This window comes from Phaenicophaeus curvirostris, chromosome 3 (genome assembly GCF_032191515.1).
Source record: "Phaenicophaeus curvirostris isolate KB17595 chromosome 3, BPBGC_Pcur_1.0, whole genome shotgun sequence".
NCBI classification, from domain to species: Eukaryota; Metazoa; Chordata; class Aves; order Cuculiformes; family Cuculidae; genus Phaenicophaeus; species Phaenicophaeus curvirostris.
The window spans coordinates 95,397,614-95,468,889 of NC_091394.1; the positions used below are offsets into that span (position 1 = coordinate 95,397,614).

Below are 71,276 nucleotides of genomic sequence, written 5' to 3' on the forward strand. Positions count from 1 at the left end.
ACATGGCTACAATGGGGCATGTAGATACCCAGCTTTTCCACTGAGAGGGGGCTAAGGCAATGCAGACCATGGCATGAACTGGGAAGAGATCCCAGGACTTGTGAGCGGCCAGTTTAGACCTTTACAAGCGACTCTAATTTGATAGACTTTCAGAGTTCTCCTCTTGGGGATGACAGAAACCTGTGCATGGAGTGGCAACAGCCTAACACAGAGATACAGGGTCTGTCCTGCAAAGGAGTGCGTGTTTTTCAGTGATGGAGGGTGAGGAAGAATGCAGGCAGGTAGGAGACAGCATGTACAGGCAGGACTGCAAATGAGTGTTCCTCCAGCACAGGTGCTCACCTTCAGAAGTCCCCCTGGCCCTCCTGGTTAGGAGGCGAGGCAGCAATTAGGCTGATTGAAGGCCCAGTTGCTCATTGCACAACCCTGGAGGCAGTACCCCTTGCAGCTTCATGGTTCAAAGCATGGAGGAGATAAGGATCTGCCTTGCGGAGCACTTGGGGAGTGCTGGGGCAATCCAAGAACAGCTCTGGCTATGCTGCCCTGCTGTGCTCTAACCTGCAGCCCTCCCCTCTTCCAAGCCAGCACCTCAACAAAAAGCCTTCCTGAGTCTACAGCAGCATAGGGAGAGTTTCCTCCCCTGTTTCCCACTTATCCCACCTGACCCCTTGTAATTACTCAGGAGATCCCACAATTGGTGTCAGCTTTCCTTACTTACCAACCTGTTCATGGAAGCTTCTGCTCCTCAGCCTCTGTGGGGCATCTGGTCTTTGCCTTCCTGACTTGATCTTGGGGAGCAGAGTTAAAAATAAGCTAGTTTAATGAGTGAAGCCTGTTTTCAGCCCCTATGGGTGGTTTCTGCCAGTGGTGAAGCACTGAACAGGTCCACAGTGGGTGGAATATGTGTTATGTCTCCTCGGGGTGAATGCTTGGGTATCTAACCAAGGTTGAGCCATGCTCTAGGTATTGTCTATTGTGATTGGCCTTGTAGGAACCTGCTGGCCTGTGTTCCCCTGCCCTAACCTGAGGCTGAACTGGTTAAATATCTTCCACTGGAAGAACGTTGCTGTGAATAACACTCACTGGTGAGGGTCAAAAGCTCCCCCAGAATTTCTGGCTCTGTTGAGTCATAGCAGTTCCCAAGAGTCCACCTCTTTTACAGCTCTGCTGGTACATTGCGGTGCACAGTTCCTCCAGGACTCCCAGCTATGGGTCATGGCTGAAGGGGCTAGAGTTGGGGCTGGATGGTAAGAGTGGATAAGTAAAACCCATCTTGTCTTTTCCAAACTAGACCTCTTTTCCTAGCAGGCCCTTCCTGCAGGAAATGTTGGGTCTGGGTCATTGGAACCTTCTCCCGCTCCTGGGCGAGGGAAAATATTTTTGCATAGAAAACACATGCCAGTTCCTCCAGAAATGCTGAAGTATCTGTCATGTCTTTCAGTGTCACATGTCCTGCCTAGCTCAGTTGCCTCCACAGTTTTAACTTGCTGTTGGTCCTGAGCCTGAAGAAAAGGTAGGCTGGACCACAGCTGACCACAAAGCAGCAGTGGGGTTTTGGATAAAAATTACATTACAGAGGTCATCCTTCTATCCTTACCTTGGACATCTGTCATATACTTAGAAGTCCTCCAAGGCCTTGTGCACAATGTCCTCCCTTCAAAAGTCCATTTTGCCAGCAGAAAACCTTCTCTAATAGTCAACTTGACTCCTCCTTGCTGGTGCACTGAGCAGTCCATCCAGTCTACCTTCCTGGGTGGACTGAGGTCAACATCTCTTGTATTGCTCAACTGGGAGACGCTGCCCAAAACCTCAACCACTGGGCAACTGCTCTACACCAGTTTAGCTGATGAAGTGGTCTGTAATTGGAGCAAGTAAGGGAAGGAGAACCAATCAGCAGATATCTAGCTGCAAGATCTTCCTACCACAGGCATCCTTGGAACGTGCGTTTGTGCGGGAGGACGATGCATATTTAGGAGCTGGTTCCTTCCATTGCTGCTTCATGACAGGACCCAGAAATGCTGGTCACAGTTGATACAATTATTTAATGTTTCTGGTACAAGGGCTGCCCAGTGCACAGGTGACCTCAAGTGGTCATGATTTCTTAGCCATGGCCTCTTGAGGGCCCAGCCAGGGCCCTTAGTTGGGCAGCTTGCTATGGGGCCAGGCCTTTCTACACAGAATAAAAGGCATCTCTCAGCCTTACAGCTTTTATCCAGGTGCACCAGTTGGGACATGCTGGACACAGGATCAGTGTGTATGTGGGCTCTGCTTATGAAAATTATTTGATTATGGGGTGGGTATTTAAAAACTATGACCCACTTTGATAAGTCCGGAGGAGTGCCATGAAGGGTTTAGAGGGGAAGCCATTTGAGGAGGAGCTAAAGCATGAGGTTTAACAAGGCCAAATGCCAGGTCCTGCACTTGGGGCACAACAACCCTATGCAGTGCTACAGACTAGGAGAAGTCTGGCTGGAAAGCTGCCTGGAGGAGAAGGACCTGGGGGTGCTGGTTGACAGCCGACTGAACATGAGCCAGCAGTGTGCCCAGGTGGCCAAGAAGGCCAATGGCATCTTGGCTTGTATCAGAAATGGTGTGACCAGCAGGTCCAGAGAGGTTATCCTCCCTCTGTACCCGGCACTGGTGAGACCGCTCCTCAAATCCTGTGTTCAGTTCTGGGTCCCTCACCACAAGAAGGATGTTGAAGCTCTGGGGTGGATCCAGAGAAGAGCAATCACAGAATCACAGAATCACAGAATCACAGAATAACCAGGTTGGAAGAGACCCACCGGATCACCGAGTCCAACCGTTCCTACCAAACACTAAACCATATCCCTCAGCACCTCGTCCACCCGTGCCTTAAACACCTCCACGGAAGGTGACTCAACCACCTCCCTGGGCAGCCTGTTCCAGTGCCCAATGACCCTTTCTGTGAAAAATTTTTTCCTAACGTCTAGCCTAAACCTCCCCTGGCGGAGCTTGAGGCCATTCCCTCTTGTCCTGTCCCCTGTCACTTGGGAGAAGAGGCCAGCACCCTCCTCTCTACAACGTCCTTTCAGGTAGTTGTAGAGAGCAATGAGGTCACCCCTCAGCCTCCTCTTCTCCAGGCTAAACAACCCCAGCTCTCTCAGCCGCTCCTCATAATGAAGCTGGTGAGGGGCTGGAGAACAGGCCTTGTGAGGAGCGGCTGAGAGAGCTGGGGTTGTTTAGCCTGGAGAAGAGGAGCCTGAAGGGAGACCTCATTGCTCTCTATAACTACCTGAAAGGAGGTTGTGGAGCGGTGGGTGCTGGCCTCTTCTCCCAAGTGACAGGGGACAGGACAAGAGGGAATGGCCTCAAGCTCCACCAGGGGAGGTTTAGGTTGGTCATTAGGAAAAAAATTTTCATGGAAAGGATCACTGGGGCACTGGAACAGGCTGCCCAGGGAGGTGGTTGATTCACCTTCCCTGGAGGGGTTTAAGGCACGGTTGGACGAGGTGCTGAGGTGCATGGTTTAGTGATTGATAGGAATGGTTGGACTTGATGATCCGGTGGGTCTTTTCCCACCTGGTGATTCTATGATTCTATTCTAAAGCCATTTAATCTGTTCAGACTGGAGAAGAGGAGACTGAGGGGAGACCTCACTGAGGTCTATGGCTTCCTCACAGGGCGAAGAGGAGCAGGCGTTGATCTCTTCTCTCTGGCAACCAATGATAGGACCAAAGGGAATGGCAGGAAGATGTGCCAGGGGAAGTTTAGGCTGGATATTAAGAAAAGGATCTATACAGAGGGTGGTGGAGCACTGGAACAGGTCCCCAGAGAGCAGTCATGGCGCCAAGCCTGATAATATTCAGGAAGCATTTGGACAATGCCCTGTGGAGCAGCTCTGGGGTCTTACCACTGCCAGACCCTCCTCTGGAGAAGACCTCACCTGCACTGGAAGTAAACACTGTGATGGCTGGACCCTCTCTAGCAAGGTGCTGGCTCCTGCCCCTGCAGTGATCATGGTGGCTATGCTGGGTGAATACTGGAAGTGAGGGCTGCCTAGCCTGGCAATCATCACTGAAGACATGCATGACTTTTTGCCAAGAGCTGGAGACAGACCATTCGGTGACCAATGCTGGATGGGACAGAGGGCAGCCTGTAGGGAAAATGGCTTAATGGAAATGCCTGGAGCCCAGGGTGCCACACCTTGAATCCTGTGTTTAGTTTTGGGCCCCTCACCACAAGAAAGATGTTGAGGTGCTGGGGTGTGTCCAGAGAAGGACAATGAAACCAGTGAAGGGGCTGGAGAACAAGTCTTACAAGAAGCAGCTGAGGGAACTGGGGTTGTTTAGCCTTGACAAGAGGACACTGAGGGGAGACCTTATTGCTCTCTACAACTACCTGAAAGGAGGTTGTAGAGAGGTGAGTGTTGGTCTCTTCTCCCAAGTGACAGGTGATAGGATATATAGGGAATGGCCTTAATTTGTGTCAGAGGAGGTTTAGATTGGGCATCAGGAAAAAGTTCTTCACAGAAAGGGTTATCAGGCACTGGAACAGGCTGCCCAGGGAGGTGGTCAAGTCACCACCCCTGGAGGTGTTTAAAAGGCAGATAGATGAAATGCTTAGGGATATGATTTAGTGGTGGACAGGTAAGGTTGGAGTTGATGATCTCAAAGGTCTTTTCCAAGCTAATGATTCCATGATTCTGTGATAATTGCAGTACGTCTAACCACTTCCCTGCCATCACTGTTGTCTGCCCCAGGAGCTCCCAAGGAAAGGGAAATGGGATGAGAGGGGGAGAATATCCCAGGGAATGGGCTGTGGATGTAGCTGGGATGCATTTGCAGTGGGATGGAAGTGGGTTTAGGTTAAGTGGAGGCAGCAGAACCCTGACGCTCCCCCCTTTGGCCAGAGTTTGGCTCTGCTTTTGCCTCATCCACCTTGCCAACTCCCCCATTAGCAGCACCACAGCACACAGGGACATACAAAACAGTGAACGCTTTTTATTTCGCTGCTAGAGTGAAACCACTGTAATTCCATAAAACTCAAAAAAAAAAAAGAAGTGATTACTAAAAGGCATACATTTTTTCCTTTTTTTACACAAGATGTAAGTAAACAGACAAGTTTCTTTTTAAAAAGGTTATAAAGTGTCAAGATCCTATACCTCATCTGCATATTCAAAGTGATGCTGTCTGATACAAAAAGCATTGGGTATAATAATTTAGCTATGGCTCAGACCAAAAAAAAAACCCCAAAACAAAAAATGTCATCTGGGCTTAATCTACATGCTGCAACGGAGTTATAAAGGAAAATATGCAGTTCTTTGTTGCACAGAAAGAAACAGCAGGGAAGTCGAGAGTTCACTGGGAGATCGTCATCTAAAGGGAAGCTGAGCCCCCTCCCCGGGAATGTCTGCTACAGCCTAAGAGTAGGACCGAAGCCGGCCCGTGACCCCCCACTGTGCAAAGAAACCAACCGCATTTTTCTCCCACCAGACAATATCCCATCCAAATCCACCCACCGAACTGTACCTACCCAGCCTGCTGGAAGCAAATGAGATATAAGACCCTGGAAACTGCATGGAAGTCACGAATCTCCCTGTGCACTTTCCCACTGGGACTAATAAAAAACAAACAAACCCAGTGAAAGAAAAAAAAAAGAGAGAAAATGACTCGTCCTATTATAGATAGAGCAAGACTCTCTGCATCCTCAGGAAATCTGTTACTCATAAACCTCCTCATCCAAAGCTCTCAGCCCAAGCACCACAGTGTCAGCCTTACTGCAAGACTCATGTTATGAATTTAAAAATGCTAAGCCTTTAAATATGCATCACCAGACTATTCTTAACAAAAGAGTTGGCCATTTGTGATGGCCAAGTCACCTTCCTTCCTATTGCTGCCCCCACCACGCACTCCATCCCAAAGGCAAATATGGAGAACAGAAGGGACAGATAAGCCTCTTAACCAAAATGCAGATAAGGGTACATGTGTGCCACTGGTACGAGAACACAACCAGGAACTCCTGCTCAGATCTATTCCCTAACTTGAGGTTCAGTCATGATTTATTCCTGGGCAAAGCTTACAAGCTCTTGGTTTGATAGTTAGGGCATCTCTGCTTTGCCATCCCTTGGGTCTCCAAAGCTTTTGCTACCAGTTTGGAGCCCTGCTTCTGCAAACTGTGGAAGGATGGAGGGTTTCCATGGATGGGGAAGGGAGGTGGATAGGGACAAGGAGGTATAAAGCCCAGTTTGTGCCTTTGCTTCTGCAGAGAAGGGCAGGATAAGGTGGTTGGTTTGTAGCCAAAGCCATCGGGGCACCTGTTCCCTGTGACATCTGCAAAGAACCAATGGAGACAAATGCGATAAGAGAATCAGCAAATAGATCAGATTTTTAAGGCTCTCCTTTCAATGTCTTGGCATCTGAGGTGAAATGTGAGCCCCCAACCAGCCCAAACCATGAACTCTTTGCCACTTAGGCCTTGGTCTACTGCTATGTGTCTACTGAGCTCCAACTTCAACTCTTCCCTAACTGTTGCAAGATTTTTGTTAGGGATCTGGGCTCTTCCTTGAGATTTCTAACCCCCAAAATGGTTGGAAGATCTCCCCCGGTTTCCCCAGCCTGTTATGTTTCTGTAACACTCTCTAAGCTGAGACATCAAGGAGCTGGTATCTCAGTGGTAGAAGCCCAAGTCCATATCAAGAAACTCCCTAATATTTGTCAATCCAACCTGGAGAAGCCTTGGAATGGATTCAAGCCCTTCATGCAAGAACAGCAGCTCCTGGGCTGCCGAGGTGTCCTCTCCATGGAGCAGCACATGGGAGGTGCCAGCAAGTGCCAGGACAGGGGGGAGACAACCATTCAAAAAGAAAAAAAGATAGGATAATTAGAGCAGCAGGGTTTTGGTTTTCTTTTGCAGTGGTTCACAAAACAAGGGTATGAAGATGTCGCTCTGTCAGCCAGAGGTGCTCAGGATTTGGCCACATAGGACAAGGACTGCTCTTAGACTAGAAGCTCTCTTGTTTTAAAGGTGGTTGGGTTGATGCTACATAAAGTGACGGAGCACTGCAAAGCTTGTCCCCTCCCCGTGTTCTCCTAAAACCAAGCCCACCAAGCTGAGATTTAAGTGTACTCTCATCAGAGCTCAGCACGAAACACTTCCACCATCAAACCCGGCACAGAGGAGGTGGAGAGTTCCTGTGGCCAAAGGAGGCTGAATTCAAGCTCCTCTTTCTCCACTTCAATCCCTACTCAAAAGCATCCTGACCGAAGCCCTGGACTGCTTGCCCTGGGCAATCTGCCTTGTGATGCTCCCATGACTGTGGGTGAGGAAAACATTTCTCCTCCTCTTGACAGGGCACAAAGGTCTCCAGGCCTGCAACGTGGTGGTTCTCGCTGCTTTATCCTAAACTCTTTGCAAGTCGTGGCACAGCCTGCTGAGACAGGGGAGCATATGAGACCACGAGGTCCCCTGGCAAAAAGGGATTGGAGCTGTCCCTGTCACAATGCTCAGCCACCTCCTTACTGCCCCTGGGGATGAAGCAGCACCTATTTTAGCAGCAGGAGGACACAATGGGGCAGGAAGAGGATGGTGACCCACTGAGTGGGATTGCTGCAATACAGGATCAGGCCTTTTTATCAGCCCAGTTTCTCACCCTTCCCAAGCAATGCAGACCTTTCAACCACTGCCACCTTCCCCACAAGGCATAGGAACCAACAGCCTGGAATGGGGCAGGAGAAACTTAAGGGATCAACAGCTGTCCCAGATTGTGGGGGCTTGGACAGGCCTGAGGTGTGTGGCATGACCACTCCAGGGCCATGCGTGGAGGGTCTCCACCTTGCCCAGCACCATGGCCCATCCCATGGGATGGCCATCCCTGCCGTGCAGTGGGCCTGGCTTCCATAGGGAAAGGCTCTGAAAACCGCTCTGAGCTCCTCTGCCCACATGTGGAGGCTAGAAGCCCTCTCCTACCCTTCTGCAGGTACCACAAGTGTCTAACCAGCCTTCCTCACCACTTTTCCCAAGAGATCAACACTCTAAAGCAAATGTCTCTGGATACTGCTTCGGAAGGCACACAAACCTTTGGACATTCCCAACACCGGACACTGAAGGCATCTCAACTTGGGTAGCCTAAAACCACAAGATGCTGGATGACTAGCCCTCCTTGCCCCAACATCTGTGATCCTCTGCAGCTGAGGGGGTGAGCAGCAGTGAACCCAAAGGATATCCAGAGCATCCTTCTGGTCACACGCATGTCCCAGAGGCAGCAGCTGGCAGGTGGCTGTGACCTGGAGCTAGAGATCAGTATGGGGAGCTATGGGTAACCTCCTGGGCTCCACCAGGCAGTGATGGGAGAAACAAAGGTCAGAGGACATGTGGAAGACAAACAGATTTTTTTTTAAGTTTTTTTTTTTCCTTTAATTAGCAAATTTCTTCTTATACTCGTCAAAAGAAAATACCCCCCCATGACCCCTACATGCCCATCGCCCCAGCTGCTGCAAGCGTTCAAAGGCAGAAAGTTGAGAGATGTTTAATGTCCTGGCTCATGGGCAGCTCTGAGTCCACTCTACCAGGGCACGCATTGGGGGTTTTGGGGTGCCAGGCGTCACGTCACAGATGCCACCGGGTGTGGGAAAGGCAGGTGCAAAATTTGCTGCGTGCTCCTGCCAGGAGGACCCAAAATCCCCTAGGAGAGCTGCAGCCCAGCCCCTTGGACAGCAAACGCATCAGTGAGGGACATGGATGTGTCCTGAGATACGCATTGTGTCCCCAGGGCATCACAGCCAGAACTAGGGCTTGTGCCATGGCTCAGTGATGGGGACACCACAGGAGAGAACCCACCACCCTCTGCATTGAATTTGGAAGGTATAAGTAAGAGCACCCCATGCTTTGGGAGACCCAGCGCTGACCATGCACCCTGGCTAAGCTGGGTGCCTCAAAGCCCCACCACGGTCCTGGAGTTTCCCAGTGCCACTGCCTTTGCTGTGGCAAGCCCCCAACAAGACCCACCTGCAGCACCCCAAGTGGCATCAAGGCAACAGGGAGATGGTGAAGTGGCAGAGGGGACAGGAGAAAGGGAATGGTGCTGGGGAGACATAGGTCAACCATTCCTTTGGCCACAAGGTGAGCCCCCTTCACCTCTCCCTGCTATCACCATCTTACCCCCTGAGGCCACTGCACCATCGCCACCTCTGTCCCCACTGCTGCAGCCCTTATTTATAGGGAAGAGGTGGGAAAGGGTTTTTCTGGGAGTGCTGCGGCCCTTCTGTTCCCCATCCATTCTCAGCTGGCACATCACCTGTCTGCATCACCCCAGACCAAGCACCCTCTGCCCATCCCTCTCAGTGCAAAGGGAGGGAAAAGGGAGGAGGTGGAGGAGGAAGGTGATGAAGCAGCATCACGTGAGCTCACTGCCTGCTAATGCCAAGAATCAAAGGGCAGAGCTGCCTTCCCTCCTTGGGACTGTAGCTGGAGAGAGCAGCCTTTTTCGGGAGTCTAGCAAGACAATCGTGCTGTGGATGCTGGAACAAGTTGGTGGAGCTCTATGTTCCCCCACCCCAGCCCTGTCAGTGGGGCGGCACATGGGGTGCATGGGGCTGGGCGAGGAGGTGAGGGGGTGGGATGCGTGTGAGTGCCCGGGTGTCTGTGTGCACAGATTTTGGCAAGAGGTCATTGAGGTTACATGATGCAGCATTTGTTCTTGTGGTTATGAGGGTCCTTAAATCGGAGTCTCTGCTTTGGTCGGTATTTTTCCAAGTACGTCAGCTGCTTGCTGTTGATGGCTCCTCTACGCTTCCTGTGGGGACATGGAAGGGCCAGCTCAGTCAGTGGTGTGGCAGAAGACCCCCCACCCCAAACCCACTCCCGTCAGGATGCTGAATCCCCCTGTCTGGAGAAGGAAGAGATTCGGACCCTGCAGCCTTGTGCATCTCCCAGGGATGGAGACAGGCGCTAACCCCATCAGTTTTTCTTGCTCATCTGCCCTGTGAATCTTAGGACACGGAGAGCCAAGGAAGAAACATATGGGGCTACCTGAAGTGGGGCGCATGCTGAGAAGTCCCCCAAGGATGCTCTCCAGACCCCTACAGCCCTGTTGCAAAGGTGCAGGATGCTTGGTGCGGGCCCCCATTTTCTTCCATGCCAAAAGGAGAGAAAAGCAACCCTAGCACTCTGAAAAAAACAACCTTGGGGCGTGCCAGATCTCTCTGTTCCCTCAGAGTGGGCGTACTTTCTCCCTTAGCACAGAAATGCCGTTCAACTTACTGTCGGATGAACTGGATGGCATCTTCATACTTCATCCCGCTCTCAATCAAGGCTAGTGCGACAAGGACGGGAGCACTGAAAGGCAATGGCAGCAGCGGTCACTCCCCAGCCATGTGGCCAAGAGTCTGAGATCCCATCCTGGGGGATGTAATGGTGATATTGCAGGAAACTGCCTGTGCTGGCTTTCAGTTTGCAATTTCTTGCCATTTGGCTGCAAGTGCCACCCCAAGGAATGTCTGACTTTAAGGGGTAAACATCCCAGGACAGAGCTGGCAGCAGTTTGCTGCTCTTCTAATGAGCACGAGGACTTTGGAGGCAAATCTGTTGGAAAAGTGGATGCAAATACACATGCAAAACCTGACCTGTGGCAGGGGTAACAGCAAAATACAGCAGATCTCAAAAAGCATCAACTCCCAGTTGTAGTGGGAGGCTTTTTGCAATATTTACATGATAAGCTCTTAGCAAAAGCTAAACAGCCAGAGGGCACTGGCAGGACAGCACCGAGCACCCTGGGTCCCTACTCCAGTGTCCAGGATTTGCCTATGGTAAGTGCAGAAGGAGCTCAGGCAGCAGGCCCTCCCATCAATACTCACTCCCACTAAGGTCTCTGCTGCATGCAAAAACCCTGCTCAAAGGGAGACTGGGGAAGGAGGAGAGCAGTCACAGGGTAGACAAGGTACCGGGCTTTGACTCACCGCCCCAGGCCAGCCACGCAGTGCACAGCCACACAGCAGCCAGGGTCTTCGCAGAACTTGGTCTTCAACAAGTTGAGCCAATCTTCCACTATCTTGCTGGGAGGAGGTGCTCCATCATCAAATGGCCAGTCCTGGAACGTTGAGGGGAGAGAAAAACATTGTCACACCCCAGGGTAAACTCAGAGGATAGCTTTTTTTCCCAAGGGCAATGGCATTTCAGACCTCCACAGCAGGGAGGCCAAAGCATGTGCTGGGAATTGGACTCATGGCACAGGTCTGCAAAGATGGAGTGGGTTTTGTGGCATTCTCTGGCACGTAAGAATCCCCTGGATGCTTCAGCTCAGGGTTTGCAACTGGACAACTCCAAGTCCAGGGTCCTCCCATCTTCTAGATAGGTTCTGCTTCCAAAAGTACCTACAATGTGTTCTCTGTTCCCAACTGCCTCCATGGGCCAGGGTGGCCATTGCCTGCCTCCCCCCTGTTCAAACATGTTTAGGGTTTGGCAGTGGCTGTTCAGATGGTCATGTTGAGCTTCAGAGAGCTGCAACTCACATTCTCCTCTCTGCCAGCTCCAGTGTAAAACCCATGCTTGGGAGCGCAAAGCCACTTGGCAGGAAACAAGCAAAGGTGATTTTGAGATGGCTGTAATCTAGGAGCCTGAGACAGTGCCAAAATTCAGCTTGGAGGAGATAGTGAACACACAGCGCCTGAAGGATGCTGTGGAGACTTCCTAACATAGCCCCAAAGAGAGCTGAAGGGAGGGAGGGAGACCTCTCCTAATCACAGAATCATAGAATGGTTTGGGGTGGAAGGGACTTTGAAGACCATCCAGTTCCAGCCCTCCTGCCATGGGCAGGGACACCACCCACTGGATCAGGCTGCTCAAAACCTCATCTGACCTGGCCTTGAACACCTCCAGGGATGGAGCAGCAGTGTCTCACCACTCTCACAGTAAAAAATTTCTTCCTAATATCTGACCTAAATCTCCCCTCTTTCAGCTAAAAACCATTACACCTCATTCTATCACTGCACCCCCTGAAAAACAGGGCCTCCTCAGCTGTCCTGTAGGCCATTTAAACAGCATCTTTCAGAAAAGGCTCTTAAGGGACAAGAAAAAAAGCCCATCTTTTTCTGAGCTTCATCTTCAAGTTGCACAGACTCAACACTGGAGCTTGGTGATGAAGTGGATAAAATGGTTGTTACATTAAGCACCCTCTGGCCCTGGGCTCTGCTATAGGGGAAAATGAACCCCTCCTTGCCTGTGACTACTACAACATCTTGTGGAAGAGAGAGACTGTTTCTCCTCAGGGGCACTGGTCGAGGCTGTATGTCTGTCTCAAAACGGGGAATCCTCTCCCAAAATGGATTAGGCAGAAGGAACATGGTCACTGACTGCACAGCAGTGAGAGATAAAGACAAGCAGGTGAGCATCACTTGGAGGAGATGGGGCATGGTGATCCTGGGTGAGTGGGAAGCACAAGACCATAATCCTCATGTTTGAGGAGTGAGTCACTAAGCTGCTGTGCTAGTCATCCTTGGTGTAAGATAGCAAAAGTAGCTGCTGAGCTTCACTTCAGTCTTTGAACCCCTAATGAGATTTCTGTGTGGCTTTGCTAGGAAAGAAGTGTGCTGGACTTCACGGTACCCTAACGCTCGAGCCAACTCACCCTGTGCCTGTCCTGCAAGATCACCTCCTCCCTGTGACACCTGGAAAGCACTATTTCAGCCACAAGCGCAGGTCACTGGCTTGCACTGGGGACCACACACCATATCACAAAATCATCAGAACAGTCTGGGCTGAAGGAACCTTTAAAGGTCACCTACTTCCATCTTCCCTGCCACAGGCAGGGATATCTTTCACCAGATCAGGTTGCTTAAAGCCCCAACCAGCCTGATTTTGAATACTCCCAATGATGAGGCATTCCCATCTTCTCTGGTCCAAGATCTCATCACCTTTATCATGAAAAAAAATTATTCTTTATGCCCAACTTAAACCTACCCTTGTTCAGCTTAAAACTGTTGTGCTTTGTCCTGTCACTACAGGCCCGGATAAAAACTTTCCCCATCTTTCTTATAACCCCCCTTTATATATGTTGAAAGGCCACAAAAAAGGCCTCCCCAGAGCCTTCTCTTCTCCAGGCTGAACAACCTGTACTCTCTCAGTCTTTCTTCACAGCAGAGGTGCTCCAATTATCAGACCACTATCATGACCTCCTCTGGACCCTCTCCAACAGGTCCATGTCTTCCCTGCGCTGAGGACTACAGACCTCAACACAGGGCTCCAGGTAGGGTCTCACCAGAATGGAGTAGAGGAGCAGAATCACCTCACTCGACCTGCTGGCCATGCTGCACTGGATAGAGCAAATAATAGCACTGGCAAGCGCACATTGCTGTCTCATGTCCCATTTCCCCAAGTCCTCTTCCGCAAGGCTGCTCTCAATCCCTTCATCACCCAGGCTGTACTGATAATGGGGCCTGCCCCGACCCAGGAGCAGGACCTTGCACCTGGCCTTGTTGAACCTCATGAGGTTCTCACAATCTCACTTCTCAGGCCTGTCACAGTCCCTCTGGATGGCATCACTTCCCTCAAGCGTATCAACTGCACCACTCAGCCTGGTGTCATCTTCCACCTTGCTGAGGGTGTACACAATCCCACCACCTATGTCACTGATGAAGACATTAAACAGTATCAGTATATTCAATACAGTATATCCATCCTGCACCATAAAGCTTCCTACAGTAAAACACACACAACACTGGTTCCCTGGCAGGATTTCTTCCCCATCTCTGATCTGCTGGCAGAGCTGCTAAAGCACCAAGTGCTGCCCAGGCAGCATGGCTGTGAGGAGGATTGGCAACTGAGGAGCCACTGGTGAATGTAGCTGCCAAGCAGGCATCCACATCACAAGACACTTGCATCTGGCAAGACTCACTAACCGCTGTCAGCTTTAGATAATTCTCAGGATTCCCCTATGGCATGTGGAGGAGTTAAAAGCAGAGGAGGTGTCCAAAACACCAAGGAAGCACATCCGGGATGGCATCACTGTGGGCATTGTGGCTGCAGATGCCAGCACCCAAGCACTAGAGTCAGGCCTTAGCCAGCTTGTGCCTATTCCCCCCAAAAAAAGGGTAGGATATACAATTATCTGGGCACAGGTTGCTGAGAGAGGTAGTAAATGCCTCATCCATGGAAACATTCAAGGTCAGACTGGATGGGACTCTGAGCAATGTGATCTAGTTGAAGACAGAATGAAAGGAAATGGCTTCAAGTTGTGCCAGGTTTAGATTGGATATTAGGAAAAATTTCTTTATTGAAAGGGTTGGCAAGCATTGGAACAGGCTGCCCAGGGCAATGGTGGAATTACCACCCCGGAGGTATTTGAAAGATGTGCAGATGTGGCACTTAGGACATGGTTTAGCAATGGACTTGACAGTGTTGGGTTTACAGTTGAACTTGATGATCTAAAGGGTCTTTTCCAACCTAAACGATTCTGTGATTCTAAGATGTCCCTGCTCATTGCAGTGGGGGTTGGACTAGATGGCCTTTAAACATACTTTCCAACCCAAACAACTCTGATGGCTCTAGGATTCTATTTTTTATATTTGATATAGGTATACAGAGACATATCTATATGTAGATACATACGATATAGATACCACTTTATACATCTTGATGCCCCCTTCCTGAAAGTGTTCAAGACCAGGCTGGACGGGGCTTTGAGCAGCCTGGTCTGGTGGGAGGTGTCCCTGCCCATGGCAGAGGGCTTGGAACTGGATGATCTTTAAGGTTCCCTCCAACCCAAAACATTCTATGATTCTGTATATATATAGTTTCTATAAAGTTACAGAAACCTGTATCTTCTATAAGAATATTTTGCATAGTTTCTATATCTAGACAATAGATATCTCCCTACATAAAACGTATCCTAGATATAGATATCTCTCTATATAAGACATGTAGAAAGATATGTATATTTTAGATATAGAAACTCAGACAGCTGTCTTTCTCTCTCAGACAGACTCCAGCCAGAACGAGGTAAATGGCAGAATTTGGTCTGTAAGACAGCAAAGAAGATCTCCTACATACAGATCCTATATGTAGAATACCGCTGTCTTTCTCTTTAAGATATATCCTATAGAGACAGAGCATCTATCTCTAGAAAGATCTGCATCTGGAGGGCCTGTATCTAGAGAGAGATAGAATCTGTTATCTTCCAGATCTCAGAGGATCTAGGATATAGCTCCCTCTTTCTAGGATACACATTACACAAAGAGCGCTATATAGAGAGGACCTACACAAAGGACCACCCCAGGAGACAAGACGCACTTCCAAAACCTCCCTAAATGACGAGCAGAGCCTTGCTTTCCAGCTGGAGTTGAACTCCCTGGCAAGGCAATCACGTCTGACATCATCTCCAACTACTTATCAGCCAAGATACAGCCCAGCCAGCTGCCTGCTACATCTCCCTGCCTTTTCCTACTTGCTGCCTGCTCCCTTTCACCCCCAGAGCTGTACTGGCTGGCAGCTGGAAGAGCAAAACACCCGCACTGCCCCAGATAAGATAATGCTGAGGGTAATGGGAACCACACTCATATTCCACAGGGGATCTGGTGGTTTCGTCCCCTGGATGCTTTGAAGTCCAAGCAGCAGGCAGGGAAGGCAGCTGCAGACTCGACCGTATGAGTCACAGTTTCGGGTGCGTAGGCAGCACTTTCTTTTTTTTAAAGCACCAGCCCTACCTCAGCTTCGGGAGCGTGCAGCCTGCCTGCTTCACCTCAAGGATGAAGCTCCTGAGCAAGCATGATGCCCCTTTGGTCTATCTGAAATGCGCAGTGATTAGCAGAGCAAAGGGATGCAAGTATTTAAGCAGGGGAGGGAGCAGTTCCCCCAGCACTCATCCTGTCAATCACCTACCATGACGGTGATGCCATCCTTCTCCAGGGGGGTCTTGTCATAGGTCACTTCACACACTCGCACAACCGTGGTGGCACCATATTTCTTCAGATCCTGGGGAGGGAAAGAGAATGAGGAGTCTAAAAACACCCTGCCAATTGCACTCCAGTTAACTCCAACACATCTGAGCCCTGCTATGACTACATGGACCACAATGGACCTTAAAACAGCACCATGCCCCACTTCTGGACCCTCCTGCGGTTCATCCAGCCTGGGAAGCACAACAAAATGTGAAATCCCAGGGCACCAAAGCTGCGTGGCCATGGTAGGATTTTCACCCAGCACCCTCACAACTCCTTGGACTCACAAGCACTAATGGGGCCGTTTATTTTTATGCCCTAACGGCCACACCAACAGGGTCTTTACATCCCAGGCAAAGAAACATCCCTGATGTGGGCACAGGTCCTCTGAAAGAGAAATTATTTGCGCCCAGCGAGGTCGCAGCTCCTGCTGCAGAAATGCACGGAGGCGGCTGGGAGGATCTTAGCGCACCCAACTGACTGCACTCAGCATCTTGAAGATTGCTCAGGGGCACCTTCTTGACCTCGTTGCCATATCCCGTCATCACTCCAACGCACTGCAAGCTTGGGCATGGGACTTGGGCTGTTTCCAGCATGGCTTATCACCCGTTGTGCAGACTGCCCCTGGATTATGTGCCGGTGTACCAGCCCTGCTGGGTGTTGCATGAAATCTTACCCTTCAATGATCCATCTCCTTCCTTCCCTGCGTGTGCTTGCCACACTACAGCAAACCCCTGCATGCTCAGCAGCTTAGCCAAAACTTGAAGAGGCTGGAGGAAAGGAGACTCTTTCCACCTTCTCATTCCATCACCATGTATGTGGTGTGCAGGGCAGGCCACCCCCAAATCCCGATCCCCTTCCTGTAGCTCTCTGAGCTGCTGGTGCTCACATGTGTTTCTTTGGGTGCGTACTGGAGGGATTTGCTTAAGCTCAGAGGATGCACATCAGAACTCAGTGGGGTTTAGATCTAAGGCAAAACCCTTTCGTCAGGCTCACATGCAGTCCCAGTTCCCCCTGTGAATGCAGTAACCATAGAATCATAGAATCAAAGAATACCCAGGTTGGAAAAGACCCACCGGATCATTGAGTCCAACCGTTCCTATCAAACACTAAACCATGCACCTCAGCGCCTCGTCCACCCATCCCATAAACACCTCCAGGGAAGGTGACTCAACCATCTCCCTGGGCAGTCTGTTCCACAGCTCCAGTGACCCTTTCCATGAAAAATTTTTTCCTAATGACCAACCTAAACCTCCCCTGGTGGAGCTTGAGGCCATTCCCTCTTGTCCTGTCCCCTGTCACTTGGGAGAAGAGGCCAGCACCCTCCTCTCTACAACCTCCTTTCAGGTAGTTATAGAGAGCAATGAGGTCTCCCCTCAGCCTCCTCTTCTCCAGGCTAAACAACCCCAGCTCTCTCAGCCGCTCCTCATAAGGCCTGTTCTCCAGCCCCTCACCAGCTTCATTGCTCTTCTCTGGACTCGCTCCAGAGCCTCAACATCCTTCTTGTGGTGAGGGGCCCAGAACTGAACACAGTACTCGAGGAGCGGTCTCACCAGTGCCGAGTACAGAGGGAGAATAACCTCCCTGGACCTGCTGGTCACGCTGTTTCTGATCCAAGCCAAGATGCCATTGGCCTTCTTGGCCACCTGGGCACACTGCTGGCTCATGTTCAGTCACTGTCAACCAACACCCCCAGGTCCCTCTCCTCCAGGCAGCTTTCTAGACAGACTTCTCCTAGTCTGTAGCACTGCATAGGGTTGTTGTGCCCCAAGTGCAGGACCCGGCATTTGGCCTTGTTAAACCTCAAACATCCCAAAACAACTCCTTGTAAGCAGATGTTGCTTGTGCTGGGTTGAATGAATTTGTAGGATGCAGTGTTTCCCCCAGGCACTGAAGAAAAGAACAAGTAAAAGCCTTTTGCCCCAGACCGTGGACACATATCCATCAGTCTCTACCTAACATCCATCTGCTGCCAGAGCCAGAGGCACATGACCAGCACCAAGCCTTCCAGCTCCTTCTGCATGGGCCAATACACCTTGGGCAGTGGAAAGATGCTGGGATATTTGGGATAAGAAGTCCTTACTGAGGTGCTGGGAGATGCAGGGGAAATTGTGTGTATCACTGCAAAGCCCCATGAGGTAATGGACTGGTGGAGCTGGCAGGGGATACAACAGGGATGGAGAAACTCTGCTACGTCCCTGCCATGCCTAAACACCACACTTGAGGTCCTCCAAAATGTCACGCCCTAAGAAGCCAGCAGTGATCTGACCTACCATGCCAGGAAGGCACTGGGGTCATGGTACCACAGTGGATGTGCCGCTGCCTCATCCTATGGACGCTTGATCCCTGTTGCATCTCAACATTACCTTTTAGCCCCAAAATGTGTAGCTCGGCTCTGGTCCCCAGCTTCCCATCCTTACCTCCAAGAAGGTGCTGAGCGTGGCGTTGGTGGGGTTGTGGGTGATCAGGAACCTCATGTTTTTGTAGCAGACCTCCACCGGCGCAGGGCGGTTCATCCGAGCCATGGTGGGACGGGAGGAGGGTGAGGTGGTGCTGGCAGTGGTGGGGGAAAACCCAAGAAAAGCGTGGTGTGGAGGGCAAAAAAAACAACCCCAACCACCCCTCTGCACTTAAAAATAAAAATAAAACAGGATCGAGAACTCAATATACAGACGTTGTGCAAATAATCCCAGCTCCTGGGAGCGTGCCGGCTTCCTTGACACACTGCAAGCCCCTCAAGGAGAAAGCCAGATGGGAAAAAAAATATTAATGATAATAATAATAATAATTAAAAAAAAAATCCCTTTGCTGTAGTGTTGGCGTCCTTGGTGTGTGTGCGATGGCGAGCGGCTGCCGCCTCCGGTGCCGCGTGCTCCCTGGCGCTCTAGAAAGGCCTCTGCATATGGGGGTGTGGCGGTGGCGGGAGGGTGACCCCCGTCACGTTACCCCATCAGGGTATGTGGAGTACTTGGGGGCGGCACGGGGGGCCGGGAGCCTACGGGGCTGCGTCGGCGGCGTCCGGCAGCGGTCCCTCGCTGGGGCGATCCATGCACAGGAGCCTTGAATGGTTGAGTCGGAGGGTTGGGATGCTGGGCAAGACGAGGAGAGGTGGCTGGGCACTGCTTTAGGGCGCGGGTTGCCAGGAGCTGCGGGGCTCAGAGCTGCTCCTCAGCACCTCCATAAATCCCAGCGGAGAGCGAGGCTGTAGGGATGGGAAAGGAAAACATGGTGATGAGAGTGTCCTCCCCAGGCTGGCTCTAAGGAAGCCCAAGGCCAGTGCAGGGCAGAAGGTACAACACGATGCCCCTGGAGGCACCAGCACCCACCACATTCCGCAGGAGCATCCCTGACAATGCTCAGATTTGAAGGAGAGAGTAGATATTGAGGTGATATTTCAAGAAAAAGCTGAAATATCACCTGAAAAGCTGAAACGGCACTGGAAAATGGGAGGAGACAAAACTCTCATATCCCCTGCTAAAGGGAAAAGAACGTGGCAGGGAAAAGGGTTTACACTCACACCACCCAACATCAACACCCAGCTGGTGTATTTAAGCACCTGAGCTATGCAAGGTGACCCCCCTGAGCCCATACTGTCCCCCCAGACCTCACCTTTGCATCCCTGAAACGCACGGCGAATATTTTCACCCCGAATGCAGTGCTCTGCCTGAAACCAGCTGCTGCTGCCCCTAATCGGCCACATGCTCCTGGCACTGCTCGAGCGGCTAATGTCCACAAAATGCACCTCTAATGCTCTTAGGCAAACTAAGCCGCCCGCAAATGAGCTTTCCCAGGGAGGGGGGGAGCAGAGGAGAAGGCTGCGGGTGCACCGTTTTGCCAGCATGGGTGATGGATGTGTCCCCTTGCTCGCTCATCTGCACCCCCATCATTGCCAGCACATCACTCCCTACAAAACACCCTGGCCTCGCCACCTAGGGCATCTTTGCCTTCAAGGATGGCAATGGGAAGAATTAAAAAAGAAAATCAATTTCCACTGTGGAAAAGTCAAAACTCAAGAGAGGATGGGCCCAGAGGGGAAGTGAGTGTGCAGACAGCCCTGCTCGGAGTCAAGGGAAACCCAGTGCTTCCCAGGGTCATTACCCGCTGGACTCTTGTTTTGAAGCCGGTCCCTTCCCCAGGTCAGCGGCTGCTTAGCGCCGCGTGGCTGGAGCCTCAAAATAGACCATAAGCACATAAGTAACCCAAGCCAGGCTGGCATGCACCCCTTCGCCTCTCCTCCTGATGCCCCAGCACACAGAAACTTTCCCCTCTGGGCTGTTTTACCTCGCTGCTATGAGATAACATGAGAGGAGTGAGGTGTGCTGAACACCAACCAGCTCAAAACACCGTCTGGCTGTGGTTGCCAGGCTCGTCCATGACTGAGCACGATTTAGAACCTGCCTGCCAGCTGCTTCTTCACCAGTGGTCCCCCACCTATCACTCCTCCTCCTGGACAGGCTAAAATAAATACAACAAAAGCCTCATGGGTCGAGATACGGACAGAGATCACTCAGGAATTGCTGTCATGGGCGAAACAGACTTGACTTGAGGAAAACTAATTTAATTCACTACCAATCAAATCAGAGTAGGATAATGAAAACTAAAACTAAATTTTAAAACACCTTTCCCCTCCCTCCTCCCTTCTTCACAGGCTTAACTTCACTCCCAATTTTCTCTACTTCCTCCTGCCAAGCAGCACAGGGGGACGGGGAATGGGGGTTGTAGTCAGTTCACCACACCTGCTGTTCCTTCCTCCTCAGGGGAAGGACTCCTCATACTCTTCCTTGCTCCAGCATGAGGTCTCTCCCACAGGAGACAGTCCTCCATGAGCTTCTCCAATCTGAATCCTTCCCAAGGGGTACAGTTCTTCACAAACTGTTCCAGCATGGGTCCCTTCCATGGGGTGTAATCCTTCAGGAACAGACTGCTCCTGCATGGGCCTCTGTGGGGTCACAGGTCCTGCCAGGAGCCTGCTCCAGCATGGACTTCCCATGAGGTCACAGCCTCCTGTGGGCATCCACCTACTCTCGTGTGAGGTCCTCCATGGCTTGCAAGTGGATATCTGCTCCACCATCAACCTCCATGGGCTGCAGGGGGACATTGCCTTACCATGGTCTCTTCCACAGCCTGCAGGGGAATCTTTGCTCTGGTGCCTAAAGTACCTCTTTCCCCTCATTCCTCACTGACATCGGTGTCCACAGAGATGTCTCTCTCATATATTCTCACTCCTCTCTCTGGCATGCAATTGCTCTTCAACAGTAACTTCTTCAACCTTCTGACATCCAAGAAGCACTACAACAATTACTGATGGGCTCAGCCTTGGCCAGTGGTGGATCCGTCTTGGAGTCGGTGGCATTGGCTCTAATGCACACAGGGGAAGCTTCTAGCAGCTTCTCATAGAAGACAGCCCTGTAGCCCCTGTTACCAAAACCTTGCCATGCAAACCAAATACAAAATCAAATAGCAAAGGGGAAAAAATATCCAGGTGAGGTGGTAGGGGGAAGCAGGGCTGCTCGCCTAAACATGCCCAGCTTGGCTGCTAAAACCAAGTACTTTCCCGCTGGCATGGCACTAAGGACCACTCAAATGGAGGAAAGTGGAAATGGCCCCAGATCATCCCATTGCAACCCCAGTTTCACTGAAACAAAGGACCCAAGGATTCTCTGCTTTTTCTTTTAATGCTTCAGCTCTTGGCTCTTTCAGCTTCTACTGCATTTAACCATGTCTCGCCTTCTGTCTCTCCAGGCTTAATGCAGTAGCATGAGAGGTGCCTGCCCTGCACAAGGAAAAGCAGCAAAAAATAACTTTTCCCCACCCCAAACAACCTCATTCTCTGTTTTAACTGGCCGCAGGGTTGTGTTAATACAAACCGTGCTCACAATTATCCGTGTCCCGGATTAAACCCGCTCGCTGAGCAACCCCGCAGGACCAGGAGCTGCTGTAACCACTAACACCATCGCATGCTGGCAGTGTAAGCTTGCTGCCCATCACCATCCAACACACAGTTCATGCTCCATCTGTGCTCTGGATACCATGTAATTTTTTATTGGCTTGGGTGTAGCCGCTGCCAGTAACAGAGGTTCACAGGGAACTGCTTGCATACGAGAACAGCGAGTGCTCCTTTCCCACAAAGTTTCCTCTCCAGTGGAAGCGTTTCAAGTATTTTGGCAATTGCATCTCCCGGCAATTCAGCCCCAAAGCCCATAAATCCCTAATGGATATTGAATAGCAAATTATCCCCAGCTCTACAGGCTGCGATGCTGATCACCATATTAAGCGTGGTAGAACAACGGGTATTTCAGCTAATATAAATAACCTGTCAAGTGAATAAATATCCTTCTGACTTGAGTGCTATGGAAGATCTGTAGGAAGAACATGAGGATGCAGTACAGAAACCCTGGATGAGGATGCTCACCACAGATGAGTGGAGGAGCCAGGTGCCCTGCTGCCATTGTCCCCCTGATGTACCCAAGGCTGGGGTAGGACAGGGACCACCAACCTGCAACATACCTACCACTGCCAACCCTATATCTGCAAGCTCATCTTAAAGCTTCATCAGTGATGTTAGCCTCTTAATTTCTACAAGCATCCTCATCCAGGTTGCCCAGAGAAGTTGTTGATGCCCCATCCCTGGAGGTGTTCAAGGTCAGGTTAGACAAAGTTTTGATCAACCTGATGCAGTGGGAGGTGTCCCTGCCCATGGCAGGGGGGTTGGAACTGGATGATTTTTAAGGTCACTTCCAACCCAAACCATTTTATGATTCTATGATCTATTTTCCAGCTGGAGCCATATGACACGGTGGGCTTGTTCCTCGCAAAGCCCCCGAATACCACACATACCGTGTGAGCCACAACGATGCTATTCACCAAAATTGTGGAAGTTTATGGTTCTTCCGCAAGAACTTTTACAGCAAGAGGCTGGTAAGGATCTAGGGTGAACACACTCTGATGTGGCAAGAATGGAGGATGCTGTTCTAGGGGATGGTGAAGACTGAACCACCACCTCCCTGCCTACACCCCGAAGCGGGAGGGATCATAGGGCTCTCCTAATTATTCCTAAGCAATACAGCACCCCCATTACGCATACTTTGGCCTCTCAACTGTTTAGGGACATATCCTGCAACAGCAGAGATGGAGCTGTTCTTCCTCCCAGCACTGTGATGCAAAATAAAGCCAGGGCTGCCTTGTTGCAGCTAACGAAAGGGCTTATCTGGACCAGTGAGCAGATGCCAGACGTGATGGCTATGCTGCTGGTACTCCAGCTGATGGGATGCAGCTGCTGAAGTCAGGTTTTCCTAAGCGCAGCAACTCCCCAAGCAAAGGAAAAGGAAGCTCTGCAGAGCCACACTGTCGCTCCACGTGGGCTTCAGCAGCGGGACTTGGAACAAAGGCTCTTACCCAAACAATATATACCTCACCCGTGTATAAATATAGCTATCTCCCGAGTGAGCACATCTCACGTTCAAAGTTCACCTTCTGAAAAATCTAGCAAAACACCCATCTGTGTTACATTTGTTTGACCTTTCTCCTAGTTTCAGCCCACACTGCAAGACATCAACTTGCCTTTTCCCTTTGTGGCTAATTAAGTCCTACTCTCCCTGTTCCCAATCCCACTTCCATAATGAGTATTCCCATCACCCTGAAAACTGCATGCAAGTTTCTGAGTAGTCCTGGTTATTCCCATGTAGGAGCTTTGAATCCATCTACCACTGCCTTGTGTGACCACAGTGAGCAGGTCTATAGTGCTTGGTCATAGGGAGACCTACCAGCAGCAGCACCACCGCCACTAGTGCCACCACTGTCACGAGAACCACCCTTGTAACCACCGCCATCAATATCACCACTCTCAGAAGCACCAGTAGCACCACCACTGCCACTAGCACCAGCAGGACCATCATAGTCACCACCAGCACCACCAGCACTACCAGTACCATTGCCAGGGAGGACACACCCCAGGACACAAAGAACCATAATGCTATCCCCAGCCTATGACTGCAGCCGGGTCCAACTGGAGGAAAACCAACACACTGAGATTTCCTCTGGTTGCATTCGCATGGAAGGAAACAGGAAAGATACGGGAGGAGAGCAACGGAAACAAAACACCCTACAGAAGCTGGCATCTGGGGGGCAGAGATGTAAGCAGTCAACGGCACATCCTGCTTCAGGTGCAGGATGGGAAAAAGCAGACGAGAATGTCCCAGGAAAGCCGTGGTGGGCACTGTGGGGAGGCGATGGCAGTTGTGGGGTACTTGCCACCAGGACCAGAGCAGTGCCTGGCACCATCTGCCAGGGAAGCACTGCAAGGTGTTTCCTCCAAGGGGTTATTTTTCTGTTTGCTTCTTTTGCCACAGGGGATGTTTTCTAAACAAAACAGCAAAAAGGAGGATTAAAATCACAGGGCGTCAGAGGGAGACCGCTGGGGAGCAATCAGCAGCACACCAAAACACACACCTGCAAGATAAACCAGGTCATGCATCTTCCTCCACATCCTTTTCAGTGCATGGTAAATGCTGGCTCACATGTAGATTCGCAAAACAGAGCTGCGTGGCCCCTGCTTTTACAGCCCTGGGCAGCTTTAAGGAGTTTTGTGATTAGACAGTGGGGAAATAAACAGGCATGAGTTGGCATGGAGATTTGCAAGCAGGAGGCACTTGGGAGACCAGGACAGAGGGAGGAATGGGGAAGAAGACACAGCTAGCCAAACAGATAAAAAGAAGAGCATATTCTTCCCAGCGCTGTGCAAGCTGGGAATGCACCAGAGACCGTGGTAAACACGATCAACCTCCTTTTATCTTTAATTTGCACCTTTTTTCTTTGAAGAGAGGCTGAGGTATGGCATGGAAAGAGCCTAAAATGGCCCTTTGGGAGTTGTTTTTCTGTCTGGCCTGCTTTGGTGACGGTCCTCAGCCCCGAAGGGACATGGACCCCATGCTGATGTGAGGATGCCCACAATCCCTCTCCCATCCAGTGTGTGCGGGGCAATGCTCCAGAGGAAACATAAAATGCTCCAGGCACCCCTTGAAGAACTTCAGCAGGGTTTTCCCCCTACATACAATGCCCCCACAAGCAGCTCAAATTTGGGATATGCACAGATGCCATTGTTTTACTGAATTTGTTCTTGCACCACAAGAGATTTAGCCACGGGGAGAAGCTCATAATAAACACGAAAAGGCACCAAAGGTTCAGTGCTGAGAGGAAAAGGACCCCCTTTACCAGCTGAATGCAGCCCCCCTACTGACCCCAGCAGCGAATGACTCACGGGCAGCCAGATCTTGGGTTTATAAACTGGGATATCCCCTCTGCTGCCTTCCTCCAGCAGCAGCGAGGAGCTCTCAGCCATGGAACCAATTTCCTGGCTTAGATTTGAAGGGAAAGGAGGAAAAAAAAAAATAGGCGTGTGGAAGAGAAGCCAATTCCACTGGGAAAAGTAATAGCAGCCTTCAGGCTGGCTGCCTCCCAGATCTGCAGAGGGTGCGCCCTGGAGGGATTTTTTGAGGGGGGCGAAAGGCTCAGTCGCTTGGACACAACCAGCCCCCATGCTCTGCTGTCCAAAGCACAGGGAAGTCAGGAACCACAAATACCAGGGTCAGCTCTCCCCTATCCTTCAGGGATTTCTTTTGGCCAGAGGAATCAGGATAAAATAAGCAGCTCTGCCTCTGATGCGCCATTTCCAGGCTTCCCAAGAGCACCTTTGGTAAGAAAAAAATCCAAAGCAGCATCCTCTCCCCAAAACATATGTAGAGGGGCAAACCAACCCCAGTGGTCCCCGCCGACAACTGCCACCACCACGTACTGTTCCCACCCTGAATCTCCAGTGTGGCTGAACATCTGGCTCATCTTTTCTTGTGGTTTCTTGAAGCATTCTAAGCGAATATAATGCTCGTGGCAGGTGTCTCAATGGAAAAATGCAGAAGGGGACAATGCTTCTTATGGGGAAAACACCAGGAGTGCGAGCAGTATCAGCCACCCAGGAAGTGCATGGGACTGGTGTGACCTCCCATTCATAGAATCATTAAGGTTGGAAAAGACCTCTAAGATCATCCAGTCGAACTGTCAGCCCAACACCACCATCCGTACTAAATAAACCATGTTCCAAACTGAGATATCTACCCATTTTTTGAACACCTCCAGGGAAGGAGACTCAACCACTTCCCTGCGCAGCCTGTTCCAATTCTTCACCACTCTTTCAGTAAAGAGATTTTTCCTTATATCCAGTGTATACCTCCCCTGGTTGAACTTGAGGCCATTTCCTCTTGCTCTATTGCTAGCTACCTGGAGAAAAGACCCGCACCCACTGCATTACAACCTCCTTTCAGGTAGTTGCAGAGGGCAATAAGGTCTCCCTTCAGCCTCCTCTTCTCCAGACTAAACAACCCCAGTTCCCTCAGCTGCTCCTCATAACACCTCTGCTCCAGACCCTTCACGAGCTTTGTTGTCCTTCTCTGGACACACTCCAGTACCTCGATGTCCTTCTTGTACTGAGGTATATAAAATACAATTTGAGCCTGTGCCGGGGAGGCTGGTTTTGGGAGAGATGCAACCTGTATTTACTTTTTCCACTGCCTATGCCAGCACTTGTGTTTCTGGTCCCTAACTTTCAACCGCCCTGTTTTCTACCAGATCTTTGCTACTTGGCATGTGCCACATCAGTAGTGGCATCCTGATGTGAAGATATCCCTGTGTCGTCTGGTCCTACCTCCTCATCAACCCAACAGCAGCCCTGACCAAAGGGCACTGGCAGCCCTTTCTGTGTCACTGGCACATCTTGCACAACCTCCAACGCCAACTGGCTGCGGTGGCTTTGATGGATGTTTGCTGATGAAGAATGGGCTCTAGGGGACTCAATCTACCTAAAGGGTGGATTTCGACCTGCTGATAGTGTTGAAATAGTGCTCCACATCATGCTGGGTATGGCAAAACAGGAGAGAAAAAATGTGCTCTGCCTGCGATGAGCTTCATGGAAAGGTCTCTGGTGGCACCAAGCTATAGCCAGCACTGACCAGGAAGCCCAGCTCTGGAGAAGGTAGCTCTTCCAAGTCACTGGCATCAGACTGAGATGATGTTTGTGAGTCCTTGAGCTTCCTCTGCCATCCAGACCCTGTACTGTCAGGGGCTGTCATCTCAAATCATCTCACCCTTGCTCCCAAGTACTGGATCTACACATTTCATCCCATGGAGACTGGGTCAGACATACCATGGTCCTACAACTACCTGAAAGGAGGTTGTAGCAAGCTGGATGCTGCTCTTCTCCCAAGTGAAAAGTGATAGTATGAGAGGAAATGACCTCAAGTTGTGCCGGGGAGGTTTAGATTGGATATTAGAAAAGATTTCTTTAATGAAAGAGTGTTGAAGCGTTGGGACAGGCTTCCCAGAGAAGTGGTGGAGTCTCCTTCCCCAGAGGTGCTCAAAAAGCATGTAGATGTGACACTTTAGGACATTGTTTAGTACGCATGGTGGTGTTGGGCTGACAGTTGGAGTTGATGACCTTAGAGGTCTTTTCTAATCTTAATGATTCCACGATTCTATAGTATCATGACAGGCTGCTGGAACACCAGCTCTCTCCCTTGTGGTGGACACCAAAGCACTTCTAAAGGCAGCCACCAACCCAAAGGGACTGTGCTGCATGGAAAACCCAGTGATGGCTCCTCCTCACCCACAACAACCCTGACAGCTGCCACCCCTCAGCAGAAACCACTCTTTGAACACAGCCCTCCCAGGGCTGTCACCTTTCCAGCCAGGATGTGGGACAGATTCTGTATGCAGGTAATAAGTGCTCCCCCCTAGGGCCACTAATAACATGGAGAGGGAAACATGCTGGGTGTCAGCCAGAGTAATTAAAAGCTGTGTAGCAAGTGAAGTGAGATGGGAAAATGCCCTGCTATTGTGTGGGATGCTGCATGGTCCCATAGTGCCCAGGCATGTTGCAGACCCCCAGCACACCAAGCTCCTAGCTCATCCCACTGAGCTCAGATCCTACAGAGGAGGTTTTCCTTGCAACCCCCTTCCAAAAACCTCCCTAAGTCCAGCAAACAGCCACGGCACAGCTCCCTGGCTGCTGCAGGACCACTTCTCTGCAATTGCAGCATGTCAGCAAAGCTCTAGGGACAAAGCTAGGTACCTCTGAGATGCCAGTTTGGATGCATGACTGCTGGCACGGCCTGATTCTTATTCCCTCCCATCCCCTCTATGGTCTGAGCTGCTGCTGCTCTTGTGCAAAAACCCAGTGCCAAGGGACACTGTACTGGCGGTTGCTGAGGTGCAGACCTTGTAGAGCAAATAAAGGTGGTTTTCTTTCAAATAAAAGATCAAAGGGGATGAAATGCCAATAGCCACAGCCGCTCTTGATGCTGGTGGGACGTCAGTGTCTCCACATGATGTTCAGAGCCTGCCTGGTGTGTAAAGCATTGCCCCTTGTCCTCAGCCTGATTCACAGCCTGGCAATATGGGAGATGTAGGTCCAAACTCAAAGGAGGAGAAGGGAGGATTAAGCGCCGCTTTGGAGGAAGGAGATTAAGCCTGCGCAGTGCTCAGATTGCTCAGGGTCTGCAAACTAGGGAGCTCCTGAAACTCAGAGCCCCCTGGAAATGCATCTTGCAGCTGGGTTCGCAGGGATATAAAAAGGCAAGGAAGCAGCTGCAGCTTTTCCCCCAGCTCAGGGATCTGTGGCCACTGGGGACTTGGAGAGAGATGGGTTTGATGGACAGACTATTTGATGGATATAGAACTGTCTGCATGGCAATTGCATCCAGAGATCAGCAGTCAATAGCTCAATGTCCACATGCAGACCAGTAAGAAGTAGTGTTGGCCAGGAGTCCGTATTAGGTTCAATATCTTTACAAATGAGATAGACAGCGGGATTAAGCACACCCTCAGCAACTTCACAGAAGACGCCAAGCTCAGTGGAGCAGTTGAAAAGCTGGGGATGCCATCCAGAGGGACCTAGTCAGGCTTGAGGAATGGTCCCATAAGAACCTCATGAAGTTCAGCATGGCCAAGTGCAAGGTCCTGCACCTGCATCAGGACAATCCCCATTATCATGAATGGGCTGAATGGAATTTCCCTGAGGAAAAGGTCGTGGGGATATTGGTGGATGAAAAATGGGACATTAGCTGGCAATGGGCGCTTGCAGCCCTGAAAACCAATTGCATCCTGGGCTGCATAAGAAGCAGCATGGCCTCCAGGTCAAGTGAGGGGATTCTGCCCCTCTACTTCATTCTTGTGAAACCCCTCTTGGAGCACTTACGTCCAGCTCTGGGGTCTGCAGCAGAAGAAAGAAATGGACCTATTCGAGAGAGTCCAGAGGAGGGCCACAAGGTCAGACAGCTGGAAAATCTCTGCTGTGAAGAAAGACTGAGAGAGTTGTGCTTGTTCAGCCTGGAGAAGAAAAGGTTTTGGGGAAATCTTATGGTGGCCTTTCAATATATATAAAGAGGGCTTATAAGAAAGATGGAGAAAGAGCTTTTGCTAGGGCCTGTGGTGATAGGATACCAGGCGATGGTTTTATGTTTAAAGAGTGTAGGTTTATATTGTACATAAGGAAGAAATTTATTATGGTAAGAGTGGTGAGACACTGGAACAGAATGCCCAGAGAGCTGTGGATGCACCATCCCTGAAGTGTTCCAGGTCAGGCTAGAAGAGGCTTTTAAGCAACCTGGTCTAGTGGGAGGTGTCCCTGACTGTGGCAGGGGGGCTGGATTAGATGGCCTTTAAAGGTCCTTTCCCTCCCAAACCATTCTCTGCTTCTATGCCCGATGGCCAGGGTGGCTGGGTGGTACCATGGCCCTCCCCAGGGTTCTCCATGTCAGCTTTCACTCACCTCTCAACTTGCTTCTTCACTGAGTAGGGGCCAAACAGGATTCAAGATTAACCAAGGGATTAAAAAACCTCACTGGAACAGGACTCTCTGACAATTAGGAAAATGGGCTGAAAACTCTTTAGGAACGGAGTCCTGCAAGGCTGCAGCTTGGGACATGGTCTCAGACTATAAAAATGGGCTCCTGTACTGCAATCATACAAGCATAGAATACCAGACTGGAAGGGACCTCAAGGATCATCTGGTCCAAACTTTCTTGGCAAAAGCAGAGTCTAGACAAGATGGCCCAGCACCCTGTCCAGATCAATCTTAAGTGCCCAGTTTTGGGGAAATCAAGCTGGTCTTGGAATCAAGCTGGTCTCCTTCTGGGCTGTAAACCAGAAGGAGAAAGTAGCTCCACACAAACAAGTTTTAAATCACACCCTCACACTGCAGTGATGCTCTGGCACGCCAAGGCTGCTCCCGGCAGCTGTTTGAGGGAAAATCAGCTAAGAAAAGGAACTGATGGCAACTACAGGTAGCTTTTGATACACACGATAAGCAGAATCAGCTAACCAGATCCCTGTCAGTCACAGGATTTCCAGCAGTGGTTTTATAAAACACAGCAAACGCCCTGGCAACTCAGGAAGAGAAACTGCAATGATTTGCATAAGCAAAAAGACTGTCATAGAATCATAGAATCACCAGGTTGGAAGACACCCACTGGATCATTGAGTCCAACCATTCCTATCAAATACTAAACCATGCCCCTCAGCACCTCATCCACCAGTGCCTTAAACACCTCCAGGGAACATGACTCAACCATCTCCCTGGGCAGCCTGTTCCAGTGACCCTTTCTGTGAAATTTTTTTTCTAATGTTCAGCCTAAACCTCCCCTGGCAGAGCTTGAGGCCATTCCCTCTCATCCTGTCCCCTGTCACCTGGGAGAAGAGGCCAGCACCCTCCTCTCCACAACTCCCTCCATAACTGTCCTGAGGAAGAGATGTCAGAGCTGCCTCAGGATGCAGCTACTCACTTCTCTCCCCATGCCAGCAGGGAAAGCAAGGAGAGGGCTGTGCAGCAGAGCCCAGCTGGCTCTGATGGACTGAGTCCAGGTGATTTTGGAGACTATTGAAGGAGAAGGGCCATGTCCTCAAGGGAACAGCAGGAAGAGGAGGAAACCCATCCCATGTACAAGTGTTGCTGTTGAACATCATGTGAACCCTGCCACGTATCGGGATGCCACATCCCACACAAACAGAACACCCAGGAAAAGTAAATCCAGCAGTAGAACACTGCAACATCAAATCACCTTTCCAGATTGATACTGCTTTTGGGACAACACGGAGGTTAAGTCCTCATCCCATAGCACTTTTTGGGCTGGAAGTGCCCACAGTCAGCAAGGCCACCATGCTGCTTGTCCCCTTAGACACCCGAAGATTTACAAGAGAGTGTCAGACTGCTCAAGAAAAGCCCAGGAATGCTTACTCATGGGCAGCTTTAGCTTTGACTTGCTTTCATCCAGATATTTGCATGAAACTGGTGCTCCCTTTAGGGAAATGCAAATTCCCTGCAGACAGTGAAGCGTTTGAAAACACTGGCTGCTCAGATGCGCTGGGCAGGGAAGCAATACTTTTATTACCTGAAAATTAAATAAAAGCTAAGATGTAAAGCTTTCCCACCCTGCTCAGCAGGAAAACTTCCCCAGTTCCTACGGCCGGATCCAGCAGGGATGGGACAGGCAGTACGCAGCATTTCATCCGTGCTCTGTACATCCTCCCCAGCCCCAGGGGTAAGGTTTAATGGCATGGAGACACGCAAGCTGCTCCAGCTCTGCTTGGCTCCTGGATGGTTTCAGAGGCATTCTGACACCCTGGCGTGGGTTGCACTTCCTGGCCACCCTTGCTGTGCTGGAGCAGGCTCTGATCAAGCTGAATGCAAATGAGCTTCCCTAGGTAAATTAAGCTGCAACCTCAATTTCAACCTTTATGATGGAGCCAACTGCCCGCTAGTGATGACAAAAAATATTTTTGGAGATGCACATACACGTGTTCTGCCTCTCAGAAGTGAGAAAGGCAAAAGCGATGAATGAAAAAGCAACCCCAACAACAAGCAAAATGCCAAAACCACTGTACAGGGGAAAGGCCCTTCATACTGGACCTGAGGGAGAGGCAAACCCAGAAAGCCTTATCTCAGCCAACCCAGTGATGCTCCAACTATCCTGCTGCACTGGGCTCTGAAAAGCCAGTGGAACCAGCCCAGTTTCACCCCAGGACATCGCAGCCATTAGGAAGAAGACAGGGCAGCATTTTCCTAGAGGCACTGGCTGCATGTGCCACAAACAAAATGGGACCATGCCTAAAATCCAGGCTGCCCCATCATCCTTTCTCCCTCCTCTCCCGCTCCGCTGATCTCACTAGGCACCATCGATCCCTTCCTTGGACTCCTTGCTCAGCAGCAGCACTGGGTGCTCCTGCATGTATGGGCTCTGTAGCAGAGCCAAGGGACCTATCCTGGGTGTTCCCTTTCTGCCAGAAAGAGGTCATCAAGAGAGCAGCTTGGACACTTGGGTTAAATACTTGTTTTGATATCCAGCTGGAGTGGTCCCTGCCTTTCAGATCTCAGGGACGTAGAAGAAGGTTTGAGCCTGCGGAGGGAGGCAGACAGCCATTCCCAATCCTGCCAGCCATGTCTGTGCCCTGGGGGTACTTTTTCTCCATCTCTTCTTCATGCTGCTTCCTAAAGAGCCAGTCTGCAGTGAACAGAAAATGCAACACTGAGGAAAGTCTAGGGAGACCTTGCAGAAGTGCAGAAACACTCAATGCTGACTTAGGGCTGGATCAATTCCCCCATTATAAGCTCTTGTGGTGTGGAGAACCAGCTAAAGGACCACATTTCTATTAATATATCTGGCTCCATGCTGAAATCTCTGCTACCTTAGCAGAAAAAACACCCTACAGCGCCCTGCAGGAGCTGTGCCCAGAGTACTCGCTGCAGCCAGCACAAAGGACATTTTGCTGTTTTACAAATGGTTTATATTTGGCTTTGCACATGACAACCAAAAGCAAATCCAGCCCTGGGATGGGCTGTCCCACTGTGGCACTGTCCCACTCTATGGGAGTCCCACTCTATGGGAGCAGAGAGACAGAGCCACCAGAGATGTCCCTCTCCAGCCACAAGGCACACGGCTCAACCGCTTGAGTGCAGTCATCTGTCACCCAGTGTGGCTCAGCCCTGCCAGCACGACAGCACTAAGGCATCAACGATTGTCTTGGTGAAGGCACTTGGGAGCCAGTCTCACCTTGGGGGAATTCTTAAAAAAAAAAAAAAAAACAACCAAGTTTATTTTCACCTGAGACCTCACCTAAACCTGAAGTACTGCATTCAGTTCTGGAGTCCTCAGCACAGGAAGGACATGGGTCTGTTAGAGAGAGTCCAGGAAGCCACAGATATGATCAGAAGCCTGAAGCACCTCTGCTATGAGGACAGGCTGAGAGAGTTGGGGTTGTTCAGCCTGGAGAAGAGAAGGCTCCAGGGAGACTCTATAGCAGCAGCCCAGAACTTAGAGGATACCTAAATGAAAGCTGTGAGGGGTTCTTTATCAGGGAGTGCAGGGATAGGATGAGGTGGAACAGCTTTAAGCTGAAAGAAGAGAGATTTAGACGAGATAGTAGGAAAGAATTTGTTTCCTGCGAGGGTGTTGAGGCACTGGCACAGTTTGCCCAGAGACATCATGGGTGCCCCATCCCTGGAGGTGTTCAATGCCAGGTTGGATGAGGCTTTGAGCAACCTGATCCAGTGGGAGGTTCACCCATGGCAGGGTGTTGGAATTGGATGATCTTTAAGGTCCCTTCCAACTGCAACCATTCCACGGTTCTATCACTGATCTCTTCCCAGCCTGCCTCCCTGCAAACAGGCAGCTGTACAAGAACGGTACTGTGAGCAGCACAGGGACAGGGACGGGCAGCCAAGGGTTTCTAAATGAGCATTTTAATCAAACACCAAAGCACAGTGTGAAACTCCACTGCAAATTCCCAGGCGGGAACTTTCCCAGCATTTTCTTTTATCAGCTGGTCGATAAAACATTTCCCACCTCATTTCCAGCTCTGCAGTAAGCGTCCTTCATCAAACAGATGGAGTACATCCTCTCTCCCACCATTAGCACACCCTGGGCAGGCATTTACCAGATACACATCAGGACTTCCCCTGAACTCTGCCTCTTTGCTGCTTTTATTCCACCGGATACTGGCATCTGAAGGACTTCGAGGACTTTGCCAAGACACTTCCCTGAAGGGTCTGTAAATACTAACCGATTCCTCCGGTAAAGCTTAACCTGCAGCCTCTCTGACTGAGCTTCTGCGTGCCAGCAGGACCGTAGCGAGCTGCATTTGGATGGATAAAGGTGAAGTCTTGACCTAAATGAACTGCAGAGCAAATACGCTCCCAGGAGACAAGTGCAGCATGAGTCTCGCATTGGGGTAGGAATATCACAGAATCATAGAATCATTAAGGCTGGAAAAATCCTCTAAGTTCATCAACTCCAATCATCAGTGCACAACTACATCTTTGAAACCATGTCCCAAAGTGACACGTCTACATGGTTTTTGAACACCTCCAGGAATGAAGACTCCACCAGTTCCTTGGGCAGCCTGTTCCAATTCTTCACCACTCTTTCAGTAAAGAATTTTTTCCTAATATCCAATTGAAACTGCCCCTGTTGCAACTTGAGGCCATTTCCTCCTGTCCTTTCACTTCTTAGCTGGGAGACGAGATCAAGACCGACCTCACTATAACCTCCTTTCAGGTAGTTGCACAGAGCAATAACCTCTCTCCTCAGCCTTCTGTTCTCTGGACTAAACAACTCCAGTTCCCTCAGCTGCTTCTCATAACACTTGTGCTCCAGACCTTTCACCAGCTCTGCTGCCCTTCTGTAGACACACTCCGGCACCTCAATGTCCTTCTGGTATATAAAGGATATGAATCCCTTGAATTATGAGATTTTGGTTAATGCTGAAGATCAACTATGAGCTCACCCACTTCACCAGCACAATCACAGGCAAGATCATCATTGCAGGCACCAGGATCACCAGCTCCTCACCAGCAGCATAACCTGGCCTTTCCTCCCTCACCCAGGTTGCAGCCATAGCCCCAAGGATGAGGACAATTCCCAGCAGCTGGGACTACAGGTACATCCCTTTGATGCCAGGGTGCCATAAAATTCTAGTCCTTGACTCATCCACTTCAATAAAACAAACAAAAGCTCAATGAAATCGCTGCTAACTTTAGCAGATGCCAATTTCAGCAGCTTGCGGGAGGAACTGCTGCCCAGCTGTGTGCATGACACCTCTTCTGCATTTTTATCCCTAGCAGAGCGTCAGGCATATTGTCTGATTTTTTTAACGCTTGAAGACAGTTTTGGGGAATATACAGCCATTTTTAAAGTAGAACAGAACAGAAAATGGTATTTTAAAGGAAAACAGCAAAAAAAAAGTGCCTTATTCTGGATCATCATCTGCAAAATAGCTGCAGCTTAAGACTTGCTAACAAAAGGTGCTAACTGAGGGACATGGTTTAGTGACTGATAGGAATGGTTGGACTCAATGATCTGGTGAGTCTTTTCCAACCTGGTCATTCTATGATTCTATGAAAACCTGCACCCGTAACTGGGACATCCCTATTTCTAACCTCCAATCCACAGCTGTACCATGAAATAGCAAAGCTGGGCCATGGGTTGTGCCATTGGCTCCCACCTGTCCATAGATCTCTACCAGCCTGGGTTTCTTATCTTGGGTGAATGGAATCAGTTTACGTGGCTGTCCTGTACAAAAGATTTTTACACATTTGCCATCACTCATATGGGCTTAAAAGACAGTATTTCCTTCAGCTTTCCTTTTTGGAAGTGTTTTATCATGGTCCTACTACTTTAGCAAAGAACAACAAAGGGACAGACGATACTCAAGAACAGCTCTGGTATCCATGGTAAGATATCTTTATGTGGAATTAACCCAGGTTTAAAATAGCAGATTCTGATTAATAGAATCATTAAGGCTGGAAAAGATCTCTAAGATCATCAAGTCCAACAGTCAGTCTAAGATCACTGTGCCTACTAAACCATGTCCCGAAGTGACATGTCTACACATTTTTTTGAACACCTCAGGGAAGGAGACTCCAAGACTTCACTGGGCAGCCTGTTCCAATGCTTCACCACATTTTTAGTAAAGAAATTTTTTCTAACCAATGTAAACCTTCCCTGGCACAATCTGAGGCCATTTCCTCTTGTCCTACCACTTGTTACTTGGGAGGAAAGACCAGTGACCACCTTGCTACACCCTCCTTTCAGAGAGTTGTAGACAGTGATAAGGTCTCCCCACAGCCTCCTCTTCTCTGGGCTAAACAATCCCAGCTCCCTTAGCCGCTCCTCATAAGACTTGTGCTCCAGACCCTAGTCAAACATTTAGTCTCCATATCATGCCTTTTTCAATGAGTTTATATTCAGGAAGCCATCCCAAATGCTTGCCTCAAAAGCTGTTTGTTTCTGGCTTCTGTCCATTAAATCCAATAAATGGGAGTTTATAAGTTCACAACTTGAGCTGAAGTCAGAAAGTTTTGTCTTTCGTTTTCCAGAATGATTCTCGGCCAGCCTAACTCAAAAAGTAGGTTTGCTTCAAGTTTGCTGTCATTTCAGAGTTCATTTGCAGTTTAAAGTGATGTTCTGCTCCTGCCTGATGTCTCCTGTGCTATCATCCCAACTCAGTGCAAGTGCGTATCAGCACGGCTTGCATCTGTGCTTCCCAATGGACCCAACTTGTTGACCTTGATTGAAAAACGTCCTTGGATTTTTCTTCTCTGCTAGATATTCAAAAGGATTTAAAGCAAGGATTTTGGACCTGGGGCTAGATATTGTGGGCTGTCCTTTGCCTGAGCCATCATCCTTGATGCTAAGCACAGGCAGAGAGTTGGGGCATGCCACCCTGGACTTTTATTTTTATCTCTGAAGTAGACATTTGAGCTTTTCCAAATTGAGCTTTTTCCCCCTGTGCCACGCCAATACAAGAATTCAGGCTTCCTTATTTCACTGAACTTGGTTGTATTTCTGGTCCGTAAAGTCAACAAGAAGAGCAGCCAGTTTTTTGGCTCGCTTGGAAACTTTGCAGTCCAAGAAAATCAGACGAAACATTTGAATACACTCAAGCTTGTTCGTCAACAGTCTGATTTCTTAGGGACCTGACCCTGTCTTCAGGCCGACCGACGCTGCACCGACAGCAATATTTTTGGGTACTGTGTGAAATAACTCCTGCAACGGCTCTGCTGCCAAGTCTTGCAAAAGTTCCCAGGCTGAGGGGCTGCCACTGAATGTAAGAAAGAAGCATCCATCGCAAGGTTCATATGAATTACTGAAGCAACTTGGGTCACTGGGGAAGGGTCAGAAGCATGAAGACATGCATCACATTAAACACATCTCAATAAAACCACGAGGGTACATATATCTTACATTTCACACTAATACAGAAGGGTTGAGGTTGGAAGGAATCACCTCCAACCTCCACAGTTGATGAAGCACTACCATGGGCATCTCACCATTGATGCCTTGGCACCTTCATGGACATCCTGCAGATGAGACAGTCACCACACACACACATCCCCTGGATGGACAGATGGGATTCCTGCTCCTGGCTACTTGGACTACTTGGAATTCTGCTCCTCTCAGAAAATTTAGCATCTAAAGTGTACGCCTAGCACAAAAGGATATAATTTCTTCTCTCTTTGCTCTGCCCAAGGTCACCAAAGGACACAGAGCTACACTGAAGGAATTCTATCCCTTTCTGAAGACACAAATCTCCCTTCTGAGATGCCTCCTCTTATCTGCAAGCAGCATCAAACTCTTCATACAATGCAAAAAGCACCCCTCAACCCCAAAACATGGTCATCGCCCTGAATCCTCCAAGAAGACTTGCCTGTAGAGCACATTTGAGGCGTGGTGCCTAGTCGTGGCCTGGGGACGAGGCATCTGGCTGAGCCCACAAGGTGGAAAGTTCAAGTGGCTGCTGTTTATTTGGCTTTGCAGTCAGCAGTCACCCAGCCTGAACGTAGGCCAAGCACCTTCCCATCGCCGGAAGTGCCGTGGGAGTCTTTAAATAACCACTAGTGGTCAGGGCTTTGGTTTACGGCTTCACAGGATGGAACACCATCCCTTACAACACGTCTACTTCAGCTTTTTCCTGAGTATAAATGGCATCTGCACACCTCCTTACCTCCTAGGTCTTCAAGTTCATACCCATTAGGCCCACTTCCCTTCATGGAAGCTTGCTAGAAGCAGAAAAATATTTCCGAGCGCAGGCATAAAAATACATACAGGCTTTTTGTCCCCTGTTCAAGATGAATCGTACGACCTACAGTCAAAGCTTTACTTTGCATTTACATAAATTAGTGACTCTTTGGAGCTCTCCTCATCCTCCTCTCCCTGCCATTAATGTTCATATTTAAAAACTCATCGTACTTCAACATCCACCTGCAGCCTCTCTTCACCACTATAAGGTGCTTCTTAACTTGCTGCCACCAGGCTGGTGCGTTGCCAGTTCATGGTTAAAACCAAGAATTAAAAATAAAACCTTTCCCCTGGGGAGAGCAGAAAATGCCAAGATCCACCCCCAAAAGGCTTTCTCATGTATTTCCCTGGGCGATTTGAAGCCAGAAACCTTGCCAAGACCTGGGTGGAAAGGGTCACCCAACCTGCTTTACTGATGGAAAGTTCCCAAACGCTGTTTGCTGGGAAGCCTGGCTTGTTTGGGATCTTGGCAGGGCACGCTTGCCAGGACTCTGGGGGATAGAAATGAGGGGTTTTTACCTATAGCTGTCATTAACAAATTAACCTAAAATGACTGCCTCAAGAGGAAGCACTGTAAACACGCAAAATAGCTTTTTACAGTTGGAAAACAAGACCTTGCCCCGACCTCCTCTTGGGCAGATTCACTGGCGCACAGCAAACCAGTATTTTATTTTAAACAGCGCTTGTAAAGTTAAAAAAAAAGCTACTTCCTTAACACTTAAGTCAGGTAAGGACACAGTGGGCTGTTCTGCCTTATAAATAAGTCTGCTCTTGTATACACATGCATTTTAAAATAAGCTTTTGAAATGTAAACACACAGGCTTTTACAAAAAATAATTCAGCCTCACTGAAACCATTTACTCGAGGCTGAGCCAGGCTTCTTTTGCCACTTCAGAGATCTGTGCAGAGGATGCTAATTTAGACCCCTGCCCCCCCCAACCCCTTAGAGACAGATATAACACACTCACAAACATGCAATTCCATTTTCAATTTTTTGCAGCCCTCCTGTCCCTTAAAGGGGACAAGAAAGATGAAAATATGGTATTTTTTCCTAAGGATCATCCCTAGAGAGGCATATTTGCCTTTAGTTGGAAGCATGAGGTTATAGGAAAGAAAGGTCAGGTGGGAAGGGTTCCTTTCAACCCAATGTACGTAAGAACTTTCCATACTGCCTACCTCCTTTGCATCATTGAGATGGGTAATATTTCTACTTGTCCCTGTCCTCCACACAAAAAGAGAGGAGCCAATCATCAGGAAATCTGGACTGCAAAAATAAAATACAGTCTTGGCTTTGGAGGGGCAGGTGCAAGGGGAAGAACTATTTTTGACCCTTATTCTGCCAGATGGGAATTCTGGGACCTCTCTGAGCGAGGCTTGCCTGAGTTTAGGAGATTTATTTGGAGGTGGTGGAGGGTTCTGACTGGTGGTTAATCCTGGTGCTGAGCACTTGGGGCCAGGAGAGCCAACATCAAAGCATTCCTGCATCTTCTGGGGAAACGGGAGAGGTGGCAGACAGCAGCTCTGTCTCCTCCCTACGCAGCTGCTGGGGCAACAGGCGGCACAGACCTGATGCTTATGGCTCTCTATGACCCAGGAAAGCTCTCAAGGTGTCTGAGTAAACTTGTGAGGCTGGATATTCCTGCTTGATTTGTTAGGTTTCCATCCTGCTGCAAGCACAAGCGAAGTAAACCATCAGGAGAGGAGCTAGAAAATAATAGCATTGCAACGGAGACCCATCACTGCCACCAGCCAGAGAAGGTGTTCGTGACTTTCTTCCACGCCAGCTAGACCCAGACAAGCATCCTTCAGGCTTTGCTCTCTGTTCCCTCTCCAGTTAACCAAGAAAGGGCCGTTGCAATGTTTGTGGAGAAAACCAACTTCTCACATCCTCGCCCATCCCTTATACTGATTATGGCAGAAGTATGGAGCAGACATCTCCCTAATTTAAGAGGTATGATAGGATAACTCCCAGCCTTGGTGTGCATACATCAATTACACTGGAAATAGGTTCTTTAGATCTGTTTCTGCTGACACCATTTTTATGCCTTAGAACATTTCCAGTCACTCCTTGGCACCACAGTGTTAACCAAAGTCCTAGCAAAGTGAACAGAACACAGCAACACTGAAGAACCAGAGCTTTAGTAAGATCCTACTGGCTGAAGGAGACAGGCACAAGGAGCACACCCCAATAATGGAGATGGTGGCCCAGGTGGCCAAGAAGGCCAATGACATCTTGGCTTGGATCAGAAACGGTGTGACCAGCAGGGCCAGGGAGGTTATTCTCCCTCTGTACTCGGCACTGGTGAGACCGCTCCTCGAATCCTGTGTTCAGTTCTGGGCCCCTCACCACAAGAAGGATGTTGAGGCTCTGGAGTGAGTCCAGAAAAGAGCAACGAAGCTGGTGAAGGGGCTGGAGAACAGGTCTTATAAGGAGCGGCTGAGAGATCTGGGGTTGTTTAGCCTGGAGAAGAGGAGGCTGAGGGGAGATCTCATTGCTCTCTATAACTACCTGAAAGGAGGTTGTGGAGAGGAGGGTGCTGGCCTCTTCTCCCAAGTGACAGGGGACAGGGCAAGAGGGAATGGCCTCAAGCTCCGCCAGGGGAGGTTTAGATTGGTCATTAGGAAAAAATTCTTCACAGAAAGGGTCATTGGGCACTGGAACAGGCTGCCCAGGGAGGTGGTTGATTCACCTTCCGTGGAGCTGTTTAAGGCACAGGTGGATGAGGTGCTAAGGGGCATGGTTTAGTGTTGGATAGGAATGGCTGGACTCGATGATCCGGTGGGTCTCTTCCAACCTGGTTATTCTATGATTCTATGAATGGAATATGAAATGGTGACTAGTCAGGGAAGCTACAGAATGAGCTCCCAGCAAGCTCATGAGACCAGCGCTTGGTGTTCCTGTGTCCATCCTGGCATGCACAGTAGATGGAAGATCACAGAATGGATTGAGCTGGAAGAGACCTTAAATATCATCTAGTTCCAGCCCCCCTGCCATGGGCAGCAACACTTTCCACTGGATTATGTGCTCAAAGCTTCATCCAGCCTGGTCTTGAACACGTCCAGGGATGGGGCAGACTTCTCTGGGCAACCTGTGCCAGTGGCTCACTGCTCTCACAGTGAAAAATTTCTTCATAATATCTAATCTAACTCTCCCCTAAAGAGAATGGTTCAAAAACCTCTCAAGAGCAGGTTCTGCAGCAATCTAAGAGTTCACTGTTCTCAGAGATGAAAAAACCACAAAGGATTTAGCAGGACCTGATATCTCAGAAAGGGTAGCTAAGGTAACTTTGTCAAAGGCTGGCATTCAAGACTTCACCATCCAAGGAACCAAACAGACCCAGGCAGACTGCCCTGGGGAACTTCTGCATATACTGCATAAATCTCCAACCTCATTAAGGCTCTGAAGACCACAGAATCCAGCCTCTGACCTTCTCTGAAGCAGAAAATGACAAAACGTTTCCTGTTATTTATAGCAGCTGGAGAGCCTGATGGGAAAACCCCACTTGTGAAACGTGGGCCGCTTGCCATGGTTGCTCTGCATAGAACGGTCAAGTTGCTCCAAATTCCTGCCTGAAGGACTACTCCACCCCGGCAAGACCATGCTGAGAGGCTGCGCAAGAGGAACAGGGTATGGATCTTGCTCTTGTTGGCTCTCCCAGGTCATGTTCTCATGGCACAACTTGAATTCGGCAAGGCTGAGCATCCCAGGAAACTGAGTTTTAGCTATGGGGCTACAGGGACCTGGGCAGCCCTTGAAGAACACCCTTTACCCATATGAGGAGTCACCTAAATGTGACTGACCTTACTTTGGAGGTGCTTGTAAGCCTTTTAAGGAAAGTGAGGAGAGGGTACAGCCCCTCTGCCTGCCTCTACCAGGTGCTACCCACCTCCTCAAAGCATGACGGGACACATGCTGGCACGTTTGTTTGCTGGCAGTCTAATTTCCACCACGCTGGCATGCACCAAAGGCACTTTCCAGCAGGCCTAGTCACGTAGGTGCAGGAAACCTTACAGCCCAAGGCAAGCTCTTCCTGCAATGGGATGGGTTCCGCCATGGACTTGTTGGGCAAGAGCCTCGCAGCACCGTCCCTGCACAAGATGAGCGTTTGCTGTCACACTATCGAGGAGGATTCTCACAGCTTCTGTCTTGGGTCAGTGCCAGCTTGGGTTTTCTGCTTGCTTCCAGGCCGAGGGAAGCAAGCTGTTTGTCACGCGCCGCCGTGAGAGGCTGTGAACGAACTTGCCAGCCACGACAGAAGCAGCCAGTTCTGGAGCTTGTTGGGCTTGGCTGAAATGACAGCCAACGTTTCTTCTCCAGCTGAAACGCTGGGATGGCACCCAGGGCAATGTACCAACCTCTGCAGGGTGACAGAAAGACCTCCAATGCAAAAGCAGCACTTGGCATGAGATCTAGGACCATGCAGGAAGCAGCACAAGTCAGACTCCTGAACTTCACCTTCACCACAAAGTTGCTGCCTCTGCCTAGGCAATGATAAGTAGAATTCGGCTTGAGAACAGAAACCTGGATTTAGAATCATAGAATCATTAAGGTTGGAAAAGACCTCTAAGATCATCCAGTCCAACCATCAACACATCAACGTGCATCCTAAATCATGTCCCAAAGCACCACATACACATGTTTTTTGAACACCTCCAGGGATGATAACTCCACTACTTTTCTGGGCAGCTTCTTCCAATGCTTCGCTATTATTTCAGTACAGAAATTTTTCCTTATGTCCAATCTGAACCTCCCCTGGTGCAATTTGAGGCCATTTCCTCTTGTCCTGTCACTTTTTACCTGGTAGAAGACACCAACACCTACCTTGCTACAACTTCCTTTCAGGCAAACAATCCCAGTTCCCTCAGCCTTTCCTCATAATACTTGTTTTCTAGATCCTTCATATTTAGGGACTTAGCAGTCTTATAGTCAAAGACCATTTCAACTCATCCTAAAGGAGTAACCTACTGCCTGGCTTCTTGGTGGGCTCTTTCCCTGCTTCTCTGACTGCTGCAGCACCACGTTCCCATGGTCACTGTGGGAATCCGAGACCCTTACACACCTCGCCCTCAGTAACAAAACTCCAGTTCAGAGACGTGGCCAAGACCTTAGTGCATCTCTGAAGAGCCCAGCCAGATCTTCTCTCCCACAGAGATCTTGGCCCTTGTGATGGAGAAATTCCTTCTAAATATCCTCAGGCAGTTTGCCTGCAATTTCAATTAATAACACCATATTTTGTCAACAAAGTCAGATCAGCAGCAATTCATAAGACTTCACGCTGGTTAACCTTTTTCCACCAAATAAGCCCAGGGATATTTTTCTCCGTGCCCTTGAGAAATTTTTGTCAGACTCATCCACTTACCAGCTTCCGGTAAGGAAAAGACAAGCAAGGAGCATAACTACTTTCTAATAATCAGGAAAATACTTTATGGCTGTGGCCATGGCTCCCTAGAGCTGGAATCAGAAAAGCAAAGCACCTGCCAAAGCTGTCTGAGAGAGTCCAAGAGGCTCCTAATTAGCCTGTGAGAGAAACGAGGGTAAGTGCAACAGTCCAGCTATTTCTCCCAGATGCAAGGAGATCTTTTGCGGAGAACTTGTAGGTGTTCTTCTTGCTGGAAGCAAAATGTGTAGACTAGGGTTGTGAAGCCCCAGAAGAAGACCCAACAGAAAAGGCACATCAGAGAAAGCCATCCCCGATTTTAGCCTTTTCCATATCCAGGACCCCAGGAGATGACCCAACATCAAACCAGCTCAAGCTTCCCCAGTGCCCATGAGCACATCTCACTATCAGATGGCCCCAGCATTTTGAAACAACAGCAGATGCAAAGAGTGAGGCCAAGAAAATGGACCATCTTAACTTTTGCTGGCAAGGATTTCATGCCTTACAGGAAGATCGTGGAGGGAGATTTTTTGACCTTCCTCCTAGGACATGTGGGATCCATCTTTCACTGTGGGCTGCTGCAGCTCACAGACTTTTCTGCTCTGGGCAGCCCAGAAACCCTCACCAGGCTTCAAAAGGGTTGGAAAAAAGAGATTTGACAGACTCCTGCACTGCCTGGAGTGTCCTGGAAAATGATTTACAAATGCTACAACTGGTTGGCGTGCTCTTCACCCAGACAGAACAAGCATCTGGCAGGACCATTAGTTAAGCGGCATTACTGCCTTGTGTGGAGGGTGTGTCTTGGAGAGCTGAGAGATTTACTGTCCAGATATAAAATGACTGAGCTCTGTCCCTCTGTGACGGAAAGAAAAAGAGTTTCTTCATAAAAGAGCCTGCTTATCACAGTTGGAATTATTTGTACATGAAGAGGAGGCCAGGAGGGCAAAGGCACCCAGGGTGACACGGTGAGGTGACATGGGGCTGGCTCTAGCAGGCACTGCCAGCTGGAAGAGGGTGTCTGGTGCAGTGGAGGAATGGCCGCCCTGAAAAAGGGCAGAGAAAGCTGTGCCTTTTAACAGCAGTTGGGATATTTTCTCCAGCACATTCCTCTCCCTCCAGCAATCTTGTGGGAGTGTGGAAAGATGGGTTGTGAAACCCAATTCCTCCCTGCCGGCAACTCTGTGGGGATGCCAGTGGCCAGAGCAGCCTTGCATGGGGGGTGTACAAGTGTCCATCACATGGCAAATGCTGAGACACTGATAATTAAACAGGGTGGCAAGAGAAAGCCTTTCCCACCATGCATCTCCTCCCTGGCCTGACACGTCTCTGCAGTAGGGTGGACTTGGGCAGAGCTTCTCAGACTGGAGCAAAGGATACAGCACACTCAGCATGATGCAATATTTACCTCTTCTTGAGATATGAGTGAGGTCATGCGTCTACTTTGGGCTGTATTTGCTCAGGGATAGAAAGTTAAATCCTCTGGGCTTCAGAATAAATCCCAGTTCAGAGAAGTAGCTGGAAGAAAAGTCTACTGGGATGCATTGGCTCCTGGGTGGCTCCTCCAGGCCAAGCAGGACCCTGCATGATGTGCAACATCTCCATCTGTCCCACCGATGGGTGGGACACTGGGTTGTATCTAGCAGCCATGAGGACGCTGGTCACGGCCATGCATGCCTGTCAGTGAGGTGCATCCATGTGACATGCTTTCACCTGCCTCTGGTTTCAATTAAAGCTGCTAATAATTTTAGCAAGAAAACCCTGAACCAAGCTCATCCTGCAGCAGGCTTGCTAATGCCAGCCAGATGTGTTCTTTATGGCAGATGTCACGGTGGCCACAACTGTGCAGGTGGCTTTGCCAGGTGGAACTAAGAAAAATAATAAAGTTATAGCTCACTGCCATCAAATCAAGTCCTCCCAGTTCAGGAGAGCTGAACTGTGCTGGCCCGGGATGCTTCGCGGACTGGGCTTGGGTGAGGGCCCAGGGCTGTAATGGTTTTATTTCGGGCATGGAATAAACTTTGGCTCCTATTGTATTTGTGTTTGCCAGAAAGATGATTGGTCTGGTTGGATTAAAGCTGGTGGTAATTACATGCCAATGCCTCCTTTGTAGCGAGGAGGAGCAAAACGGGAAACAAAAACCACGTGTGCATCCCTCCACTCACCGCTTCATGCAGAGATGGCCCCTCACCCTCCCACAAGCAGGAATCCGGCTCGTGCCCACCATTAGCACCTTAGAAAGTTATTGACAATGTAGTCCAAAAAGGAGGAGAGATGTGGAAATTGCTCCTGGTGTCAAAACACGTTTCATAAGCAACCAGCCATATCCTCTGAAGGACGCTCTCTGCTTTGCCCAGCCATCAACCCAGTGAGCAGCCTTCCCCGCTTCCTTAAACACATCCGCAAAATCCAAAACAGATGCTCCAAAATGCCTGTTTGAAGACGTTCCCTTTCATCTGGTAATTGCTGCTTCCGAGGGAGAATATCTTAGCTGATCCTCAAGTTTCTTTAACGATCCAGACACCCGTTTTTGGGGCTTTAAAGTATCTTTGGTGTCTGAGCCACCTTGCTGCTCTTCAGCCTCTGCCTCCTTGCCAGCATTTGCACCCCTGGGGCTGGTCTACAGCCACCCACTTGCCACCAGACGCATTCAAGCCCACTGCAAGAGTTGCTATGACACCTCCAAACTGGGCATGGCTGCTTCCCCCACATCAGCCACACACGGGGCGTGCAAAAAGGAGGCGCAAAAAGGCAAAACTAAGATGTTATTTGTAATAAGGGTAGTGATAACATCTTCATGTAGAACTACAGCAGGAAGAAATTCCCCTCTCCAGTGGCTACAGTTATGCGCTCCCCAGTTTTAACTTACACAAGCCTGAATTTAATTGAGGTACATTTGCAGTGAGGATTTCCTCTCATCCTCTTCAGCCACAGCATTTCTAGCTTTGACAAATAAACAGCCAGTCCTCAAACCTCAGGATCTTTATTGCTTGTGGTTCCTTCCCCTTTGTTTCTAAGAAATGAATAATAGGAGCAGAAGGTTGCAAAACACACTTTAAATACAGCGAGAAATCAAATAAACACAGAGAGAGGGATGAGAAAAACTGACTGCAGGGAGAAAATGCCCAGCTGCACCCACCATGAGTGCTGGAAGTGTTGGATGCTGATTTAGATGGTGAGAAAACACAACGCAAAAAGCAAAACCAGTGATACCACGGACGAGCGCATGATGTGATGCACTCCCGCACTGGAGCTGCAGCTGCGAAGAAGCCCACAGGCTGCTCAGAAAAGACTCAGGGTGGAAAGTTAATGCTCAATGTGATGTACTAAACAACCATGGCCTGGAGAAGAGGAGCTCGGGGTCAAAAATCACTTAATATGGAAAGATGCAATAGGGCCTGCTGGTTTCTTCACAGGATCTGCCGCTGATTTTTAGTGCCAGATTAGCAACACTCTCCCTGACAGAAGAGATGAGTGTTAAGGGGAATTGTGTTATATCAGCCAAGTAGCTTTGCTGAGAACAGTGAGAGATGAGAATAATCCTGCTAATAACTGCAGAGTGTTGCTCCTCCTCGATGATGCCAATTTATGCACTGTTTAATAAGGCATGGCATGACAGTAGGAATATAAAATCCTGCCTCAAGTGGACATGCACTGATGCAGTTTAGATTAGGCAGGATGAAAAAAAATAAACAAAAATAGGTTCCTAACTAAAGGAAAACTTGGAGGAAGTAAGGAGCTGGTGAGTGAAGAAATCTGGAGCATCTTTCTTTCAACAGCGGTACCAGCTGAGCTTGGCCTGCCAAGGAGGCAGGGGTCCAGATCAGGACTGGCAAACCAACATCTCAGCATCACCAGGAATAAGCACAGAGCTCACAAAGAAAAGCAAAAAAAGGCAGCTGCACTCAAAGAAAACCCATAGCAAAGATGCTGGATGTGCCAGGGAAGAGAACATGTGGGGGAAATGAGCCCCCAGGCTAAGAAATTAAGACACCTTGTGGGGAAAGCAAACACTTCTCAGCTCTTCCTGTATCTGAACAGACTCTCAGTCCATCACCCTGAGCACAGAGTTTCTTAAGATCTTGTGTACAAAGCCTCCAACACCCTCAGTAGGTTTTACACAAAACGTACTGAATCCCTGATAGTCCAACACACCCCAAAGGGGACCAGTGGTAAGGAGCTGCATGTATATTTTGCTCTGATGAACTTAAGTATTGTAAATCCACTTCAGGCTTTGAGCAAAGTGCCTGGCACAACCACGCACAGGAAACTTCTGCTTCAGAAGACCAGGGCTGAGAGTAGCACGAGATTAGCATGGCTGGGAGTGCAAACGGTTGTGTTGCTACCGGAGGTTGTCAACCAAAAGGAGAGGGGAGGGTGTTACTGAAGGTTGCATTAAGAAAAATAAACCCTCATCCTCCACTAAAATTGCTTTTGCATTGCAAAACAGGAGCACGCTAATGAAATTAGATGACTGCTTCTAATAGGAGAGGATGGTCCAGTTGTCCTTCTGCAGGTTGGGATCAACACTAGTGAGGATGTTGAGAGGTGGCATGGTGGATTTTTCTCTGTTAATGAGAGGATGAGCTGCAGACACGAGTCACCTGGATGCCCTTATATCCTCTCCATCCCTTCTCAACCAGGAGCACTGAGGTTATTTAGGTTGGCAGACCCACAGCACTTGGTACAGCCTGCCAGAGGATAAATACCAGAGCAGGGAAAAGAGCCATCCGAGCCAAAACCCAGTGTGGGTACAAGAACAAGGCCAAATGGGTACGAGTCATCCACAAATAAATTTAAGCTGGAAATGAGAGCAGTTTGTATCCATGTGAGCAGCAAGGCTCCAGCAGCGGCTTTCCCGGAGGACTTGCCAGGGTCAAACGGCTCATTAGTTTTAAGAAGGAAACCGGCAGGGGTTTGCGTCGTGGCTGCCTGTAACTGCGGGGAGGAACCAGCCTCCAGACCAGCCAAAAAAATCAGTGGTGGCCCTGGGGCTGGCTTTAGCATGACACAGGTTTTCTGCCACAGTCTGCATCCTGCCCAGTGGCTGTACCTGCCCTGGTGAGGTACAGAGGGATGCCAGCTGCACCTGCTTGTTCTCAGGGAGTGGGAAGCTGCACAGGGAGGAAAACCAAAAAGCACAGCTCCATTTTTCCAGCTGACAGGAGCTTAAACACCAGCTGGGATTTGGGCTCAGGTCCCTCTGTGAAATTCAGCCTGACTCATCTTAAGACAGCAGCTCTATTCCACAAGCAACCTATAAGCATTTTGGTAATAGCAGGGGGAATCAGACCTGCTTGTCAAGTCTGCTGCTGTTTGTCCAAATGCTGCATACTGGAGGGAAGCTTGAAGAACAAGTACCCTTTTTATAGCGTGTTGTATGCTGGCAGCCAGCCTGCAAATTAGAAGGAATTCAGAGAGGAGCAACAACAACAACAACAAAAGCCTAAGGGGCTGGAGGGATTAGTTCTGGAGGAAAAAAAACAACCAACCTCAAGAGAACCAAGTGTGTGGTCCGGTGGATGTGACTTTGGGCTGGGACTGCACTCATTGCTGTCTCATCCATGGAAAACCTCCCTGTGCCACTTGCAGGTTTCTCAACCTGCCCTTAAGAAGAAAGATGTGTTTTCTCCCACCTCAGGAGACAGCTCCATCCTGTCCACACACAAAAAAGTATTTAAAAAATTACATGATAGAAAGTGAATTAAGACGCTTCTACAGCAAAGGACAGCCATGAACAGGATTGGTTTGAGGTGGGAGCAGCTGAGCCACAGCAACAGAGTGATCAGGGAAGAAACCACCACTGGAATGGGGTTTCACGGGTGGATTTACTCCAAACCAGCTCAATTCATCCCCAGTCCCTTTGAATGTGTGCACAGAGATGCAAGCTCCCTGCCTGGATGCAGCCCTGCTATCAGCATCCCTATCGTTCGGGACACAGAGGGCCAGGAGGTGACCTGGATCATGGGTTTAGTCCCTAGCCTTCAGCCCAGTGGCGCTTACACTGGTGACAAGACTCCAGAGAGGAGACTTTGTCAGGAGCCCAGCACTGTCCTTGGAAGGAAAGGCTTGACTGTCCCCACCTCGGGGTATCCAGCCTCACAGGGACATCCCTGTGACCAGCAGGTTACACCCTCTGGGATGCATCACCCCATCACCCTGAGTAGTGCCAGTGCACAAACATCCAAAGCCTTTCAGGGTGAAGCAGGGATGAGATAAATTTTCCTGTTTGTTGACCAAAATCCCTGTTTTTCTGCCCTCCACATAAGCAGAAGTGTAATTTGGCACTGATGGGGTGCAGGAGAGGAGGGGATGCAGAGGCTGGGAAGCTGGGCTGGAGAAGCCTCCCCTTAAATGCTCCCTAACACCACCTTAAAAAATAATGAACAGGGGGCAGAGGAGGTTACTGGTTTGGTATGAGAATTTTCATGAGCATGAGAAAAAAAAAAAAAGAAAAAAACACATTGCTCCAAAGGATTTTTTTTTTTTTTCAAAGCAAGCTTCAGGGGCTCTGGGAGAGCAAAGCTCAGTGCAAAGTTTGTTTTCTGTTGTGCCCATGTTACCAAGCAGAGCCAGCAGAGGAATGCACGGCGAGGGGCGCCCGGCCGGTCTGCATCCCGGGTAAGTGTTGGTGCCAGGTATGAGGCCTCAATGAGGGTCGCTGAGCCCAAGTATTGCCTGCAGCCCAGGGCACAGCTCAGCAACCCAGCTCCCCAGTTTAATGCAAGCTTTGCTTCCAGCAGTGCTCCATTCCAGCCCACCCTGTTGCACACTCAGCTAGTTAATAAGCACTATATATACATTTAAAAAGTGTTTCTAGAGGTTGGAATAATCAAGGCAATTCCCCTGGCGCCTTTCCCCACCATGCCAGCGTGCAGCACAGTAGCCGGCAGCTCCCAAACCCTTCTCTGGAAAAGTTCAAACCCTCAAATACTTGGAATTACTCTTTGAGGGAATTTATTTTAAAGCCGCTTTAACAGCAGCTGGGAATTACCAGGGAGGCACTTTGCTCTGCAATTTCCCAGCTGCTGACCCCGTTCGCATGAAGTGGGTCCCGTGCAGCCGCCCAGCTTGGGAACATGTGCTGATCCAGCACCGCCTGGAGTTGCACCCGAATTTCCCTTCACCCTGGGTTGCAGGAGCTGCACTGAGAGGGATGCTGTGCATGGCAGAAGCAAGAAAATTTAACTCATACATCCAGCAATGAGGGCATGAGCTTGCTTAGCTGGAATGTGGTAGATTTTAAAGACTGTTCCCATGAGGGCTGAAAATTGCACCCAATGGTGTTGCTTCTTCCCTGGAGCAGGAGCTGGCCTGGAAGGCTGTGACCCTCCAAAGAACCAAGCAAACGTCTCAACGTGCTGGTGGCAGTTCGCTTTTTAAGAAGCATTTTGTTCTTAAAAAAAGAATAAAGCAGGAGATATTTAGCAAAATCACCAATGGCAAGTCTGCAGCTAAGTGCCAGCAGGTCTGTGTGTGACAGGTCCTGCTTGAACACTGCAAGATACCATCATGGTTGACCCTCTTGAAAAAACTCTGTGCCTCCCCTGCTCACTCTGTTGGCCTGAAAAGGTTATAGCCCTTCTCCGCAATATTCCTACACAGGGTCACCTCAGCCATCCTGGACTGGCCAACTCAGGGAGTTTAGTGATAGAATGAGGAGGTTTAAGCTGAAAAAGGTGAGATTTAGAACAGATATTAGGAAGAAATTGTTTCCTGTGAGGGTGGTGAGGCACTGGACAAGGCTGCCCAGAGAAATTGTGGATGCCCCCTCCCTGGAGGAGTTCAAGGCCAAGTTGGATGGGACTTTGAGCAACCTGATCCAGTGGAAGGTGTCCCTGCCCATAGCCTGGGGTTGGAACTGGATGATCATTAGGGTCCTTTCATACTCAAACCATTTTATGATTCTATGAACTCATATAGCAGAGCTGAAGCGGTAGCCCTGGAAGAGATGCAGGCAGGTGGGACGGGTCTGGTTGTGGGTAGAGGCAGACCCATGCCCAATGGCTGCCAGATGCAAACCCACCCATGCCGCACGGCCAGCTGGCAGGTTACCCGGAGCCCTCAAAGCCACAGCTAAGAGTAGGGCTGATAGGCATCAGCCTCTTACATCGAGGCACCTGTGGCCCCGCATGGGCTTTTGCTTCTCTGCTGTCATGGTTGAAAGACAACTGTGGAAAAACACAGCAGAAAGGAGAGGGTTTGAGTGATAGGTTGGAGAAAAGTTGGGGAAGAAAACAACTTGGCAAGGAGGGAAGGGCTGAAGGACACAGGCATTTCCATTTTGGTGTAAAACTCCCAAGGGTGCCACTCTGAGCATTTATTGACCAACTGGCCCATTCTCAACAAGCTGGCCTTGCAAACCACGGTGGGGAGGGATGCTATTTCTGGTCAAGAAGCGCTCAATGGCAATGCTTTAACTCTATAATCGGAGACACACACAGGACTCAAAACACACAGTCAATGACTCCCCTGGAAAGGACTCTGGCTCTGCAGACACCACACCTACGCCGTCCTCCCAACATCGCCACAAAAAAAGCCATGAAGCTGTCTCATGCAATGCTTCAGGGGATAAAAAAAGAGGGGAATAAAAACGTCCAAGTTCAGCCAGGCAGGTACAGTCTGCTTAAAAAAATCAAGGCATCCACCCTGGACTCCAGCAATGCATCAGATACAAAGGACTGAGTTGCTTCTCATAGTATCAGAAGGAAAAATAATCAGTGCCATAATAAAATTTAAAAAAAATAGACGCAGCCAAATCAGGTTCATGAAGGATGAAAGGCAATGGTTTGACTCCAAACCCAGCTGTTCTCCCCAGGCTGAAAGGTTGCATCAATATGATCTTCCCCAGCACAAGTCTGTGCAGGAACTCGTCATTATCCCCCCCACCTTCCTTGCAACACGATAACACGCCACATAGCCCCCAGCTCACAAGTTAAACATCTTATTAACTGCAGTGACGTAAAAGAGGAAATCGCCGAGAACTATCGCAAAGATGAGAAGGGAACACATTTACCATCGATCGGCTACGATACCACTGCAGAGAGATCTGCACATAAAAAAAAACATTCAGCCTCTCCTTTCCCCTCCACCTCTAATCGCTCGATGTCATGGGAAACTAAACCTGACATCCAAACAGCCCACATAAGAGAGATTCACAGTAAAGACATTTTTAAGATTAGAAAAAAACACCAAAGAAAAAAAACTCGTCTTTCAGGAAACCATTTGGATACAGACCCAGTGCAGCTGCAGCCACCCTCCGTGTTGCATTCATTCCTCTCACTTCGGCTTGGAAATCAGGCAGGGTGGGGAAGAAAAGGAGAAAAAAAAAAATCCACCACAAAAGGGGAAAAAAAAAAGAAGTGATATTGCAGCTGATGAGCCGGGAGAGGCTGTTGGCAAAGTGGTCCAGCAATCCTCTGAATTTCAGACGGTCACGTGAGGAGCTTGTCTGCAGCTCCCGCGCAGCCCAGGCTCAGCACTTCGCTGAACTGCACACGCAGCAATTCGTCGTGTCGACATCTCCCACCCTGCTCTCTCCAGTTTTCCAGCCTGAAAGCCTCCAGCAGGTTTTTACCCTGCAAGGTGACCGAGGGCTTCATGCCAAAGCCGCTCCATCCACAAGAGTGGATTTCTGCCATGCAGGGCACAATAAAAATCATCGCTAAGCTGCAAAACCACCCTCCCTTTTAGGTTTTCCAGCTACACCCCAGCCCTGCAGGCAGTGGCATCTTCTCCACTGGGATGTGTACAGTAGCTAGCATCTCACTGCATCATGTGGGGATGGGGGGGGGTCTCATTACTGTGGAAGGGGAGGGTCCCCATCAGTGTGGAGGAGCACCCATAACACACCATACCTGCTCCCGGGGCCACCCTATCCCCAGGCAACCCTGGGCATGCCCAAAACCAGCCCCTAAGCTCCTTGGCAGCTGTGGCTGCATCAGAGAACAGTCGTGAGCCCAGACGCCTCCAGGGCAAGGTGGCAGCTGCCTTTTTTCCTTATTTATTTAATTATTAATATTTTTTGGCTTTAAGTTTCACCTGGGACTTCACTTCACACCCAAGGGATGCTTCAGGCACCTTTCTCCCCCATCCTGCATCATCCCATGGTGCGGCAGCTCCTGGAGACCCACTAGACCCACTGGGACCAAGCGATCGGCAAAGGTCCCACTGCAAAAGACGCGTGGCTGAGCCAGCCTCACCACCCCACCTCCTAAAATCTTTGTGGCACTGAAAATGCTTCTTTTTTTTCCTTCTCTCCTCTGTTTGCACCCATTCATCACATAAATTAGCAAGAGGAATTAAAAGACTTGATGCTCCACATTGCCTCGCCTCCACCACCCAGCCAGGGATGCATTGCACTGCAGTAAAGTCAGGCTGATACAGTGGGACTAAAAAAAGAGTGTGGCTTTTTTTTTTTTTTGTAAAGCCGGATTGCCTTTCACAGTGACTATATTTATAGGTAGAGCAGTTGAAATTTTAAGAGCTCCTTGCCACAGGAATCCAGTCCCGTCTGAAGTTTACAAAGTGGCGTAACATGATAAAAATGAACATCTAATGGACCAAGGGGTGCCGCTTCCCTCCTTTAATTTGGGATAAAATCAGAGGGAGAAAAAAGACATGCAAAACGCGCAGAGGATCCATGCACACCCCTGCCATGTGCTGTGATCCGTGTTTTCCAGATTCAGAGCATAGTGAACACGAGACTTCACATCCACCCCTGTGCTGGCACTTTCCTTTTCTGTCAATGACCAAAACCATAAAAAAGCTTTCACGGGTGTTTATTTTTGCTTCCAGTTTGGCTATCAGCAGCACACACAAAGCCTCCTCTGCACTTTGTTTTATGGTTGAAAACCCCAGCAGGGTTGAACTCCGGAGCAGTAAAACTTGCTCTCCCCATCCGAAGCCGCCCAGGAACACCATCCTCCAACACACTGCAGCAGGCAGTGCCCAGAAACCGTGTGGTCTCAGCCCAAAAGTTCATGATTTTCTTACACAACAGCACGCTACGCTGCTAAAACCCTTACTTTATTTTAATTTATGCTATAAAAGCACATCATGTTACACCCTGTCTGAAGATGATACCGCCCCGCTGAACACATCTGGATGCTGACTTTAATTCCCTACGGTGACATGTGCCTATATAAGCCAAAATCCCAACCATAATTAAAGTTATTGATAGAAGCCAATGTTTACAGTTTGCTATTTGGATATCAAGTGCTGTTGGCTTTCAAGCCGCTGATTTCCATCACTTGCAGCGGATGATTAAGCTGGAAACATGCCTAAATGCCAGGTTTTTTTGATGTTTCTATGGTCAATTCTGCTGTCAAATCAAAGAAATGCACTTTGGAAGCTGATCCCAGCGGATGCTTCTCATCAGGGACTGTCTTGACTGGAAGCCTGCGAGTGATTTTTGAGCTATCAAGACACACATAAAACTAAAATATCTGTAACAAAAGCTTTCTGCTTCTGCAAGCAGAGCTCTCCTTAAGTGGAGCCAATGGGATGAAGGCTTGTGGGGCTCTGGTAACACAACTATTCTCAGCCTTGTGAAAGTTAACAGAAGTATCACTTTCCCAAAGGAATGAATTTCAGGTTGGAGCATTTACCAGAGGTCAAAAGCCTCTTCCTCCACTTGCCCACTGCTACTAGCAGATCCCCAAAAAGCCACTCTGTCGAGGACTGTGCTGCAACAGCCTGGGTAGTTAACCCTGAAGCCTAATGACAACACATAATTAAGTTCCCGATTTATATAAATATTGGTGCAGAATATTGGTTGCTGTACAAAGCTCCCAGCTTTAAATCCACATGAAATGTTTTCAACATACGCTACTAGCAATGATATGACCTGAAAAATAGCAATCATCGTAACAGTGGGATTTAACTCCAGCTCACAACAGGGTAAGGAGATTCATGATATTTAGCATACAAAGAAGTCACCAGCCCCATTTTTCCCATACTACTCTCTCTCCACTCATATCAATAAATACACTTTATTAAGGCTCTGATTTCTTGCCGATCCTCCTCAGCAAGAAGGATGTACATAAAACCCACCCAGGAGCTCAAAACACTCAGTCGCCCCGTTTACATTTCAGCTCCTCAAGCAGAAAGATGAAGCTCTAAATGAATTCACTGGAAATTGGCAGCAGCGCAAACTTGCCAGATTCCAGCTAATTGCTTGGATTAGCAATTCCAGTCGCATGCACAATCCACCTTACCTAGGGCAGCGAAAGGCATTTCATGGAGTGTCCTCGTGCTACGTCACCTGTCTGCCTGTGCACCGGGGTCCACCAGCATCCCAAATCCCCCAAGCCATGGCTAGGGCAGCAAAAACCTTGTTAGCTTAACGGTAATATGCTCAAATATGGCCCAGGAGAGGCTGTCACTGCTGATGCAGTGAGATCAGGTCCTTATATTTGATAGTTTTCTTGCAAAGAGGTAGGAAACATCCATTGGGATGGCAAGACCGGACAGCACGAAGTATGCGCTTCCCCCCCAGGGCCCCTTGCAACACTAAGCTCCGCGTCCGGCCTCGTGAGGGTGGTGAGGCCCCTTGGAGCCTGGAAGTGCTCGTGCCCACCGACTTGTGCTCTGCATCTTGTCTGATGCATGCGCCCATCAGGGAGCTCAGCTGCTTGAAGCTGTCCTGGTGAGGTGGGATACCCCAACATGGCGCACGGCCTCCCCACCGGGGCTACAGCGCCTTGCAGCATCGTGCATGACCCCGGCTTGCAGCAGCAGGGGCATCACTTAGTGGCTGATAGGAATGGTTGGACTCGATGACCCTGGAGGTCCTTTCCAACCTAGCGATTCTGTGATTCTACTGGAGATACCGGACCGTGCACCGCGCACACAGACTCCCCCACTTTCCATGCAGGTACCAGTGCTATTGCCTTGTGCGCTCCACACACAGACACCCCTCTCCTCTCCCTCCATACAGCGGCTCTTGCACGACGTACCCTGCATAAGGACACCCCCCCCAGCCTGCAGCCACCAGGGTTATTGCACTGTGTCCCCCCTCATCCCCCAACTTGCTGATACTGGGGTTATTGCACCATGCACCCCACACACAGCAGCTACTGGGGTGACTATACTGTGCGCCCCGTGCACAGACACTCCCTCCACCAGCAAGTACCAGGGTTAGTGCACCATTCCCACATACTGATACTGGGGTGACTGCACTGTGCACCCCGCAAACGGACCCCTCCCCACTGTGCATCGCACACATGGTCACCCCCTCCCATCTACTTGGGTGACTGCACTGTGCATCCTGCACACAGACCACCCTTTAGCAGCTACCGGGGTGCTTGCACCGTGTACCCCGCATTTGGACACCTCAGCTACTGGGGTGTTTGCACCGTGCACTTGGACACCCCCTCTCAGCTATGGGGGTGCTTGCACCGTGCACCCCACACTCGGACACCTCTTCTCAGCTTCCAGGGTGCTCGTACCGTTCACGTGGACACCCCTTCTCAGTTACTGGGGTGCTTGCACCGTGCACACAGACACCCCGTCTCAGCTGTTGGGGTGCTTGTACCCTGCACGTGGACACCCCCTCTCAGCTATTGGGGTGCTTGCACCGTGCACCCCGCACACAGACCCCCCCAGCAGCTACCGGGGTGCTTGCACCGTGCACCCCGCACACGGACACCCCCTAGTAGCTACTGGGGTGCTTGCACCGTGCACCCCGCACACGGACACCCCCCTAGTAGCTACTGGGGTGCTTGCACCGTGCACCCCGCACACGGACACCCCCCCAGCAGCTACCGGCGGGCTTGCACCTCGGGCACAGACCCCTGCCTACTGCCCCGCACACGACTCCCCCCACACACCCGCCCCCCAGCACCCGGGGGCACCGCACCGCGCGGCACCCGCCGGGCCAGCAGCGTGCAGCGCCCTACCCCGCAACGCCGCGATCGCCCCGTTCGCGGCCTCCCACGCGCCGGGAGCTCCGACACCCGCCCCCCCGCCCCGGCCTGCCCCACGCCAGGCACCGACCGACCGACTGACCTGCTCGCCGGTTCCGGCCGCGCCGCCCCGCTCGGCTCCCGCTCGGCCCCAGCGCCGCCCGCCCGGCCCCGCGCCCGCACATGCAGCCGCCGCCGCCACCGCGCGCCCCGCGCCCGCCCACGCGCGCCGCCGCAGCGTCACGTGGCGCCGCGCAGCCAATGGGGAGGGGAGGAGGTGGGGAGGGGGGCGTGGCCATAAAGGAAGGGGCGTGGCCATGCGGTGAGGGGGCGTGGCCATGGGGAGGGGGGCGTGGCCATTGAAGGGGCGAGGTGAGAGGGAGGAGGAGGATGAAGAGAAGGAGTAAGAAAAGGAGAGAAGGAGGAAGCGGAATAATAATAATAACAAGAACAAGAACAGAAGAAAGAGAAGGAGGAAGAAGAAGGAGGAGGAAGAAGAAGAAATGAAAGAGGAGGAAGAAGATGAGAAGGAGGAGGAAGAAGAAGAAAAGATAAGAAGGAAGAGGAAAAGGAGGAAGAAGAGGAGAAAAGGAAGAGGAGAAAAAGGAAGAAGAAGAGGAAGAAGAGAAGGAGGAGGAGGAAGATGAGAAGGAGGAGGAAGAAGAAGAGGAGGAAGAAGAAGAGGAGGAAGAAGAAGAACAAGAAGAAAAGAAAGGGGAGGAAGAAGAAGAGGAGGAGGAACAAGAAGAAAAGAATGAAGATGGGAAGGAGGAGGAACAAGAAGAAAAGATAAGGAGAAGGAAGAAGAAAAGAGGAGAAGGAGGAAGAAAAGGAAGAAGATGAGAAGGAGGAGGGAAAGGAGGAAGAAGAGGAGAAAAGGAAGAGGAGAAAAAGGAAGAAGAAGAAGAGGAAGAAGAGGAGTAGGAATAAGAACAAGAAAAAAAAAGAGGAAGAAGAAGAGGAGGAAGAAGAAGAACAAGAAGAAAAGAAAGGGGAGGAAGAAGAGGAGGAGGAACAAGAAGAAAAAGATGAAGATGAGAAGGAGGAGGAACAAGAAGAAAAGATAAGGAGAAGGAAGAAGAAAAGAGGAGAAGGAGGAAGAAGAAGAAGAAGAAGAAGAAGAAGAAGAAGAAGAAGAAGAAGAAGAGGAGGAGGAGGAGGAAGAAGAGGAGGAGGAGGAGGAAGAAGAGAAGGAGGAGGAAGAAGAAGGAGAAGAATGAGATGAGAAGGAGGAAGTAGAAGAGGAAGAAGAGGAGAAGGAGGAAGAAGAATAAGAGGGGGATGAGGAAGAGGAGGAGAAGAAAGAAGCAGAAAAGAAGAGGAGGAAGAATAAGAATGAGGATGAAAAGAAGAAGAGGAAAATGAGGGGGAAGAAGAGTCACAAAAGAAAAGGAGAAAGAAGAAGAGGAATAAGGGGGGAAGTAGAAGAAGGAGGAGGAGAAGAAGGAGAAGGAAAAGAAGAAGACAAGAGAAGGAAGACAAAGAAAATGAAGAAGAGGAGGAGGAGAAAAGAGGAAGATGTGAAGGAGGAAGAATAATAAAAGAAGAGGAGGAAGAAGAAGAATAACAAAAGAAGTGGAGGAAGATGAGGAGGAAGAAGAGGAGGAAGAAAGTGACAAGGAGGAAGATGAGGAAGATGAGGAAGACAAAGAAGAAGGCAAGGAAGCAGACCATGAGGTGGGGCAGGGGCAGCATAGGCATGGTCTTGGTGGAGTGGTGCCCCCCCCTTCCCCAGGCAACACTGGCTGAGCAGAGGCCCAAGAGGGGCCCCACCATACAGACTGGGTGCAGGGAGGAGGCCTTCACTTCCTGAAGCCCTGTAAAGAGTCTATTTATCATCTGGCCTTTAGTGGTGCTGGGTACCCGCTGGGTGAAGTGGTGTCATCCAGCTAGCTGGTCACAGCCCCAGGGATTGGCACGATTCAGGAGCTGCCATTGCTTGGCCTTTGTGGCCAAGGGCATTGCCTCAGGCTGTCAACCTGTCTACATCTGTAGCATAAAGAACTACCATAAATTCAAAGAAATAGCAACAAAGCACCTGATGTCACACATGCTGCCTCTTTTCATTTATTTCTGATTCATCGAGGACTTGTAGTGAAGGTTACTCAGGCAACTGAGGACATCTCAGACATTAAAGAAACAGTAGGATAGGGCTTTTTGGGTTGACAAACAGGCATGGAGGGATGAGGTCATTCCTCAGAAATCATGCACAAATATGTAGTGCAAGAAAGACATTGAGCTGCTGGAGTGCGTCCAAAGGAGGCCAGCGAGGCTGGTGAAGGGTGTTGAGCAGAAGTGTGATGAGGAGCAGCTGAGGGAACTGGGGCTGTTTATACTGGAGAAGAGGAGGCTGAGGAGATACCACTTTCTCCAACTACATGAAAAGAAATTGTAGTGAGGTGGATGCTGGTCTCTTCTCACAAGTAACAAGTGATGGGAGAAGAGGAAATGGCCTCAGGTTGCACCAGGGAGGTTCAGATTGGATATTAGAAAATATTTCTTTACTGAAAGAGTGAGGAAGCATTGGAACAGGCTGTCCAGGGAAGTGGTGGAGTCTCCATCCCTGGAGGTGTTCAAGAAGGGTGTAGATGTGGCACTGTGGTACATGATTTAGTAGGCATGGTGGTGTTGGGCTGACGCATGGCCCAGATGATCTTAGAGGTCTTTTCCAACCTTAATGATTCTATGATTCTATAGAGATGAAGAGACAGCAGTTAAATCAGGAGATCCTCAGATGTGCTTGCATTCCAAGGATGCTTTTTCCTCTTCCCTAAAAGGCACTACAATAGTGGCCTCAAAACCAGAACCATCTGACAGTGCTTTATGATTCTGAAAACATAGTTTATTAAAAGGGCCAGGAGGCCTCCTCTTTGGTTAAGGGCTGACCTGTCAAGACCTACAGTAAGTCCTCCAGAACTTGAGACAAGCCAATTTGGCATAGTGTTTCCAACAGAAAAAAAGAAAAAAAAAAAAAAGAGGAGAAAAAGAGGAAAAGAAAAGGTTCAGGATTTCTTAATGCATCATTAAAAAAAAATAATTAGTAAAGGAAACAAGCTAATTTTACCAAGGTTTCTTACTGCGATGAATCTTATAATACTACAGTGTTTATGTGTAAATATATAAAATGGATCCTTTGCTAAAAATCTTGAATCTGTTTACCGATTTCAAAGGATATTAGAGATATTTGGTGTCTTCAAGTCTGGAAACAGAGAGTTGGATAAAAGGAATCTCCATTAACATGCCTAATTCTCCTCCTCCTCTGAAGGCAAAGGCACAGCAGAAGCTTAACCTTGGTTAGACATCAGCAAATTCACACCTTGCATTAGACGGCTGCTGAAAACAAAGAAAACTGTTACTTCCCTTGTTATTGGCATTTAGATTTTGCTGTTTAACTCCCTGCTACTTTTTCTAAGTGAGAAAATTATCTGTTATTCACGTCAACGTTTTTAATGAAATACTCAGAGCGTGACTTTTGGTGGTGCAAGAATCAGTCTGGCAAAGCTTAGCGAACGCTCTGGAGGGCAGAAGTTCTCCTGCTATTGCTGGTAGTGGTAGGACCGACTGAGAAACCCGCCTGCAAATGCTTTCTTTCAAAGCAAAAAATTGAAAACTGAAACAAACAAACAAAAACAATCCAGCTCAAAGAAAAACAACTTTGCAGCTGTTTTATTTGGTTGGGTATTTTTGGTCAAATCCTTTCTTGTTGAAACAGCATGACCCCTTTTCCTTCCATGGGGATTCCCAAGCGCAATGGGGAACTGCATTTGGCTCTGAGGGAATACGTTTGTTTTTCTGTATTCTTCACTGTTTGTGAATATGATAGAACCGCCTTTCAATTGCAGCAAATGCCAGTAATCTGGTTTTATTTAGTCAAGAACCTGAGAGTGGCAGTTGGCAAGCTGTTCTTTGCTTACCATTTGAAATGTCACATGGCAGCTTCTAGTGCTTGAGCACAATCTCAGCTTGACAGCTCTGGCAAAAGAAAAAGGGGCAACAGCGTGAGCCTCCACCACATCGCGTCAGAAGTGCTGTCAAACCCAGCTTGATCCCTCTTGCATGGGTGAGGCTGAAGGCTTGCTGTGCCTGAGAGTGTAGCTTCTCGGCCAAGGGTGTAAATTCATACCAGTTTTAAACTGCTGTTCTTTGATAGGGAAACATTTGTCCATTGTAAGGTGGAGGGGAAATGGAGGCATTAAAAATTGATATGCAGTGGAACTGAGGAACACCTTCAGGTCTCCTGGCAAGCCTGAATCCATCTTCAGTCAAATCCTGTCTCAATTCTCTGTTCTTTAGAGAAACAGGCATTGGGAAATGTTTCCACAATCAGGTCACTGCCTTAAGAGGATCAAATAAGCTTCACGTTAGCTGTAGTTTCCTGAATTTGAATGGATTTTCATCACAAATACTGACAATCTCCTGTGCATCCTTGAGTGTGTTTTTCAGTGTAATGCACTGGAAAGCAATGTGGAAGGATTGTAGCCTCTGTGCAGATATTAATCCCAGAAGGCTGTATTTGCCTTAGTGTGTTAGCAGAAAGCCTGGCCATGTTTTAATGTGTGCTTGTCAAAGCGCTTGTATTACTGCTAGGACACTTACCTGGATCAAGCCCACGCAGCCTCCTTGTTTGCAGAACGGATGGAAATACAATCCATACACCTGCTTTGCCTGAGTTTCTGTAATCTTTTTTTCTTTCTGTCATTTCCATTTCAGCCAAATGCAGCTTTCTTCAAGCCAGGGCACCATTAACACTGAACTGATGGAAAAAATTACTCTCCTTTTGGCCACCTGCTGACGCCACTTCTCACAGCTGCTGTGTTAGAGAGAGAAGCAGCAGAAAAGTGATTATTCTTTGTTGGAAAGGTTGCAGGAGGAACTACTCCTCCAGGGTAGGAAGCGAAACATGGATTCTTGATAGGTCAGTGTTAACGTTTAAGACTGATGCTTCCTTTCCACCCACTAACTGTTTAAACTGAACAAGTCCTCCACTGATTTTCTCAGCCACTGGAGCCTGCGTCTTGACTCTCTACACCTCTTCCTTTGGTGAAGCAGCTATCACATCCTATTCCTATGAGAATTCAACATTTGAATGAGTTTTTGAGTTACTAGTCCTGACACAGACATCATGTTAACCATCACTACAAGCAACCGGGTTTTCTCCAGCTTGCAGAAGTCCCAGAAGATGCTGCGCATTGACCAGTGGATATTTTTTCTTTTTGAGAGAGATAAGAAAGTAAACAATTAAAAGAAGAAAACGTAGAATCACAGAACAGTCAGGGTTTGAAGGGATGTCTGGAGATCATCTAGTTCACCTAGAGCAGGAAAAAAACCTATGCAATAGTTCTGATTTAGATTTTATTTTTTAAGATCCCTTCTCCTCCAGGAGAGGCTCAAAATGAGGCACTTACTTCTTCAAGAAGATTCATTTAATAGCTGGGCCAGCATTTGGAGTTCACTTTAAGGCACTGACTAATTCCGCACATGAGTGAAACTGAAGGTCACTCATACATGTAACGCCTTTCTTTTTCCCACACTCATCAAACCCTCCTTTGCCTGCTTCACAGATTCCCCAGGTATTAATAACCAACAAAGACTTCAGAGCAGAAAGAGCTAGGCCCAGAGACTAAGAGGTTGCATTTGCATGTGAGAGAGATGGGGGAGACTGTAAAGGGATCACTACCCAGTGCTGCACATAGCCTGGCTTCTTGCAGCTGATGTCCTACACAACTTTCTTGGGCACATGGCAAAGTCCAGGGCTTTTGTCTGGGCTGAGACCATGGTTAAATCCTTGCAGGCACCACAGCAGGGAATGGCATTTTAACCACATCAGGGAAGGCAGGATGAGTTTCATAGGGCAGGGCATCTTCACATGTGGTCCCTGCACTTCTGCTGGTCCCCAGCATGCCTAAAGGTGGTCTGCAAAATTATTGCAATCAAAAAACCAAACCCATACACATGGCATTCCCATGCCTGTAAGCCAGCAGTCAGAAAGGAGATGAGATAACAGTAATAGATAAATATTTTTACTTTTAGGTCCTGGTGAGTTCTATCAGTGATGCTGTGGTTCTCACAGCTTGTCCTTTTTTATGAAAGAAGGTGAATTGTTCATTTGGTTTAAGGGGAATGATGAGGGGAGGCTGGTTGCCCCACTTCATCTGGCACTTGAAACCTGGGCTGATACATGCTTCAAGAACCCTGTTCACTTCCAGAAGTTGCCTGCAGCCAACCCCACATACCTATTCAAGGACATACTTGCATAATCTTCCTTGTATGATAAGGAGCAGTGCCTACTTTGTATCTCACACCCAGGCCTACAGACTTAGCCAGGCCTAAGGAAAGGACTATTCTGTGTAACCAGCTCTACCTGGGAGTGTAGACACATCCTAAGGACACGATACTACTAGTGGCAGGGGAGAGGGTGTGCCCCAGGCATCCAGCAAGGATGAATGAGCACTGGGACTGACAGGCTGATGTGGAGAGAGCAGTCGGAAAAGGGTGAGAAGCATGGAACTCAGAAATGTCTCTGTGCCTCAGAGGAGCTTCCTCATTGATCCCATGAGAAAAATACCCAGTGTTTCATTTGTTTTGGTCTGGGTGACTTTTCTGTTTAGCCTGGAAAGGATTTTTGAAAGGTGCTATCAACAATTGACTCAAGGAATGGAGCTTGCCTCACTTCTTAACGTTGATAATGAAGTGTCTGGATTATCAGCTGAACTTCAAATAACTTGACCTGGCACCATTTGAAGCCAGCAGAGTCCTGAAGCTGTATGCTGGGTAGATCTCTGGTCCCATCTGTGATTTCTTCTCCTATGAGATCTGTAGGATCTCACTTGGCTAGGCATGCATTCATCCCTGTGTGGATACTCTCTGTATAGATGAAAGCATCTTGCTGGGTTTTAGCTTAGACTACTTTTGTGAAACCTAGAACTCCAGTATAGAAACCCAAGCACCTTGAGCAGATTCTGGCCTCTCCAAGGAGGTTTGGTTGCATTCAGTGATGGATGCAAAGCAAACTCATGGTTCCTGGGATGGCAGAGGCAGGAGATGAATGGATCAGTTAGCAGTTGGGAGCGTGGGAGGTAACAGGGCTGGTTTTCCCTTGTAAAAGTGCTTCTGGCAATGTATCACAGGTCTGCACTGTTCTGGGGATAACAGCCTTTTGTATTAAAGCTTAAACTGGAGAGGTTCCTCCTTTCAGTCCTGAGGGGCCCTGGTTTAAAACTGGTGATAGCAGCACAGTGAGCAATCCCTCTGCTAGTTTCCTCTCAGTTTCATGGAAAGTGGAGGCAGGCAAAGGTTAAGTGACTTTCCAAAGGTCGCGTAGGAAATCAAAGGCTGGTCATTAGGACATCCTTTCTCCAGAATATAACAAGAGCTGGGCCAGAGGTGCAGAGAAAAAGAGGGACTTGCCCAAGGTTGCGGGATCATCCCACCTCTTGAGGCACTTTGCCTGGCAGCAAGATTATCGCATACTTCCCATATCTCCACTGCAAAAGATGAATGGGAAGGGGGGTGTGGGGGAAACAAGCCGGTTGCTATTCATTCAGTCGAGCTTGACTGGACATGCACAAGCAATCTGGAGAAGGAAATAGTTCTAGTTCTGTCTGGTTCAGCAGAAACTCCACCCACTGAAGCTTTCCGGCAGGAAATCAAGTTACAAACATTACATGATCTGAGCAAATTCTCATACACTGATCCTACCCTGGGGACAGGACACTTTTGTGAGCTGCTTATTGAGGCTGTAGTTTTAGATATCTTAACTCTTTCTGGAGTGTCACTCTGAGGGCACCACAGCTTCTTGTGCTGGCCAGGCTGTAGAGATCACAAGTGAGAAGAAAATGGATTTACAACTGCTGGGGTCATTCTTCATCAATAAAGAAGTCCTGAACATTGTCTTTATGTGGAGGAAAGAACGGGAGGGCTGGGGAGCCTGTCTTCTAGTTGTGTTTCCTACTGAAAAACTGAGATCTGTCGACAATATGTTTCCTGGAACACCCCAAAGATGACCAAAAAATATGTGGTTTCTGGCACTAGCCTGACCATGCAAGTGAAACCTCTCAGTAGGGAAAGGAACTAAATTGCACTTGGACTGTTTCACACCCTTTGTTTTTTATTAGCAGAAATGCCTGGAAAACAATAGGAGAAAAACTGCCATCATAAAAATTCAGACACCTACTGCTTCAGCTAAGGTTTAAGATAAATTGTAATCTTCATGTTTAAATGATATAACGAACCTTGAGGAAATAAACCTTGATGCTTGCTAATAGCCCTGAGATTTAAAATGAAAAAGCATAAAGAGGAAGGGAGCTTTTCTTTTTACAGAATAGGAAGCAAAAAGGAGAACAGCTCATATTTTTCTCTTTATCCAATTACCAGTAATTTAGACGAATGTCTGACACTGAGAAAAGAGGAAAGGTAGAAGCTGCCTGCAGTGATAGCAAGGCTGCTTTTCATGTGATGGCTCTTTCTGAGGATTCACAGCCCCTCAACACACAGCTGGAGAGTGGGAAGGTGGGGATGGCCCCTGCTAGCAGTGCTTCCCACCAAGGCATGCGGTGTGCTGTGTCTCAGGTTTCTGTTTTGTTCATCTAAGAAGCAGAGCATCTCCCAATGAAGGTCACAGCTTTGATCCCCACAGCTCACTCTTGTGTTTATGGATGGCCATTATTAGTAACACAGTCTAGTGCGTGCACTACTCTGTGCCTGCCCTTGTCTGACTGCAACGGAGCAGGGGCAGGATAACAAAAGAAAGTATAAATAGAGCCTTTTTAAAAGTCTGTGAAATAGAATTAGACTTTTAGGGAGGAGAGAGAAAGAATGAGGCATGTTACCATAGTAACTGCCGATGGTTTATTTAAGAAGGGCAAAGAAACAAACACCACAAAAAGGCAAAGTCAAGAGGAGTTGAAGAGTGCTGGAGGAATCTGTCGGGATCCAGACACGGAGGGGCCAGGTAAGAGCAATGAGCTTCTGCAAAAGCTGTGCTGAACAAATTCATCCTCCTTTACCTCTTCAGAAGTCGTCTGGAAAATGTTACTATGAAATGTGCATTTCCAGTTAGGGAGATTGTGGTTCCAGGTTTTGGGGGAGTTGAGGGTGGGGAAATGGATGAGAACAAATGTCAGATTGGTGAAATCATCAGGAGCAAAGGACCATGTTACCTCTTCCCAACCTGAACCCACTCAGTGCAAAGCCCAACTCATACTTTTGATGGTTTTGATGTTCAAGGAATAGCAGTGCACATTTCCTCATGTTGATTTTGGAGCAATGTTTTTTAATCTTTATTTCTGTAGGTCTAGAACCAAATTTAGCCTTGACAGAGGTACATCTCAGAAGCAGGCACTACTGTGATTTTGATCCATCTACTCCTGGATCAAATATACTCAAGGTTTTGTTTCTCTAAGTAGCTCTTGTGTTTCTGTCTCTGAAGTCAGTTCTTTGCAGCAGGCAGAAACATCCAGGCTTCCTCACATCTTCCTCCAAGTTCCCACTCCTTAAAGGAAGATCAGAGTAAGCTTTAATCATAGGACCAGGGACATATTGGGCTAGAAGTCATCTGCAGCAGATACGAGTGGCAAAGCCATGCAGTTTGCAAGGCAATTTTGCAGGATTCCTGGAAATAACTAGGAGATCCATTGGTCAAACAGAATAAGGCTTGTGTCCTCTTTGTGTGTTTTAAGTGGAGGGAGAAGAGCAGGGCTGCAAACTCCAGCTCAAAGTGACCTGACCTTGCAAAAGGCCAAAACCAAGGATGTCTGAGGGCTGGTCAGAGCAGGTCTGGCTGGATTTAGTGGTTGGATGCGGTGCTGCGCAAGAATGGCTGCACTACTCTGGAGCCTGGGAGTTAAGACCTGCTCCTGATCCAGGCAGAGCTTGCCCATGTCTCAGTCAGCCACACGGCTGGGAAGCTCCAGCTTCATATATGACCTTTCCATAGCATAGAGTTTTGGAACCTTGGGTCACTTTACTCCACTGGATCTGCTTTTCTGACCTGTAGAGGCAAGGACCATGTTTCTGGTTTTGTGCCCTGACTCAGAAGTGTGTAGTCTATAAACACTCTAAGAGCTGCAATATCTTCCTGTTTGTTGGTACAGTGCTAATCAAAGTGGGAACTTGATCAAAACAGGACTTTCAGGGCCTTCTCCAATGTCACCTACTAAAAATCAGACCTGAATGTCCTTTTCTGTGTGCAGCAGCAACATGGGAATCATCAGCCAAGGAACGACATGGATCTGTTAGAGAGAGTCCAGAGGAGGCCATGAAGGTGATCCAAGAGTTGGAGCACCTCCCATACAAAGACAGGCTGAGAAAGTTGGGGTTGTTCAGCCTAGAGAAGAGAAGGCTCTGTGGAGAGTTTATAGCAGCTTTTCAGCACTTAAAGGGAAGTACAGGAAAGCTGGGGGGGGCTCTTTATCAGGGAGTGCAGGGATAGGATGAAGGGTAACATTTTTAGGCTAAAAGATGTTCCCAGAAGGCTTCATCCTGCCTGAAGATTGCCTAGTGCTAAATGCTGCACATTCTCAGGACAGAGAGATGCTTTCTGTCTCAGAGAATCTTAACTCGAGAAAAGAAACAGACGATGGAAAAACAGGTGTGATGATACCCGGAAACACTGCAGCAGGACCTTTTCACTCTTGACCTTAAAAGCTCAAGGACCAGAAGAAACTCAAAAGTCCCTATGGTTGGGATGTCTTTTGCTGTTTTGTTTTTAATCTTTTGGTTTCTAAATCAGTGTAAGGATTTCCCAGTTACTGACACATCCTCTTGAAAACCTCAGGGCTGGTACTACTGGAAGAGTTCAAATGGCAGAGAAGCCAAAAAGAAAGAACGAGTTTCCCTCAGAGGAGAGCTAAGAATTGCAGAGAATTGTTTGTTTCTCCTAAAAAGTGCACCAGCAACTTTATCAGAGGGAAACAATTGCAAAAGCCTCCTGCCAATCTGCAGCAAAGGGCAGACACCATGGACTTTCCCATCCTATTTGGCTTCATGATACAATGTAAAGCAACAATGAGTATTCACACAACAGGGCAGGAGATTTTCCATTGGATTTCTATCAAGAGGCTCCTTCCTTGCACTGAGACAGAGGCAGATCTTTTTAAAACTCTGCAGTATGAGCTGAAAGCCCTATTTCTCTTTAGACTACTCCAAAAGATCATCTTCAATGTCCTTCTCCAACATTTCTCCGCTCAGTGCACTGCAGCAGCCGTACCCCAGCTCCTCCACATTACTAATTCTTTGGATGAAATTTGATGCACATCTTGAAAGGCTGATGCCTCTATGAGCCCATTAACACAGACATGTTTGCTGGGAGATGGAAATTATTTCATCCAAAAAGGGCCCTAAGTTAAATAACTCAGGCCAATTTTTAAATTCAATTCTATAAATATATCTTATTACATTTATATTATATTATAATACATTTATTGCCTTCATGTTATGTACTAATTATATGATTAGTTTAACTTTGATTATATTTATTTAAACCACCCAAACCTATGGGTGGTATATTTATTTTTAGCTTTTGAGCTAAATTCTCTTCATTTTCTCTCCCAGCACAAGAGGCAATTCAGAACCCAAATTCTCCATATTCTGCATTTCCCTGATCCTATGGAGAGTTATTCCACATGCCCACCCATGCATGAGAAATTCAGGGTGAGCATTTTCAGAAGGTTTCACACAGCCTTTGATGTCTCCTAGCCTGGGAATTTGGTCCCCCTCTTGCTTCCCAGCTTGGAAGGTCTCACTGTGGTATCTGCAAGAGATAACGTTCCCTTTTGCTGTCTGCACTCCAGACCAGTCTGACTCTCTGCCTCTCTGCAAGAGGGATATTTCCCTCCAGATATTGCAGAAGGGTCCTTTCTGAGAAACTGGCCTGCCTGCAGAACTGGGCAGTCTGCACAGCTCCTCTCTTCTCACAGAGATTGAGTTATGCCAGGCTTTGACCTAAGTGAAACTGCTGACGGTCACAGGGATTTGACTAATCTCCTTAGGTCACTGTGAAATTTGTGAGTCCTTTTAGGGAATAGATTTTTTTTTAAGAATTTTTTTTTTCCCTTTAGGCTAACTTGCAATGTAAAAATAAACTGAAGCCCATGGTGGGAGATTAATTTCCTCCCGAAGTCAGGAAGGGCAGTCAGTCAACACAAGATCCTCCTGGTGCATCCCAGGAGGATGCTACTCCTGGATTCATTCCTGGAGACAGCTGCTGTCCGACCTTGCCGTAAGACTTCCTTCCCCAATGCTCTCCTTCTGGCTCTGCTGTAGCCCCATGGGATCTGAGTGCAGCCCATGGGCACAGCCCAAGACATTTCCTTCCCTCCTGGCTCTGCTCTGCCTCAGAGCCCTCTGCTAGCAATACTTCTCAGGATGGAGAGCTGAAATACTCAAGTCCTAATTTCTAGTCATATTTGACCCACCTCCTAATGAATGGAGAAACACCATCTCTCCAGGTAGCCAACTTCCAGGGGCTGATGAGTAATTTTGCCTCTATCCTGTCTCAGAGGCCCTCTTTGCAGCCTGGACCCGTAGCATCCTCCTAGGGTAACTGTGTCCTTTTTATGCAGAAAACTCAACTCCTGTAGTTCTACCCATCCGTCTTGCTGCCAGCATGCTCCTGTCTTCTCCAGAACATGGGAGAGTTTGCACCATGTCTACGGTACATCTAGTTGACCACCGTTAGCCCACCTTTCTGATCCTTTCTGACCCAAATGCTGTTAAAGGATCAGATTAATTTATACTTTATAAACTCCTCAAACACCTTGAAAAGAATTACAGTTTGGCATTGTGTTCTTGCACCTCAAACACTGCAGAAAGCCTGGACCTCCCTTCCACGTGGATGTCAGTACGTGGATCTTCGTGGCAAAGAAACCTCTGCGCAAAAGGTTTCTGCAAAGAAACCTTGGGGCATATGGTTGCTGTACAATGTTAGTATTAGTTAAATTATTAAGAACTGGTTGCTCGCACAAATGCCAGAGCATAGCTCATTTTTGCTGTGCTCCAGGGGTTCTGGTTTCTAGACATTCCCATGAATTAAGCTGAGCAAGCTGGCAGGGGAGAAATGGTCTCTCAATGTTGGCATGAAGAGCCCTACCACAAATTCAACTGTCATTGTCTTCCTACTTTGAAAGTTTTAAGCCCTTCAATTAGCGAGAAATGACAATACCCAGAGTGGGATTCCTTTGCTCTTATTTTGGTATGTAAAATCGGGATGTCTGACTTCAGACAAACCAGTCACTGTCATCTCCCTTTATTGATGATGCAGAGAAATAGGAAGGACCAGAGTGTGATTCAACCTACAATAGTATCTCAGATATATCGAGTGAATCATAGACTTTAAAAGAAGCTGAATCTGTGTGTCCAGACATAAGATTGTATGACTTAGATACCTAAATATAAGTGAGATGAATTCCACTCCTGTGACTCAGGTGGCTGATTGCAAAATGTGATGACAAGCTGACCATGCTGAATAATGTGGCTCTGATTTCATGACTTACCTTCACCTCTGCCTCTTCTTCCTGCCTCTGTAAAGATGCAGCAGTGTCCTGTTGATTCATTTCTTAGCCCTCAGTGGCAGAACTATGCAAGGTAGCATCTATCTGGCTACTGAGCACATCCTTGTCTTCTGTGGGAACAACAGTGTCCTTACCCTGTGCTGTATTTTGTCTCCTCCAAGATAAAGCATCTTTGAATTAAGAAAAGTGTCAATGGGTAAAGTATCAGATGGAATCTAAAGAACTCAAGACTATGCTTCTGAGAGGTCCCGAACAGGTTGAGGGCTCATACTAGCTGGGGAAGCTGTGGCAGAGGGCCTGGGAGAGGGACAAGGAGGGGCACATGTTGGGCATAAGCCTGTGAACATGCATCATTTCAAAGATGGAAAGCACCAACCACAAGGTAGAATCATAGAATCACCGGGTTGGAAAGGACCCACTGGATCATCGAGTCCAACCATTCCCATCAATCACTAAACCATATCCCTGAGCACCTCATCCA

The 71,276-nt window shown here is 48.8% G+C and overlaps 1 protein-coding gene across 3 annotated transcripts; it reads right to left on the reverse strand.

The window, feature by feature from the left end:
* Positions 1 to 7,877: 7,877 nt before the first annotated feature.
* On the reverse strand, positions 7,878 to 57,413 carry PTP4A3 (protein tyrosine phosphatase 4A3). Of its 3 annotated transcripts, none has more exons than XM_069854738.1 (6): positions 57,391 to 57,413; positions 18,311 to 19,092; positions 15,832 to 15,924; positions 10,917 to 11,047; positions 10,222 to 10,296; positions 7,878 to 9,754 (listed from the first exon to the last, which is right to left on the reverse strand). In XM_069854738.1, the coding sequence occupies exons 2-6, from the start codon at positions 18,413 to 18,415 to the stop codon at positions 9,637 to 9,639; spliced, it is 522 nt and encodes a 173-aa protein (XP_069710839.1). In that variant the 5' UTR covers positions 18,416 to 19,092; positions 57,391 to 57,413; the 3' UTR covers positions 7,878 to 9,636. The 3 variants fall into 3 exon arrangements, with proteins under 3 accessions (XP_069710839.1, XP_069710836.1, XP_069710837.1); XM_069854735.1 differs by lacking the exon at positions 57,391 to 57,413 and adding an exon at positions 52,618 to 53,092; XM_069854736.1 differs by lacking the exon at positions 57,391 to 57,413 and adding an exon at positions 19,500 to 19,684.
* Between the last annotated feature and the right edge of the window lie 13,863 nt (positions 57,414 to 71,276).

Bases quoted from the DNA above. Each gene is read 5' to 3' on its own strand.
- PTP4A3 (XM_069854738.1), bottom strand. From the start codon at position 18,415: ATGGCTCGGATGAACCGCCCTGCGCCGGTGGAGGTCTGCTACAAAAAC. The intron at 10,297-10,916 runs GTGAGTCAAAGC...ATTGCCTTTCAG, and splicing joins TGCGTGGCTGGCCTGGGGCG to TGCTCCCGTCCTTGTCGCAC. The intron at 9,755-10,221 runs GTAAGTTGAACG...ATGTCCCCACAG, and splicing joins GCCATCCAGTTCATCCGACA to GAAGCGTAGAGGAGCCATCA.